General features: G+C 36.7%; 2 protein-coding genes across 8 annotated transcripts; one reads left to right on the top strand and one right to left on the bottom strand.

The window, feature by feature from the left end:
• Positions 1 to 18,900: 18,900 nt before the first annotated feature.
• ATG3 (autophagy related 3) lies at positions 18,901 to 47,764 on the bottom strand. Of its 2 annotated transcripts, NM_001194276.2 has the most exon segments (12): positions 18,901 to 19,388; positions 20,869 to 20,937; positions 23,100 to 23,227; positions 24,324 to 24,479; positions 24,732 to 24,766; positions 28,399 to 28,480; positions 30,626 to 30,675; positions 35,119 to 35,226; positions 36,749 to 36,819; positions 39,981 to 40,030; positions 44,156 to 44,197; positions 47,257 to 47,758. In NM_001194276.2, coding segments are annotated over 12 exon segments (945 nt in total). In that variant the 5' UTR covers positions 47,329 to 47,758; the 3' UTR covers positions 18,901 to 19,306.
• Positions 47,765 to 47,856: 92 nt separating this feature from the next.
• On the top strand, positions 47,857 to 68,578 carry SLC35A5 (solute carrier family 35 member A5). Of its 6 annotated transcripts, none has more exons than XM_028843287.2 (8): positions 47,910 to 48,037; positions 49,196 to 49,344; positions 53,945 to 54,043; positions 55,380 to 55,510; positions 58,435 to 58,502; positions 64,977 to 65,137; positions 65,610 to 65,757; positions 67,113 to 68,571. In XM_028843287.2, coding segments are annotated over exons 1-7 (729 nt in total). In that variant the 5' UTR covers positions 47,910 to 48,035; the 3' UTR covers positions 65,729 to 65,757; positions 67,113 to 68,571.
• Positions 68,579 to 72,089: the final 3,511 nt, after the last annotated feature.

Raw genomic sequence — 72,089 nt, 5'->3', positions numbered from 1 at the left:
TACAAAAAATTAGCCGGGCGTGGTGGCAGGCACCTGTAGTCCCAGCTACTTGGGAGGCTGAGGCGGGAGAATGGTGTGAACCTGGGAGGCAGAGTTTCAGTGAGCTGAGATCGTGCCACTGCACTCCAGCCTGGGCAACGGAGTGAGATTCTGTCTGGAAAAAAAAAAAAAAAGTAAAACAATCCCTTAAGAAAATTTCATTGTTCTAACCAAATATTTAGTGTATAAATGTTTTTTTCTTACATCAAGCCCAATCTCTAGAAAGATCATTATAATTTCCCTTTAATTATAGAGTTTCTTATATAAAAGTTTTTTGTTTTTTTAAATATATAAATTCTCTTATTGACTTACACAGACTGTTCATTACGTGCATGGACTTTCTGGTTTGTGCTGAACATCCCTTTTCTTTAAACAATCTATCATTTTATTCTAGGACTAAACTTAATCATTTATCATAAATAAATGATTCTTTCTCATATAAAATTATGTCTCTTTAAGCTTTCTTACAGAAAAAACAAAAAAAAAAACCTCTTTATTTTTAAAACTTTCTTTACATCTCTTTTATTTCCTGGTTCCTTTTGCCTTGTTTTATACATAACCTTTAAATAAGCTTTGAATTAAACAAAAATTGTTCACCTTTTAAAAAATGAAATACTTTTGTTTTTAGAAATGATGCTTTCCTACAATATATTATTGGACAATGCCCAAATAATGAAATATCTATTATTTAATATAACTTTAGATTCTAAATTATAAGTTTGTCTACAAGTATTTATCCCATTTTCCCAATTATTTTATTTTAATCATTTACCTAGATTGTTTATGAAAATTGCAATAGTCATTATTTAAAGTTATAGAACTGCCATTGCAAAATTATAACGGAGACGGTGAAAAATATTTGACCTAACTGACTTCATCTTGCTTCTAACCTCCAACCTGTCCTTGTTTATTCCTGTGCATAGGCCAAACTAACTTTGGGAGGAACTTAGTTTACAGTTTAGCTTTGAAACAAAGATGGTAACAGTCCTTTCCCAAAATAAACCTTACTGCCTGTGGACTAGACCTTCTAAAGCCACAAGATAAGAAGTTATGGTAATCATACTAAATTCAAGATGTAGCTATTTTCATTAAACCAATATCAATGTCTTATTTATTAAAAATTACATAAGCAAAGATAATTCTGTATTAGGTTGGATTTATAGTTTTATAACCCCTGTGCCAAATTTTGACACCTTATAGAATTTGGCAGGGATAAGTAGGAAATTGCTTGATTAATAAATGCAAACAAAAATGTATGCTGGCAGTTCATAAGACATTTCTAATATTTTAGAAATATGAGTAATTTTACAGCTAGCTTATTTATTAAATATTTTACTTAAGTTATGTAAGCTTGAAAAAGCATTTGACTAGTCTTTTTTCCTGATAACATATTTGATTCAAGCACTTTTATTTTCATAAGCCAATTAATTAGAGCTCTTTTATATATTTTCAGTAGTGAAACATTGTGTACACAACACATCAATACATAGACGTATTAGGTAAGCCAACAGAAGTACACCTTATAGATTCTTAAAGATCTTTTTTCCCTATCTTAAGACTTTCAAATTATTTTTTTTGTTTTTTTGACACAGAGTTTCACTCTGTTGTCCAGGCTGGAGTATAGTGGCATGCTCTCAGCTCACTGCAACACTGCACCCTCTGCTTCCCAAGTTCAAACAATTCTTGTACCTCAGCCTCCTGACTAGCTGGGATTACAAGCATGTGCCACCACACTTGGCTAATTTTTTTGTATTTTTAGTAGAGATGAGGTTTCACTATGTTGGCCAGGCTGGTCTTGAACTCCTGACCTCAAGTGATCCACTTGTCTCAGCCTCCCAAAGTGCTGGGATTATGGGAGTAAGCCACTGTACCCAGCCTCAATTTATTGATAACCTGTTTTACTACCGTAGGCAATTGTCAACTAACTAACCTTAAATTTGCATATTACAGGAAACAACTCAGGTGAAAATCAAACAGCAAAATTTACATTATAAGGTACTGAAAGAGGGAAATTAAAATGGATCTAATTGCCAATTCAACGTAAAAGTACATAAATTATAAAGGCCTTTTAAATATGTACACACAGACATACACACACACACACACAATCTTATAGCTTTTACTTCAGAACTTAAGCCATGAGACAAACACAAATTCACCCACTTGCAAACAAAAAACTTGCTGAGTCCAAACAGTGTTTTGTATCTTAATAGAAAAATAACAGCAGATTTAAAGCTGGCAGAAAGGAAAATAGAGAAAAAGAGAACTTAGGAACTCTATATTTTGCAGGTTGACCTTAGTACTCTTTTTCATTAATGTATATGTGCACAAATACCATATTACTTCCATTTCACATAAACTCTGGCAAGTGGAGGTGCCATAAAACCTATGGAGTGCTTGAAAGGAGATCATTCTCCTTGTTTTCTCATTCTGAGATTATTAGTTTCTTATTTTTTTTTCTTAAAAGGAGAACTGAGCTGTGGCCTAGGGTTTTTGTGTGGTGAATTGATGTGTGCTGCTTGTAGGCAAGACTCCATAGTGTGTTACCACTGAGTCATTTTCACCCTCTTAAGTGTTTCAGTTTCTCTCTCCAGAGGTCTATGACCTGTGAGAGGGCTCAAAACGCCAGGTGAGCAGCCCTTATATGCGTTTCCTGGATGAGCCTTTTTAAAAATTAATTTTTGTCAGGCATTTCCCTGTAGGGCTGCTGTACAGGGATTGAACCCCTGTCCCCACCCTCACCCAGACACACCCACAAGGCCTCTGGTCACTCAGCTGAGTCAAGTGTATACTACAGTTAATTTTGTGTAGTTTAATACTGCCTTTGCATTTGTTTATATTTTTCTCAACTGCAAATGGCACCATGTATGGTGCATGTTTGTGTGTGTCAGTTTTGATAAATAACTTTTTATATTTTGTTTATATGTTATGCATTCACGACATAACTTTTTCTTAATTTTTTTGTTATCTCTAGGCTAAGTGGTTCATCTGAGTGTTTTCAAATAGTCACAAATCTCCAAAAAAATTCCAATATATTTACTGAAAAAAAATCCACATATAAGTCGACCTGGACATTTCAAACATTTCAAACCTGTGTTGTTCAATGGTCAACTGCATTTTGGGTAAAGTGTATGGATTCCTGTAAATTCCTTTAAAATGCATTTTAAAAGATGAATTAAATGGATGGATAAGATAAAAGGATATATTGTTACTATAGTAAAATGTTAATGGCAGAATCAAGATGGTGTGCATGAGTGTTCACTGTAAAATGAATTCAAACTTTGTTATATGTTGTAAATAAAATGTTGGGAGAAAAGATGCTTTCACTTGTAAGTGCAAATAAAAACTAAAGTAATTTTATTTTAAAAATGCTAAATAATATAGTCTAATATTATTAGTGACAGTGTAGGTACATAAGAACTCATGTGTTTTTTAAATTTTTGTTGTGAGTGTATAAATTAGTATAAACTATTTGGAAGATAGCTTAGAATTATTGTATATATCAAAATGTAAAGTGGCTGCCAACTTGGTATTCTTACTTTCAAGGATTTACTCCATGGGAATTATCATACAAGTGTGCAAAGATGTATACACCTACATATTCACATAAGTCTTGATTAAAACAGAAAAAATATAAGCAAATTAAATGACCAGTTAGATGATTAATTGAACATCCATACAACAATGGTAACCATTGTTAATCATAATATAGATCTATTAATATATTTCTTTTTTTTTTTTTTTTTTTTTTTTTTTGAGACGGAGTCTCGCTGTGTCTCCCAGGCTGGAGTGCAGTGGCGTGATCTCAGCTCACTGCAAGCTCCGCCTCCCGGGTTCACGCCATTCTCCCGCCTCAGCCTCCCAAGTAGCTGAGACTACAGGCGCCCGCCACCACGCCCGGCTAGTTTTTTGTATTTTTAGTAGAGACGGGGTTTCACCATGTTAGCCAGGATAGTCTCGATCTCCTGACCTCGTGATCCACCCGCCTCGGCCTCCCAAAGTGCTGGGATTACAGGCTTGAGCCACGGCGCCCGGCCTTAATATATTTCTTGAAGAAGACAGTCCCCGTATATTGTTTCGTGAACAAGGATTACAGAAAAACATAAATGGTACAATCCCAGTTTTGGTAAATGCATAAACATCCATATACTCATTTACATATATTCATGAACATATACATCTATATATGTATTTAGACACAAAGGGATCATTGAAAGAATATTCACCAAAATGTCAAAAATATTAGCTCCAAGAGATAATAATGAACCTGATTTTTTATTTTCTTCTTTGTACTTGTTTGCAATTTTTACAATGAATTCATAATCCTTTACAAAAGCACTAGTTATTATTTGAGGTTGTGTAGGGGGGAGTAAGACAGAAAGAGAAGGAAATACAGTCCAATAATGAAATAAAATGAAGCAGGCTTTATGTGTTTGTATGGATTGATCTCCAAGATTTTTTATGTGATCATTATAGACTGAAGTGTGTTACACCAAATTTCATGCTGAAGTTCTAATACCCAATACCTAAGAATGTGACTCTGTTTATAAATAGGGTCTTTAAAGAGGTAACTAAGTTAAAATGAAGTCAGTAGGTTAGGCCCTAATTGAATATGATTTATGTCCTTGTAAGAAGAGGAATTTTGTACAGATATTGACACAGATTCTAGGTTGACCAAACTTCAGTCAGACTCCTGAACCTTCTCCTAGGCCCATCTGTGCACCTCCTTGTAAAATCCAGCTTTATCCAAAAACTCATTTAGCAAGAACCCCTCTTCCTCAGTAGTTGATCAACCTTGATATCTGATCAAGTTCCTTATCCTCCACTATCCCACAGGTAATAAATCACCTTGTTCTGTCTTTAGCAAGAATCCTGTGAAGTTGGTTTAGCTGAAATCCTCCTCACTCCTGATGTTTCCTTTTAGTAATTTTCCATCCATTGACCCCCACCCTGCTGCTTGGCTATAAATTCCCACTTGCCCATGCTGTGTTTGGAGTCAAGTCCAATCATTCTCCTACACTGCAAAATCTCGTTGTGGTGTTACCTATACCTATTGCAATGGTCCTGAGTAAAGTCTTCTTCACTGTGCTTTAACATTATTATTATTTTTGCATTTGTCATTTTTGTAACGTATTAAGTATATTTGCTTTATGTTCTGTGTTTTACAATTTCAAGATCTGAACTTTAGTTTTTTATTTTATTTTATGTTCTGGGATACATAACCTTCAGGATGTGCAGGTTTGTTACACAGGTAAACATAGGTAAACATGTGCCATGGTGGTTTGCTGCACCTATTAACCCATCACCTAGGCATTAAGCCCAGTAGGCATTAGTTACTTTTCTTGATGCTCTCCCTCCTTCAACCCCTCACCGACAGGCCCCAGTGTGTGTTGTTCCCCTCCCTGTGTCCATGTGTTCTCATTGTTCACTTATACGTGAGAACATGCAGTCTTTGGTTTTCTGTTCCTGTGTTAGTTTGCTGAGGATAATGGCTTCTAGCTCCATCCATGGTCCTGCAAAGGACATGATCTTGTTCCTTTTTATGGCTGTATAGTATCCCATGGTGTATATGTACCGTATTTTCAATCTATCCATCTGACAAAGGTCTAATATCCAGAGTGTACAAGGAACTTAAACAAATTTACAGGAAAAATAAACAAACAATCCCATTAAAAAGTGGGCAAAGGACATGAACAGATACTTCTCAAAAAAAGTACAGCCAACAAACATATGAAAAAAATATGAAAAAAAAGCTCAACATCCCTGATCATTAGAGAAAACCAAATCAAAACCACAATAAGATACCATCTTATACCAGTCAGAATGGCCATTATTAAAAAGTCAGAAAACAACAGATGCTGGTGAGGCTGTGGAGAAATAGGAACTGTTTTACACTGTTGGTAGGAATGTAAATTAGAACAACCATTATGGAAGACAGTGTGGTGATTTCTCAAAGACATAGAACCAGAAATACCATTTGACCCAGCAATTCCATTACTGGGTATATACCCAAAGGAATGTAAATCATTCAATTATAAAGATACATGCACATATGTGTTCACTGCAGCACTATTTACAAAGAGCAAAGACATGGAATCAACCCAAATGCCCATCAACAAGCATTATAAAATAATTTTTTTTCTTTAACAATATGCATAGAGGAAGAACACCACGTGAACATGAAAACAACCACCTACAAGCCAAAAAGAGACGCCTCAGAGGAAATCAACCCTGCTAACATCTTCTTATACTCTAGCCCCAAGAACTGTGAGCAAACAAATTTCTGTTGTTTAAGCCATTCTATTCAATCTGTGGTACTTATTGCAGCCTTAGCAGATTAATACAGTGATAAAAGCAAAAACTGTATCAATATATATAGCAATGGCTTACAAATTTTTGGTCACAATCCACAATATGAAATTAATTTTATCACCCTACCCAGCATGTACAGATAGACATAGCTGGAACAAAGAACAAAATTTTTTCTTGCTAATGTATGTTGATATTTTTACTTGTTTTATTATATTCCATCATTTCATATTAAGAAAGATACAATAACTGATTTTGCAACTGATGAAATGGCCAAATGTTAAAAAATGCTAGATAACATATACTATTATTTGTTAAAACAACAAAGGCCCCAGCAAACTAGATTCTTTGGATAGAGCCAGAAGGGGCACCTGTGAGCATCTATTTTTTAACTTTTTTTTTTTTTTTCAAAATAAAATCTTATGAGAAACTCCAATATATCAAACAGATAAATGCTGAGTTGTTTTGGTAGACAGTGGAGGGGAGAGAAGTGGAGCCTTCCTACTTATCTCTGACAGCCCTGATGCAGCTCAACAGCACCAAAGGCTCTTGGGTACAGGACTTAAATACCAAATATTTATTCCACTCCTCTCATTTTAGAAAGGGGGATGCTGGGGTAAGGTGCCTTAGATGTAAAGGACAAAGCTGTTAGGAGGGCCAGGCACAGTGGCCCACACCTGTAATCCCAACATTTTGGGAGGCCGAGGTGAGTGGATCATTTGAGCCCAGGAGTTCTAGATCAGCCTGGGCAACATAGAAGACCCTGTCTCTATAAAATTTTTTTTTTTATTTAAAAAATTTAAAAGATGTTAGGTGAAATGGTTTATATCCCCACCCAAATCTCATCTTGAATCGTAGCTCCCATAATTCCCACATGTTGTGGGAGGGACCAGGTAGGAGGTAATTGAATCATGGGGACAGTTTCTTCCATACTGTCCTTATGATAGTGACTAAGTCTCACAAGTTCTAATGATTTTATAAGGAGTTTCCCCTTTTGCTCGGCTCTCATTTCTTTCTTGTCTGCTGCCATGTGAGACATGCCTTTTCTCCTTCTGTGATGATAGGCCTCCCCACCCACGTGGAACTGAGTCCATTAAACCTCTTTTTCTTTATAAATTACCCAGTCTCAGGTATGTCTATATCAGCTGCGTGAAAACAGACTAATGCATTAGGAGATTGAGATTGCAAGTTATAAGTGAGGATTGTGTAGATATAGATGTACCATCATTCTTCAATAATTGGAGAAGTGAGAATCTCAAATATAAAGGAGGTCTTTCAATAACATCCACCTCTTTCTTCCATTAAAACAAGAAATATAAAAGTAGAAATAATGCTTGGTAAATCTGACACATCTCCAGTAGGCACATATACTAACTTGAATCTTGCACTGTTCCATTGCCCTCTGCTGGATGCTCTTAGTATTTGTGGTCTCAAAACTAGAAGTCTACTGGTTGTAGTAGTCACAGCAATAGTCATCATTATCATCATTGTCATTGTAGCAGCAGCCCTGTCAAGGTCAAGCACTGTGCCACGTGCTTTACATCCAAATCCTCCTAACAACTCTATGGCTAGATAATGCTCTCCTTATTTTGTAGATGCGGAACCTGGGGTTTCAGAGGTAAATAAACAAACCAAAGTTACACAACTAAAAGTAAGGCATCTGGGAATTAAATATTGGTTCTAAAGCCTAGGTCTTAATTACTTGCTGTTCATTAAACTTTCAGTCTGTCAGCTGTGTTGGTGATAAAACTGGAATGATATTACTAGTTGGGATCTTTTGATTCACTGATTATTAACAATGGAATCACAACAATATTTATTCTAAAAAGCCAAAAATTATTATCTTCCCAAAATTTACCAAAGAGGAAAAGCTTACTCCTCAACAGAGCAGGAAGGCATGTTTTCAGTTTCTCAAAGTGTGATTCAGGAAACTCCTGCATTGGAATCACATGAGGTGCTACTTCAGGACAGAAAATCCTATGCATCAGGATGTATTTTGGAGGTAGAGAGGACAGAGCTTGTGCCTGAAAGCTGGGACATGTGTTAGTCAAGTGAGGTATAGAGAAAGAGGAACAAAAGATGGCTCTTAAAATTTTTGGCTCGGGACAAATTTTGAGGAGAGTAGTGGCATTCACTGAGATGAGAAAGATTATTAGAGGAGCAAGGGTTTTAATTGTTAGTTCAGTTGTGGTAGTTACTTTTTTGGCAGCAGATATAAAATCAAGAATTTTGGTTTAGATAATATATTTATGTTGCCATATAGGTAACCAAATAAAAATGGTAGAGTTAACTACAAATAACTTTTAAAAATTCAGATCTATATTTAAGATCTATTCATGTTGTTTCACGTGTATCTCTTTCTAATTGCTGCATAATCCCTTGTAACTCTATCAGTAATAAGAGGCCAGATTACTTCCAACTCCTGCCACCACAAGCAACACAGCAATGAGCATCCTCCTATATCATTCCTTGAGGTCCTCTGCATGTATTCTTTTGTGGTATATACTCAGGAGTGAGGTACACTCAATTGGATTAGATACTGCCAGGTTACTCCCTAAAATGGTTGTGCCGGTCTATACCCTATCAGCCGTGCACAAGCATTCCTCTATGTTCACATTTCTTTGAATGCTAACAACTATCCAACCTAATTTTTCACCAGATAAAGAGGTATCTTACTGTAATAATATGTATCTCTCTGATAAGTTTGAGGATCTTTACACACTTGTTGGACTTTTGGGTTTCTGTAAATTGCCTATTAATATTTCATTGTTTTTCTTTCTTTACCATGTGATAACTACATATTTATGGGATATACAGTAGTTTTTCAATACATGTATACAATTTGTAATGACTAAGTCAGGGTAATTAAGCATATCCATTGTCTCAAATATTTATGATGTGAATATTCAAAATAAAAATCCTCTCTTCTAGCTTTTAAAAAAATACACAATATTTACCTAACAGTGCTACAGAACTCTAGAACTTATTATTCCTCCTCTTTAGCTATAATTTCATCTGTTAACGAACTTCTCCCTATCCTCCCCTCCCCACTACTCTTCCCTCCCTACTACTCTTCCCAGACTCTTAAAAACCACAATTATACTCTCTATGAGCTCTTTTTTTTGTGGTATTTATCTTTCTGTGCCATCTTATTTCAGTTAACATGTCCTCCAGGTTCATCCATGTTGCCACAAATTAGAAGATTTCATTCTTTTTTATGGCCAAATAGAATTCCATCGTGTGTATATAGACCACCTTATCCATTCATCTTTTGATGGACATTTCATATCTTGACTATTGTTAATAGTGGTTCAATAAACATGAAGGTGCAGGAATCTCTCTGATATATAGATTTCCTTTCCTCCAGATAACCTTAGTGAGATTGCTGGATGTCAGGGTAATTCTATTTTTAGTTTTTTTGGGAAACCTCCATAATGTTTTCCATAAAGGCTAATTTGCCTTCCCACTAACAGCATATCTCTGCATCCTCGAGCATTTATTTTTTGTCTTTTGATAATAACCAATTCTAACTCGGATGAGATATCTCATTGTAGTTCTGATTTGCATTTCTCAGATGATTAGTGATGTGGAGCATTTTTCATATCCTTGGTCATTCGTGTGTCTTCTAAGAAATGACTGTTCAGATTCTTTGTCCATTTAAAAATCAGTTTTTTTTGTTTTTTTTTTTTTTTTTTTTTTGCTATTGAGTTGAGTTCTTTGTATATTGGGAATATTTGTCCCTTGTCACATGAATAGTTTGTAAATATTTTCTTGAATTCTACAGGTTGTCTCTTTACTCAGTTGTTTCATTTCCTGTGCACAAGCTTCTTAGTTTGGTATTATTCCATTTGTTTATTTTTGTTTTTGTTTTAATCTACTTTGATTGGTTTGGGTATACAGTGAGAAATAAGGGTTTAGTATCATTCTTCTGCATATGGATATACAGTTTCCCCAGCATCATTTATTGAAGAGGGGGCTCTTTCCCCAGCATTCTTGGCATCTTTGTCAAAAATCAGTTGGTTTTGAATATGCAGATTTTTAGGTTCTCTGTTCTATTTCTCTATGTGTTTGTTTTCATGCCAGTACCATGCTGTTTTGGTTACTGTAGCTTTGTTGTATATTTTGAAGTCAGGTAGTGTGAGACCTCTAACTTTGTTATTTTTGCTCAGGATTCCATTGGCTATTTATGGTTCCACATGAATTTTAGAATTGTTTTCTCTATTTCTATGAAGAATGACATTAGTATTTTGATAAGGATTGCATTAAATCTGTAGATTGCTTTGGGTAGTATAGTCATTTTAACATTAATTCTTCCAATCCATGAGCATGGGATGTCTCAATTTTTTTTTGGCCTCTTCAGTTTCTTTCATCAGTTTTATAGTTTTCATTGCAGTAGTCACTCATCTCTTTGGTTAAATTCATCCTTAGTTGTTGTTGTTGTTTTTGTAGCTATTGTAAATAGGATTGCTTTCTTGATTTCTTTTTCAGCTAGTTCATTATTGGTGTATACAAATGCTATTGACTTATTGACTTTTGCATTTGGTTTTGTATCCTGTAACTTTACTAAACTCAGTTCTAAGAGCTTTTGCGTGGTGTCTTTACATTTTTCTATATATTATAGAATATCATGTTATCTACAAAGAGGAACAATTTGACTTCCTCTTTTCCACCTTGGAGGCCTTTTATCTCTTTCTCTTGCTTAAATGCTCTGGCTAGGACTTCCAGTACTATGTTGAAAAACAGTGGTGAATGTGGGCATCTTGGTCTTGTACCAGTTCTTAGAAGTAAGGCTTTCAGCTTTTCCCCAGTCAGTATGTTAGTTGTGGACTTATCATATATAGCCTTCATTATGTTGAGGTGTGCTCCTTCTATACACAGTTGTTGAGTTTTGTCTATTTCTCTCTCAAGACTTGGGAAGTTCTCAGCTATTATTTCATTAAATAGGTTGTCTATGTTTTTCCCCATTTCTTTTCACTTCCGAATCCTTAAAATGCTAATATTTGTTCACCTGATAGTATCATGTAGACATTCTTCATTCTTTTATATATATTTTTCTACATGTACAAATGTGTTATTCAAAACACTTGTCTTCAAGTTCAAAATTCTTTCTTCTGCTTGATCTAGTCTATTGTTGAAGCTCTCAATTGCATTTTTTATTTCATTCATTGAATTCCTCAATTCCAGGACTTCTCTTTTTTCTCTTTTATTCTATGTTGAATTTCTCACTTAGATCATACACTGTTTTCCTGGTTCCTTTGTATTGTCCATTTGTGCTCTATTGCTCCTCACTGAATTTCCTTATTTTGAATTTCTTTTTAGGCATTAGCTTTCCTTTTCTTTGGGATCTGTTACTGGGGAAAATTATTGTGCCCCTTTATTGTGTCCTGTTTCCTTGCTTTTTCATGTTTGTGTCCCTGTGTTGACATTTGTGCATCTATTGTAACCACTGCTTCTTCCAATTTTATGGAGCAGCTTCCATAAGCAGAGTTTTTCCTTACATTTATCTATAGGGTCAATTGGGTAGGTTGCTTTGGCTTTCATTCTGGGTGGGCACAATAGTGTAGTCTCCATATTTTCTTAAACTGTAATAATCAGTGGTGTCTGCAAGTTACTCACTTTAGGCTGCAATTGTTTGTGGAGGCTATGGCAAGACTTTGCTGGAGACAAGAATGCTGGGCAAGCCAGCTCTTAGCTCTCAGAGGGGGCATGCTTGGGTACTGGTGATGGTGACTGCAGATACCAGGTCAACCAGTCCTTGGGGCTCCTGGGCAATGGGTGCAGGCATGCAGCAGCCTTACCACTGTAGCGGGCAAGGTTGCTGGTGATGGTGGGTTACAGGCAAATTAGTCCTTGGTTCCTGGACACCATGCATAGGTGCCAGTGGCAGCAAGCCCTGGGCAGGACAGTCCTTGGACTATGGGTGGCACACATGGGCAAGTGGGTCTCAGGCTCTGGGGAGTGCACATATTGGCTATGTTCTGGGAGCAGCCTCCCGGATGTTTTGGACTTCCTTTTACCAGGGTATAGGATGCTGACTGGGCTCAAGTGCCGAGAACAAGACTTTGCTGGGGTCCAGCTTGTGTTGTGATGCTACAACCCTCGGAGTGGATGTCAACAGGGTCCCAGGGAATGTGGAGATGCAGGGTCTACTGGGCACCTGAGCACAATGTAGTACAGTGGTAGTGCCACTCTCAAAATGGCACTGTGCTATAGCAGCTTGGGTACCAGGGGGTCAGTGGGACGCAGTGTGAATTCTCTCTCTGAAACAGTATAGTTGGCAAGAACTCCAGGCAGCTCCCTATCCTAGGGTCAGGACCTGTGAGGGATAAGGGGCTCTCATGTAGGTAAGATTGCAAGCATCTGTTGTGGGAACGAGGACTGCTGGGGATCTCCCATTTATCTTTTCCCTAGAATGCGGAATCCTTCTCAGCTAAAAGCCAATCCAAGTTGGGTGCTTTGCTTTCCCCTCTCTGTTGCCATCTTGAGTTTCTGTGCCTTAGGGTCCCTGTCACTTCCCTGTTGAATCCCCAGTGTTCTCCCTTGGACACTCTATTCAACATGTGGCTATCTACTTGTTGTTTGGCTTTTCTTTTTGGAGGTGAGTGCTGGGCACAGCTATCTTGATGCCTCAAAATTTTTTTTAATTGAGATTCCTGGCTATGCTAGTGAGCCTCCAAGATGGTTCACAATCATCATCTCATGACATTCACACACTTGTGTAGTTCCCTCTCACAATGAATAGGCTGACCTCTATTACCAATAGGATACTGAGGAAATCACATCATGTGAATTTTGAGACTAGGTCATAAGAGATATTGCAGCTTCTGCCTTACTCTCTTAGATGACTTGCTCTGGGAGGAACCTGCTGTCATGTCCTAACGACACTAAGCAGCCTTCTGGAAAGGTCTGTAAGATGAGAAGCAGTCAATATAGCTCGACCAATTTGCCAGTGATTTGAGTTGTCACTGCAAGAATATGTTCCCTTATATCTTTGGAAATAGGAAGAGTATAAATTGTAAACACAAAGTATCCTCCATTCTGTGGCCTAACAAGTAGTAAGAATTACCTATGAAACAACTTACTGCAGTTCATGCGCTTAGGCCTGCTATTCTACAGGCCTGCTATTCTACTTAATATTTTTCTGCAGGCCTGCTATTCTTTCTACTTAGTATTTTTCTACAGGCCTGCTATTCTTTCTACTTAATATTTTTTAGGAGACGTTGGGCTTAAGTTGCTTGGTTGTCTCTCCTTTTTTGCAATAGAAGCTCAAATCCTACAAAATGAACTATGCATTCTTCAGACGAGTAAGTTTTGCAGAATGCTTTGGGGGTTCTTATATCACTAATTTATTTGAATTATGAAAGGGGCCAGCCCCTACACACCTGTGAGTGTTTCTCATCAGGTGGGATGAGAGACTGCGAAAAGAAGTAAGACACCAACACAAAGTATACAGAAAGAACAGTGGGCCCAGGGGACTGGCACTCAGCATATGGAGAACCCACACTGGCACTGGTCTCTGAGTTCCCTCAGTATTTATTGATCACTATCTCTATCATCTCGGTGAGGGGGATGCGGCAGGACTACAGGGTAATGGTGAGGAGAGGGTCAGCAGGAAAATAGGTGAGCAAAGATCTCTGTGTCATAAGTAAGTTTAAGGAAAGGTGCTGTGCCTCGATGTGCACGTAGGCCAGATTTATGTCTGACTTTACACAAACATTTTAGTGCAGTAAAGAGCAGTATTGCTGCCAGTATGTCTCACCTCCAGCCATAAGGCGGTTTTCTCCTATCTCAGTAAATAGAACGTATGATCGGGTTTTACACTGAGACATTCCATTCCCAGGGACAAACAGGAGACAGATGACTTCCTCTTATCTCAACTGCAAAGAGGCTTTCCTCTTTCACTACTCCTCCTCAGCACAGACCCTTTACGGGTGTGGGGCTGGGGGACGGTCAGGTCTTTCACTTCCCATGAGGCCATATCTCAGGCTATTACATGGGGAGAAACCTTGGACAATACCTGGCTTTCCTAGGCAGAGGACCCTGCGGCCTTCCACAGTGCATTGTGTCCCTGGGTACTCCACGTTAGAGAATGGCGATGACTTTTACCAAGCATATTGCCTTCAAACACCTTTTTAACAAAGCACATCCTGCATAGCCCTAAATCCATTAAACCTTGAATCAACATAGCACATGTCTCTGCGGGCCCAGGGTTGGGGCTAGGGTTATAGATTAACAGCATCTCAAGGCAGAATTTCTTAGTACAGAACAAAATGGAGTTTCTTATGTCTACTTCTTTCTACATAGACACAGTAACAGTCTGATCTCTTTCTTTTCCCCACAGAATTACATTTTAAACATATACCAACTATTTTTCAAACTGCTAAAAAAAGTAAACATATTATATACTAAATGCTTAGTATACCATGAACAATCACATTACACTTCCAAGTAAAATCATTTATAGGCAGAGGTTGGAACCATTTTTCCACAATTTAGCTTAAGGAGTATATCCTGAATTGGCATTTTAAACAACATAGAGACTTCCGCCTCAGGATGTAGAAAGTTGGAAGTGTTGATTTCACCCTGTAGTAAAAAAGGGGCAGGACTAACTTCAAATTTAAGACTTTCTGAAAACTCTCAGGAGACCTGAGGTTTCAGAGAAAACAACTGGTCCAAAATCTCCTCTACAGAAAGAGATGACACAAGCCCACTTGGGGTAGTTCATCTAAAATAGCTGACAAACTGGTGAAAGTCGAGTGCAGAATAAGGTGAAAGCCCTGAGGCTGAAACCCCTGGAGAGGAAACCACATCCTCTTACAGGCTCTTCTTCCAGGAACTCCACCTGGCACTCACAGAAATAAAAAGAACCTATGCATTGTGGTGGAGACCTAGGGGAGGGGAATGTTAGCTATGCACGAGGGACAGAAACTCTACCAGGATCTTTCCCTTCTATATCTACTATAGAACAAAATTCCTTAAAAAAACACAAACTATCAAACTCACACAAGAAATTGTCCGGCCGGGCGAGTGGCTCAAGCCTGTAATCCCAGCACTTTGGGAGGCCGAGACGGGCGGATCACGAGGTCAGGAGATCGAGACCATCCTGGCTAATACGGTGAAACCCCGTCTCTACTAAAAAATACAAAAAACTAGCCGGGCGAGGTGGCGGGTGCCTGTAGTCCCAGCTACTTGGGAGGCTGAGGCAGGAGAATGGCATGAACCCGGGAGTCAGAGCTTGCAGTGAGCTCAGATCTGGCCACTGCACTCCAGCCTGGGCGACAGAGCGAGACTCCATCTCAAAAAAAAAAAAAAAAAAAAAAAAAAAAAATAATAATAATAATGCTACATTTTAAAACTTAAAATATCCAGGCCCCAATGTTTTACTGGCAAATTTAGCTTCTATGCAACCTCTTCAAGAAAATAAGAGAACACATACTACTCAACTCATATTATGAGGCATTATTCCTAAACTGAAACCAGACAAAGACATTAGAAGAAAACAGTCCAACATCCCTAAAGAATGCAAATGCAAAAGTCACCCCCCCCACTCCAAATTTTACAAAACCAAATCCAGCAACACATAAAAATGAAACTACAAAGCCTGTAATCCCAGCACTTTGGGAGGCCGAGACGGGCGGATCACGAGGTCAGGAGATCGAGACCATCCTGGCGAACACGGTGAAACCCCGTCTCTACTAAAGAAATACAAAAAACTAGCCGGGCGAGATGGCGGGTGCCTGTAGTCCCAGCTACTCTGGAGGCTGAGGCCGGAGAATGGCGTGAACCCGGGAGGCGGAGCTTGCAGTGAGCTGAAATCCGGCCACTGCACTCCAGCCTGGGCTACAGAGCGAGACTCCGTCTCAAAAAAAAAAAAAAAATGAAACTACAGAGTTCATTCAAGGAATGCAAGGCTGTCTCAATAGTTAATGTAATTCACCAAATTAACAAACTAAATTTTAAAAACTATATTGATCATCCCAAGAGATAAAGAAAAATAATTTGGAAAACTTCAACATTCATGACAAAAACTCTCAGCAAACTAGAATTTGAGGGGAGCTTCCTTAACAGAAGGCATCCATAAAAAGCTACAGCTAACATTCTACTTAATAGTGAAAAACTCAATTGCTCCAAGATCAAAAACTAGGCAAAGATGTCACCTGTTATCACTCCTACTCAACATTATACTGGACTTCCTAGAAAGTTTATAGCCACATAATAGCACCAAAAAACCTCAAAGTACTTAGGTATAAATCTAACGAAATATGTACATGATGAAAGGAATTTTAAAAACCTAGAGATATATTCTATTTATAAATTTGAAGACTCAATGTCGTTAAGATGTAAATTCTCCCTTACTTGATCTACAGATTGAAGGCACTTAAAATCCCAGCAAGCTGATTCTAAAATTTATATGGAATGGCAAAGAAACTAGAATAGCCACAACAATTGTTGGAGGGTTCACACTATGCTATTTCAAGGTTTACCACAGTAATCAAGGTGGAGTGAAAGGCAGGCATGTTGGCTTATGCCTATAATCCCAACACTTTGGGAGGCTGAGGCAGACAGATCACTTGAGGCCAGGAGTTCGAAACCAGCCTAGCCAAAATAGTGCAACTCTGTCTCTACTAAAAATACAAAAATTAGCCTGACGTGGTTGCACATGCTGTATAATCCCAGTTACTTGTGAGGCTGAGGCATGAGAATCACTTGAACCAGGGAGGTGGAGGTTGCAGTGAGCCGAGATCGCATCACTGCAATCCAGCCTGGGTGACAGCAAGATTCTGTCTCCAAAAAAAAAGACAAAAAAAAAACAAAAAAAAAAAACCCGTGTGTGTGTGTGGGGGTGATATAAGCAAAATAGGCATACCAATAGAACACTACAGTAATAACTGTTTCAGGCAAGATTCATTGATTAATGCTAAAATTACTAGATGAAACTTAAAAACTGGATATTTTTATTAACTCAAAGTATCTCTCCCAAAATTTACTGATTACTACTGTGGTGGTTTCTCCCGAAAGCAAAGATTAATTCTTTTCCCTTCTGGCTATAAACTTCTATAGACTTAGTGATTCACTTCTAACAATGGAAAGGAATAAATATTAAACTATATAGAGTACAGAAACCTAGTAAACATCACCTTAATTAAGTACTATAGACTTAGTAGTACTAAATGCAATGAGAAATACATAATGTAAAGGGAAAGACACATAACTTCTGTGGTATGCTTCCCCAAAATTCATAACCTCAGGCTAATAATGAGGAAACAATGAACAAACAACTGAGGAAATGTGAATAAAATCTGTAGTTGATAGTATCAGTGTTAATTTCTTAGTAAAATATTGACATATAGGAAGCTGAGTGGAGTACACAGGACTCTTGTGCTACCTTTGGAACGGTTCTATAAATCTTTATAAAATTATTTTAAAATTAAAAGTTAAAAAAGTTAATACCATTTGCTATGTATGTAAATCTAATGTTTTAAAATACTATGAAACTAAAATTAGAAATAAACTCGAAGTGAAAATTTGTAAGATTATCCATAATCTGAATTTCAAGCTTTTCAGAACAAATCTATTGTTCATCAAAACTCACTGTTTTCAATGAGTGCTATAAATCTGAACTCATAAAAACACATTTATACCATTAACACACGCGCTTTTATTTATACACTGGATAACCATACAAATATTTCAATTGTAAAAAATATCCTGAAATTTAAAAGGTTTGACCAAAAAAGTATTTGTGCCACCTAGTGGTGACTGAGATAAATATGACTACTTAACAACAAAAGAATTGAGGGATTGAAGATGCCTATACTTTTGACAAATAAAACTTAACTGGGAGAAAAATGCTGACAATGTGATAACATTTAATATTTGAGATCATGTAAATGAAAGATACTAAAAAAAAAATTCCAGTAAAATCGGTTTAAAAGATCAATTTAAGAAAGGAGAGCAGTTTTCTGTCTACATGAGCAAGCAGAATATTTTGAAGTATGAGGATGACGTCCATGTTTATCATCTCCGTATTATACCATATCAAACACCACAATACCTCCAAGTCATTAACTTCATTATGGAGATTTACTTGTAATACAATAATTGATTGGAAAAGGGAGGAAAAGAAAGAAAGCAAGGAGGATATTCTTAAATGATGAGGAGAAAATAAAACAAAACTATGGACAAGATTAGCCATTCCACTTTGTGCAGACTACTGAAAGAACAAAGATGAGGAATGTAGTGGTATAAAGAGAACAAAGGGCTTAGGTTTTCCTCCTTGGCTTTCAGTATGTATCCTAGAGCAGAATACTTGCCTTTCTAAACTCCTATACCTAGATCTATAAGCTGATATGACAGAATAAACTTATTATCCCTTTAAATTCTAGTATTCTACCAGGCAATCACAATAGAAGAAATATTCCCGAATCCTTAATAAAAAATAATTTTGGTGCTATGAACTTAATACAACAATTGGGAAACATGTAAGTAATAGTACTTAAGAGTTCATGGCAAACAGTAAGCGCATCATAAATATTAACTATGAGCAGACAGGAAAAGGTAAGAGAAAACAAAAGGAACAAAGAAAAGAAGACAGTCTAGCACACAGTGTTTTCTAATCCTAGTTTTGAGACTTATACATTTAATACCTTCCTCATAAATGTGAACGAAAAATAATCTGTCATCATTCTATATGAGACAGATGTCTTCACTTATTGTTATTTAGGGGAAATCAAATCATAACCTCTTAATAAGAAGCAAGAAAAAGTGTCTCTTTACACTGATTTTTATTAAACAAATAAGGCTGGTAGCGGAACATATTTTTATTTAATGCATAAACATATAAGTCCCTTTATTAGAGAAACTGTATATATTGATGAATATGGTCAATGGTCACATCTATGGGTTAATTCTTTAAAAATCAGAACCAGTAATTAGGATAGATTTTATGCTCTCTTCACTACATTGTGAAATGCCTTGTGTAGTCATATTCTATTGTTGGAATGACAGCTTGTACAAATTTCAAGAAAATAAGAAGATACCTAAAGGTTTAGTTAAGGAAAATAAGATTTGTAAACAGTTCTATGTTTTAAGCCCATGTTGTAATTATCCATTTTATTAAGCCATTAATTTCTCAAAAAAAATCAAAAACCCTTAAATTAAGTCTATTAAAGAATTCAACTATGCAAATTTTTGTCTATTTAACATGAGGCTCTTTAAAGTTACCTGACCACTCATTCTAATATTGAATTTGAAGCTTCTTAATGAGTAGGCATTCATATAAGCACAATTACTTTGATATAAAAATAAAGGGACAAAGCTATACATGTTTAATCGAGTACAAAATGTACTCATTTACTAGACCCCTTTAAGTTTGCTAGAGTTATGTCAGAAAATAAGGCAGAATAGACTATAAAAGTACTGTAGCAAAAGAGAAAAAACTTAAATGAAAACCCTATATAGTAGACTGATTCTAGGTTACTGTATGTATTTGTCACACTGCTTTACTGGACTGTCTTTAATTAAATTCTGAAATTTTTTTATGTTCATTGCACTTAAAAACGTTAAGAGCTTACTTTTCATTGGGGGAAACCAATTACTATTATGAATTATATATAGACAGTCTTCCCAGTTGCTTCCTAGTATCCAGCATAGAGATGTGCCAGTTAGGCATAATAGGACTTTAGGAGTAAATATGGTTTGGACTGGAAGTTTTAGGTTTGTTTCAATATCAAATCAGCTCATAGTTCTTCTTAGGGACACACTTTATTAGCAACGCCCCTCAGTCTGAGTCTCCATATCTAATCTAATACTTAGTAACAGAAACCACCACCATGTCAACTATTAACCTAGCATGAAACTAATTCAAGCTATCTGGCATCTTAATCACTGATTTTGACTGTGTGATGAATCTATGCTATGCGTACAGGTACTTTAGGATCCAACAGTTTGCTTGGGCATTAACTTGAATTTATTACTTTTGTCAATCCAAGAAAACTGAGTAGGAAAACTATAGTAAGATACAAGAAAGGTGCTACTGTCTTGAGAAAAATGAACATACTATATTTTAAGAATATCTAAAGCACTTCATGTAGTACATTAATTACTTTTTAATTTACCTATTTGTTTAAGTTGAATTATTTGCTTCAGAGACACCTCCAATTGACACAACCTATAATTTTACTTTTACCTGATGGGAAAGTACATTTTTGGTAACAAGTTAAATTGGAAATATACCTAAGAAAAAGATACTCATGTTATTACTCTAAATTAGTAGTTACCTCTGTAACAAGGCTGAGCTACTGCTACACATGGGGACATGTTCTAATCAACTAAGCAAGGTGTAACTACCACAAAAAACATTTTCTAAATAAATTAAAGACTTCCACTAGGATTTTCAGATATGAGAAGTTAAAACAAGTTATAGGTACTATGTCATTAAGGTTACACTAAATTTCTCAAAAAAAAAAAAAAAAATCCTAAAGCCATTTTGCCATTAATCCTACACACAGGGAAGGATACATATGAACTCCAAGTTCTCCCCCTCCTTCTGCAACAGTCTCAATGATTTTCTTCATCACCTCAGCATGCCTAGAAGCCAAAAAAAAAATTATTAATGTAGACCGATTAGACCAAAAGAGGAAAAACACATTTTCATTTGTAAAGAAATCGACCGTATTACTGTCAGTGAATTAATTTTTAATATAATAGTTACATTACAAACTTATCTCTCCCACCATTCCCCAATAACTATAAAGTATTTATTAAAATAGTTAAATTATAAAATATCTCCCCTCCACTTCCAAAACACAAGATTATAGATTGTTATGCCATGCAAATAGTTTTACCAGTGGAGGGTGTAATCTTAAAAAGCTATGGTAGTCACAGCAGGCACAATGGCATTAGTTAGTGTTCTGATAATTGGGACAGATAAGGAAGGCAGAAAACCAGGGAAGGGGAAATCATGCAGGAGAAAATGTGGAATGACAGCTGTTTGCTCTAAGAAACAAAAAAGAGTCATATCACACAAATTACAAAAAAAAAAAAAAAGGCACATGGTGTCAGTTGGACAAAAAAGCAAAGAGGTATCTATAATCGTGTGATCTGGGCTGTTGATTTAGTTGAGAACAAGCCAAAACTGAGAGGGTTTAAGAAAAGCTAATTGGTCAGAGTTAAGAGGTTTGTATTTGTTTCTTTGTCCTAATGGGTATTCTAAAATTTATCCAATTCTATGTAAAAACAATTATTTTTGCTTATAAAAAGAAAGGTATTTATTTATATGAAGTTTCTATCCTATCTATACATCATGGCCAATTGGTATCTCTCCTGTGCTAAGAAAATAGTGGTATCGAAGTATCTAGGCACAGAAACTAAGAAAAAGACAATTTTTAAAGAAAGTCTTTTTAACATACCTTGGCTTAAATAATGCTGCTTCAGTTTTTACTACAACCTTAGCACATATTCTAAGTCAACTTAGAATATGAGAGGGAATGTATCATTCCAGAGGATTTGAAGGCACAATCTGAGGCAGCCCATAGAACGGTCTAAAATATCCTTGAAGTTTTATTTTACAGGCACTCAGATTTTTTGAAATATTTGCATCCCATTCCACAATATAGTCATCTATTTTATTAAAATGTTTAACATAATTACCAGTTAAATTACTTTTCCCCCAAATGAGTAAATTTTACACCTCAGAAAGAAATATGCTTCAGTTTGATAAGCACCATCCTAAGACCTTAAACCATAAGAGGAATCAAGAGAATAATTCTAAAAACTGAAAACTTTTTAGATTACATAATTCAAAACTAAAGCTAATGGCTCCTAAATTATTTTTCATAGCCAGCAATTAAAGTTTCAGACATTAAAAAAATGAAAAAATGATCAAGGTCTCCCATGGGGTTAAAGTTTGAGAGTAAAGAGGTTGCAGAATACCAGAAGAAAATATTAAAGGTTGTTTTTAACTAGAGGGAAGAGAAAATGAAATGTTTCATCTAATTGGTCAACAGAATGAGTTTCACTGAAAAATACTGTTACTAGTATGTAACCAATATTCACCAAAAAAAACTTACTAGTATTTTCCAATCAACTGCAAAAGTTATCTATTAGAAATAACCAACCTAAAGAAATTAGCATTTAATAACTTTTTTTTTTAAAGAAAAATTTTGAACAAATCATGTATATAGGTTTAGCTTCACAGATTTGGTTCTGTGAAAAGCCACTGACACAAAGAAAATCCCAATTTATAAACGCACTTGACTTGCTAAGGCTGACGAACTCTCAACTGAAGAACATACATACATATATCTCCCTTCACTAATCAATAAAAGAAAGCAAATAGGTCACCTAAAAAAATCACAAGGTTAACTCTATGGTCTACATTCACAGAAAAGCAGTCATAACACAGCAAACCATATCTAAATGATGACTATTTCTGAGTCAAAAACAGAATCTTCCAAACTGTTCTGGGAGCTAAAAAGTGTAGTAAAATCACAAAGATCCATCTATTCTACAAACACCCACAGAGAACAAAAAAATTCTTAACGTATTAAACTTAAATTGGTGAGTTGTTTTTTTCCTTTTTCTTATATATGTAAGCACAAGAAAATTTCTAAGGAGGACAAGAGAGAATTTTACTTGTTTATTAAGAAAATTTTTTTCTGTTAGGGTTCTATGTTTCAAGATTCTCAAGTAACAAATCCATGAAATATACAATCACACCAAAAAATATATTTATCTCTACATATACATACCTGCATGGGTGAACTGAACACATAGGAGGTGGTGGCAGATGAGGGTGATTTTCAATGGTCACTGTTTTCTTCACATGATCTTGACTGATGTCTTCATACATGTGCTCAACTGTTAAAGGCTGCCGTTGCTGAAAGCATAAAAAATGCTGTGAAATTACTATTTAGGGCCGGGTGCAGTGGCTCACTCCTGTAATCCCAGCACTTGGGAGGCTGAGGCGGGTAGAACACGAGGTCAGGAGATCAAGACCATCCTGGTCAACACGGTGAAACCCCATCTCTACTAAAAATACAAAAAATTAGCAGGGCGTGGTGGCGGGGACCTGTGGTCCCAGCTACTTGTGAGGCTGAGGCAGGAGAATGGCGTGAACCTCAGAGGTGGAGCTTGCAGTAAGCTGAGTTTGCGCCACTGCACTCCACCCTGGGCGACAGAGTGAGACTCCATCTCAAAAAAAAAAAAAAAAAAAAAAATTTACTATTTAGAAACTTTCAGCCTAAATCTCAAGGTTTCTAATATATTTAGTTCTCCATCTCACGTCACTTGCAATTTAGAATTCTAGACTGTTTAGAATGATTTCCGGGAAATTTTACAATTTATTAATATCAAGGGAAGGACAGGAAGGAGTCATAGCCAAGCTCTGTGACAGCTACCCCCTAATGCAGAAAAAAAATCTCACAAAAAGACAAGTTTGTGGCTGTCAAAACATTTTATAGCTTTGTAACTCATCTTTTAGACTGATTTTATTTTCTTGTTTCCCATATATAGCCATAAGAATGACAGATTAAACAAGTTAATCTTATATCAATTATCCTTTAATTCAATTAAGCAGATGAGTTTTCTGTCTTAAGGGGAAAAATACATACATACAACAATCCACTTTCTTCACATGTGACAATGGTCATTCTCTAAATGCCTACATACCCAACTGATGTAATCCCAAACAAAATTTAAATTTCCCTCACATTTTGAAGGCATAAGCTTAGAGGTCAAGGAATATGTAACAGACTATTTCTGTTTATGTCTTAGCATTATTGATGCTACACTGAATAATTTATAGTTCATTCAAAATAAGAAAGAATCAAGTTCAACATTAATCATAAAACTGTAAAACAAATGATTTCCAACATTTAAAACACTACAATAAATACCCATGGACCTAATGAAGAAGAAATTAAACCCAACAATTTAAAATATTGATATTAAAATATAATGCTTCTAATTTTTACCTCATCATAGCCAAACAACCATAATCGTGGAGTCTGGTAATATTTATCATAAGTGATGTAAAGGTCGTAAGTTCTGGTTTGCAAAATAGCATCTTCACCGCCAGCATCAGTTTTGGCTTTACAAGCTTCTACTATTTTGCTTGTATCTAGGGTAGCCTGGCACATAATAAAAGAGAAAAATTTACAACCATTAAATCAGTATGAATGTGACATTCTAGAAAACCTATTTTTTCCATTCTATATTTTGTTTTCTTAAGGGTAAATGAACTTGAACTCAAAGCTAAATTGTATATGCTATAATCAATATGAACAAATTAGAATTTCTTTGAAAGATCAATATATTAATAAGAACACGAATCCCCAAGTTCATTCATTAAAAATTAACTAAAGAAAACTCAATTTACAAACCTCATCTGTTTCCAACAATCCACTCTCTTCATATTCTGTTATAAAAAGCAACAAAAGATTAATCAAGTTCAAGAAAATTGCCTAAACCAATTTAAGTATTACTTCATAGTAGCATTCAAAACTGGGATTTTGCCGTTGTTTTTAACAAAGATATTGAATAGATATAAGTGAGCTAATTTGATACTTCCAAAGGCAAAAGCCCAGAGAAAGTTAGCATGTTTAAGGCTTGACATAATAATGCTGTAGAGTCCTCAGTGGCTCCACAGTGTATACAAGGCTACTTCTATAACTGCATAAACATGTTCATTAAAGTCATCGGTGACCTCCTCTTTGCTGAATCCAGTGGTAAATGCCCAGTTTTCATCTTAACTGACCTATCAGGAACACGTGGCATTTTTTAGTCCCTTCTCCTTGGAACATTTTCTTTCCTTGGCTTTTAAAATATGGCTTTCCTCCCACATCACTGACTGTTGCTTCACTATCTTCTAGGCTGGTTCCTCTTCATCACCTCTACTTTAAAAGAACCATAAAATCAAACACTGCAGTAACCAAGGGCTCAGTTTCTGGACCTTGCCTCTCCTCTATCCACACTTACTTCTGTAACGATTTCATCCAGACTCAATGACTTTAAATATTGATGACTTTCAAATTTATTCCCTGTCTGCAGACTTGGATATTTGTTTACTTCACTTCTCCACTAGATAACTAATGAACACTGCAAATATCACATGTCTAAAACTGAGTTCCTGACTCCCTCTCCAAAGCTAATCACTCTTGATTTTTCCGCATCTCAGTTAATGGTATCTTTCTAGAAGCTCAGGTCAAAAACCTTGGAGTCACCCTTGACTACTCCGCTTGTCACATATGACATCCAATCCAGCAGCAAATCTCTTTGGCTCAACTCTCAAAATATTCCAGAATTCTACTGTTTCTCACCACTACCAATGTTATGACCCTAGCCCAAGCCACCATCTTTTCTTGCCTAGATTATCAAAACAGCCCCCTGCTGTCCCCTTCTCCCTTCAGTCTATTCTTACCACTGCACCGTGGTTCTGTTGAAATGTTAAATCATGTCGCTCCTCTACTTGAAAAGAAAAAACCCTCCAATGGCTTCTCTCACTCTGAGTTATGTCAAGACCTTATAGAACCTGGTCCCTGGTTACCTGAATCCACCCTTTACTACTCTCCCTTCTCTCCTATCTGGACATAAGCATACCTTACAGTATTTTACATAAGCCACACACATTCCCACCTCAGGACCTTTGCACTCTTCCCTCAGATACCTAGTTTCATTCACTTCCTTCCAGGCTTTATTTTAATGGTGTGTACTTTCAGTTAGGTTTTTCTTGACCAACTTATTTAAAAATTGCAACACTCATTCCCACCCCAAGATTCTCTAGCCCTTTCCTCCTTTATTTTTTCCTTAACAATTATAACTAATACAGTATATCTTTTGCTTATCTATTTTTTGTCTCCATTGATTAGAATATAAACTCCATGAGATCATGTCTACTGCTTTAGCTCCAACACTAAGGACAATACCTGATAAATACTGTACTGCCCAATAAATAATTTGTTCAATAAATGAAAATACGTTTATATTAGATACCATCAACATTATTGTTGAGCAAAATTACATATATAGCAATTCTTTAACTCTATCTAGGGGAAATATAATAAACATACTAAATGACTATCAGATATTTAAGGCAATCCCACAGCTTGTACTTTGAAAACAGTGCTTTAATCGAAGGGTTCTATGCCACCCCACCAACCCAACTTGGTCAACTATACCATTCAGAGACAGATGAAATTCAGAAATAATATTTGTGCAAGAAGGTGATGAGTTCAGTTTCTGACAACTATGAGACATCCAGGTGGAAATGAAACTGAAATAAATCTGAAGTTGACAATATCTAGGCTAGAGGATTCGATATGGAAGTCCCTAGCATACAGATGGTATGTGAGGCTGCTGTGATCAATTCTGGTTACAAGTAATTCATTCAGATTTCCTTAAGGAATAGCAGTTTACTATGAAAATAAGGACAAGAATCTCACTGAAATTTAGGAACAGATATAGCTAGGTTTCATGGGGAATTGAAAGTAATTTTGAAAACAAACAGAAAGGTACTTTTTTGGTCCAGCAAGCATCACTTGCCATTATGGTGTTTCAACTCTACCTGGCACCATCTTCTACTTCTGCATGCTACAAAACACAATCTATCTCACTCTAAAGTCTATGTATTTTTGGGATTCAGCTGCCTTACAGCCTTCAATGCCTGCCCTTTTTTCATATCCTTTTCCTTTTTCCGACTTCTTACACATGCACCCTATTTACATATATAAATATATTCATATTTAAACTCTCACAAAGTATTGGATGTAATTTATACGCTATCTTTCTTGTTGCAGAAATTCTCATGCCAGACTACAGAATGCTATTACAGAAGAAAAAATCTGGCAGTACAGAGAGTAAGCAAGTAAAAAAAAAAAAGAAAGAAAGAAACCCATGAAACAGTAACATTTAATTGCTGAGGGAAAGAAAAGAATCATAGATTACTAGAAGAAAGAGTCCAGGAAAGAGGAAGAAAACCCAGTGTTATAGAAACCAAAGGAGGAAAAAAAAAGAGGAAGATACGGTTAACAGAATCAATGCAGAAAAGGTAAGTGTAATAAAGATAAACTGGATTTAACAAAGAGGTCACCCTGGTGACAGCAATTTTTTCATCTACTTTTAAATATCTGAGGTTTCAAATGTATTGAAAAAGATTATCATGCTCATGAAATACAAAGCTTTGAATAACCATGTGCTAACAGACCCATACTTCTCTGATTTTAGTGGGTTTCTCTCTCTTGTAACAATGATTCACTAATGCAGTGATTCTCAACTGGCAACTCTAGGAGGAGGACTTCTCAGAATCTTGGGAAACTGAGGGGATTCTGTGTAGTTCAAAAGGCCCCATTAGCCCGGCACAGTGGCCCACACCTGTAATCCCAGCACTTTGGGAGGCCAAGGTGGGCGGATGGTAAGGTAAAGAGATCAAGACCATCCTGGCCAATATGGTGAAACCCCGTCTCTATACTAAAAATACAAAAATTAGCTGAGTGTGGTGGCGTGCATCTGTAGTCTCAGTTACTCGGGAGGCTGAGGCAAGAGAATCACTTGAACCCAGGAGACGGAGGTTGCAGTGAGCCGAGATTGCGCCACTGCACTCCAGCCTGGTGACAGAGTGAGACTCCGTCTCAAAAAAAGAAAAAAAAAAAGGCCCCATTGAAACTCACTATCTTCAGGTTTTAGTAGAAAGATGCTATCAAAGGGGGAAAAGAAAATACAAAATGCATAATAAGCAAACTTTGTTCTGCTCTGAAATAATTTGGTTAGGAATTAGTATCTTGCAGCTGTACCCAGTATTAAATATTTATGTCTAATAGTTATTCCAATAAAAATGTTGTTGTCCAAGACTATGTTCGGAGTAAAATAGAAGAGTCCAAGATCAAGGTAAGTTTTACACCAATGAAATTTTCATAAACTAAACATATATAAAATATACCCTAGGCTGCTATATGCTAAACTTACAACTCAATGAAGAATTCTCAATCCGCATAAATTACAAATATTCTAAATAAATATTCTAGTGGAATTGAAGCAAATCTAGAACAGGGATACCTTCCATATCTGCAGCTTCTCCTTCATCTTCCTCTTCTTCCTCTTCACATAGTGCTGAGCAATCTTGAAGTCTTATATTGTCCTTTGAAATTAATTACATTTAAATTCACTTAAATATATTAAATATTTAAACACTGAACACCCATGTGCTAGCACAGTGGTAACCACTGTGAAAATAAGAATGATAAGGCAGTTCTTCTCCACAAAAAACTTAAACTTCAATGGAGATAATGAATTCATACATCAATCATTAAAAGTAATGTGCTAAGTGCTGTGACTGAAAAATAACAAAGGTTATTATGGGAGCAGTAAGAGTCATCTAAGCTAACTATTTAAAAATAATCGCCAGTTGCACTTCCAATAAAACAGTATTTTTGGTCAATCAATTCATTAGTATTAGAAAATCAGGTCAATATTATATTAACTTGTGCACTTATAATTTAAGAGGAAAAAGTGCATATATTTATAAATCAAATATATTATAAGCTAAAATATAAATCAAACACTATTACACTCTAATTTGTTAACAATATCCTAGCTGAATTAGGCAAGTTGTCGGACTTTACAATTATTAAAACGCACAAAATATCAGTTTAATTTCTTAACTATATTAGCTCTAGAGTGAAAGAACAATACTGACCAACAGGTTTAACATCTGGCTATTGTTTTCACAAAATTAATATTCTGAAAATCTGAAGTCAACATAATAAGTGGATAAATTGAACATTTAGTTTTACCTAGGTTACATTTTACTTAGGGGTGGTTTTATTTAACACTATATGTTTAAAACTTAAATCATTCTTACACCCAAAATTGAAACCACAAAACCACTGTCAGTGTCTCAGTAATTATTATATGAGCTATTATCTAACAAATTAATCATTAAGAAAAATTTTCATCATATTGGTGATATTTATACTTGATAAAGTAGAATACAATAGAAATTGACAACCAAGATTAATACTTGCGTTTGGATGGCAAGTATTCTAAGTTATAAAAAAATTAAAGGTATTACCATAAGCCCATCCACGAAAATCACTATCTACACTACTCTGCCATTTATCATTCCCAAAGTCTGAAGCATACATAGTAATGGTCAGAGTAAAAAAGATCTTCTGAAACAGCAAAGCAATTTGTGTGATTTCTCCTTAAGTCATTCAAACACTCCAAAAAGTCGAATTTCAAAATGAAGAATTCTCAGGCCAAATAACTAAATCTTAAAGCATAAAACTGTACCAAAAAACCCCACAAAACTTGTCTTAATTTCTATCACTTTCTGTTAAGCCCCAGTTACAAATCCGGAAAGATCCAAATGACAAAATCACATAAAGAATATCTTTAGTAACTGTTGTAGCAAATGTGTCGTAAGACTAGCAACACAATTATTCCACCTAAATAGTCTATCCTCTAAGTGATCTGACGGATAAAAAAATAACTAAGACAAGGGTGAGAGCATTTTATATTATATTTTCATATCATTTCAAACAACTACAGGTATATAAAAACATGAAGACAACTGCAATTGATCTGAGAAATGAAAAGCTAATCTAATACCTACGACAGCCTAAAATAACTCAGAATTTCCAAGCAGAAAAACTCTATCCAATTATGTTTTACCCCATAAGTCATGCAATAACACTTAACTGATTAAGCTTCTATTCATTCAAAATGTTACAAATTTGAATGATGCAAGCTAAAGTTTGCTTTCAAATATTCAAACAAATAAACTCCAAATTACCAGTAGGTGAAGAAAATACAGAGAATGATTAAATTGCTTATGGCACTATTTAACCTATAAAATTTAAATGTTAATATATCCTTAGCATCTACTAGTAAGCAAGTAGTTAATTCCACCCCAAAATTCTCTACTTACATGACATTTGGTACTAAATACATTTTAAAACAAAAGTCATCTCTTTTAAACTAGCCTAGAAGTCACTCCAGTCAGTGAAAATTAGTAGTTTGCACAAGCTACAATCTAAAAGCTGTTTTACTTAACCATACTGCAAATTAAGGAAAATAAGAGATGCATTAGGCAGCAGTAGCGTTTTGGTGTGTTGAGACAAAAAAATGAATGGGGAAGAAAGCTGGAATTTAAAAGAGCTTGATAATAAATAACCAGGGTTTTTATAAGACAGATATGGTGATTATATATGTGTGCGTAGAGATAGATAGATAGATAGGCAAATAACTAGTCATTAAATTTAAAAATATAATTAAGCAGTACCTTGTTTTCCAATGTGATCTCTTTAACTGCTTCAGTTATTCCTGTAATACCTATGTAAAATTCAGCAGAAAAGAATAATTAAAATTAAACTGCAAACACCCTATTTACTTATTAAAGTACTATAAAAATGCTGAAAATTCTCATAATTTCTCTGAAAAAAGGAGGCAAATAATAGTATCTTTACAAATGAACTCTAATAAGAATAGTCACAATGACACCTCCTCAAATTTTGAAAACCTCATTAATATTTTACCATGAATTATCCTGCCATTCTTCACTTATTATTCCTTACTTTCCTTGTTAGAATCTCTATCACACTTTCTCAGAAACAGAACAGTTTGACCAGGTGCGATGGATCACGCCTGTAACCCCAATGCTTTCGGAAGCCGAAGCGGGTAGATCATCTGAGGTCAGGAGTTCGAGACCAGCCTGGCCAACAGGGTGAAACCTTGTTTCTACTAAAAATACAAAAGTTAGCTCGGCATGGTGGCGTGTGCCTGTAGTCCCTGCTACTTGGAGGCTGAGGCAGGAGAAGTGCTTGGACCCGGGAGGCGGAGGTTGCAGTGAGCCAAAATTGCACCACTGCAATCCAGCCTGGGAGACAAGAGCGAAACTCCATCTTAGGGGGGCAAAAAAAAAAAAGGAAAGAGAAGAGTTTAAGAAACTACAGGACTCGTATGTACATTTTAATTAAACTTGCATCAAAATTTTCTCAAAGCTATTAGTTATCTTAATATAGGCTGATTATCCCTTATCTGAAATGCTTGGGACCAGAAGTATTTCCAGTTTTTTTAGATTTTGGAATATTTGCATAAATACTTACTGGTCAAGTATCCCTAATACAAAACTTCAGAATGCTCTAACGCGCATTTTATTTGAGCATCATATCAGTGCTCAAAAAGTTTTGGATTTTGGAACATTTCATTTGGATTTTTGGATTAGGGATACTCAATCTGTTTGTTATTTGCTTCATAAATGTAGGATACCCAAAGGTAGTAATATCATATCACATTTATATGGGGCTTTTTACTGTTTCCACATCTTATTTAATCCTTACAATGACTATCCTATAAGGAAGTTACAGTAATAATGTATTCGTATGAAGAAATGAAGTCACTGGAGAGATGACCTGCTTGAGTGTTATACCCAGTTAAATGATGAAATTGGGATTAAAATCCATACAAGCTAACTTTTGGTTCAATTCTCTTGTACTCTGCTGGGCAAATACCTCAAAATCTACTTGTCTCAAAGAAAGCATTAAGCAGGTGGCAGCACCACCTGTCAGCTAGATAATATTTCTACTTCAAAGTACCTGTCAATGTTAACAAAATAGTTTAACAAGAAGTACCGTAAGACAATAGCATCTAAACTTACTAAAGAAAAACCCTGAGTACAGAATGTGCTTAGCTCCTTTGCTAATCTTCTAAAATTTGAGATGTCTGTTCAACATGCCTAAACAAAAGAATAAATAGCTCACTTTCACAAATAAAATAGGTCAAAATCCATAGGTCTAGCACAAAGCTTTTACTTCAGTTTTTCTAGAAATTACTATATAATAGGTATGATTATTTCATAACAGTGAAACCCAAATTTTAACATACTGAATTGACTGTTTTTAAAGTCAATTCAGATTGATTTTAAAGAAAATCAATCTCTTTAATTTGCCAAAATATAATAATGTAGTAGTATGCCATTAAAACACTTCTAAAAGTAGGATATAGTTGACAAAGAAAAAGAAAGCTCGAATGACTAATGAGAGTAATTCTCTCAAGGGTTATGATAATTTTATGTCAACTTGGCTAGGTTATGGCACCCAGATTTTTGGTCAAACACCATTCTAGATGTAGCTGTTAAGGTATTTTTGAGATGTGATCAACATTTAAATAAGTAGACTGGATAAAGCAGATTACCCTCTACAAGATAGGGGGATATCATCCAATCAGTTGAAGGCCTTTTAAGAAAAAGACTGAGGTCCTCCAGAAGAAGATATTCAGCCTCCAGAACGCCTTAGGACTAAAGCTGCAATATCAACACTCCCTGAATCTCCAGTCTGCCGGTGTGCCCTGCAGAATTCAGACTTGCCAGCCCACATAATCACATGAGCCAATTCCTCTAAAACAAACAAACAAACAAACAAACAAACAAACAAACCTATCTACCTATATCTATACCTATACCTATGCAATAGTCCTCACTTATCTGTGGGGGACATTCCAAGACCCCCAGAGGGTGTCTGAAACCACAGATAGTACCAAACCCTACCTACGCTGTACATGACGGTTGACCTGATAACAGAGTTGGCTATTAAGTGACTAATGGCTGGGTAGCATACACAGCAGGGATACACTAGACAATGGGATGATTCACCTCTTGGGCAGAACGGATTTTATCACGCTACTCCAACAGTGAGGGCAAAAATTAAAACCCATGAATTGTTTATTTCTGGAATTTTGCACTTAATATTTTTGGACCATGGTTGACTACAAGTAACTGAAACCACAGAAAGCAAAACCTACTCTGTACACATCCTATGGGTTCTGTTTCTCTAGAGAACCACGAATAATACACAAGCTTATACAAGAAAAAGCCCAGGAAAAGCAAGGATAAAGCAAGGGACTCTGAGTTGAATAAGGAACCAGTATCTGGCCTCGTAAGTCACTAACTTGACATTAAAAACAACGCACAATCAATGGTTCCAGTCAGTCAACAGAGAATTTCCTACTGATGTCTTGCCAACATCTTCCAGGCATGGAAAAACCAAAGCAGAAGAGTTAATAGACTTTCACTAGTCAGTGGGGGGAAAAGAAGGATGATTTCTGAAATTACTTTCAAAAGTTTTTCAATCTGTTATTTCCTTTAGGCTTTGATATAGCACTCAACTCACTAATAAGCCAATAAATTTCAGATCAAGGAACCCAAGTCCTAAATCTTTGCCTATATCTCCGTAAGGAAAGAGGCAACATCCTTTATTAAGAGTAGAGGAGAAATTGACCTAAGAAGAAACTTTTACTTGGGCAGATACTTAGCCCTCTGTCTACTGCAGTGAGTCTCAACTGAAGGCAGCAATTTTTTCCCCCATGAAACATTCAGCAATGTCTGGAGGCATTTTTGGTTGTTAAAACTGGGGGATGCTACTGGTATCTAGTGGGTACAGGCCAGAGATACTGCTAAGCATTCTACAATGCACAGGAAATAATTATCCATTCCAAAAAACAATGCCAAGGTTGAGAAACCCTGTTCTATTACTACTAAGGATATAGCTCCTAATCTCTAGGACTCAAAGGGAGAAAAACTTGTATTTAGTATCAAGGACTTAAACTTAGAGCACATTTTCCATTCCAAAGAGCAGTGCCAATTTGAGAAACCCTGTTTTATTACTACTACTAAGGATATACCTCCTAATCTCTAGGACTCAAAGGGAGAAAAATTTGTTTTTAGTATCATGGATTTAAACTTAGAGCACATTTTCTTCATCAAAACAAGTAATAAATGGTAGTTAGCTTCAGCAGCACTTAATATGCATTTACATAGTTATATAAATATAGTGGCAAAACAGTGTTTTAGGACTTAGAATAAAAAAGTATATTCAGGGTTTCAAATAAATCATGGAAACACTTATAAAAACCTTGCATTCAACTCTTTCAACAAATATTTACTGAACAACTTCTATATCATACACTGTGATAGATATGGAGAATTCAACAACAAATCTTTACTTTCATGGAGCTTACAGCACTAAAAATTTCTTTTAGTTGTTATTTAACAATTATTAAATACTTAATAGATGTCAGTTCTCTGGGTAAATGTGAATACAGTATAGTTCCTGTCATAGAGGACCACATAATCCAGCAGTGGAATGACAATGACATGTAAGCAAGAGACAGTAAAGCAAAGTAGTATGCATATTCAGCATCTCTGATGGACTTTTTTCCCCCTCTATCTAGGAACTAAGAAAATAATATTGAGTATTTTCAAGTTGCAATGGAAGTAGCAGGTATTATAGAAATTTGGCCTACTCTGGCCAGGCGCAGTGGCTCATGCCTGTAATCCCAGCACTCTGGGAGGCCGAGGCAGCCAGATTACGAGGTCAAGAAATGGAGACCATCATGGCCAACAAAGTGAAACCCCATCTCTACTAAAAATGCAAAAATTAGCTGGGCATGGGGGTGCGCACCGGTAGTCCCAGCTACTCGGGAGGGTGAGGCAGGAGAATCGCTTGAACCCGGTAGGTGGAGGTTGCAGTGAGCAAAGATCACACTGCTTGCACTCCAGTCTGGCGACAGAGCGAGACTCTGTCTCAACAACAACAACAAAAATAAATAAATTTGGCATACTCTAAAGGCTTCTTTTTTAATATTTGTCCTCCTGCTTTTTTCATGTAAGTCTACTGGGACAAAACTATGCCTTATGTATCCTCTTTTTTAAATCTAGGCTATTATAAAAGATTGTGAAAGAGTTTAAACTAAATGTATGTCATTCTATTCTTCTCTTACCTGTGTTGTGATATGTATCTACCCATCCGCCATCACCATCATCTTCTTCAATGATAGCTTCCAATTCATCTGAATATTCCATCTGTTTGCACCGCTTATAGCACGGCACTATAAAAAAATGGTAAACACAGTTACTAGCACATAATCTGCTAACCATAAACCCATTAGAAAGAAGAGCTTAGTCCATAAAATAGGGTGTTTATACCACCAAAATACTAAGTGAATATTATGTTTCACTTTTAAAGGTGATTAAGAGTTACATTCAGCCCACAGACACAAAATTATTTGGCTACATTTACCTTTTCCTAAATAGCTTTGTCAGAAGACAAGCAGAAAGTCTCTATTGGGAATGTTCTATGCATTCCTTTACCATGATGGTCTGTGAAGAACAGCAGGCTGAAGTTCAATGTCAGTCTAATGAATAATACCTTATTTTAATGGCTTTACTCTCAGAACATGGAGCTACCAGCTGTCATATTCAGTGGTGGTAAAGGTGACCTCTTGTTTTCAAAGCTAAAGTAACTTTCAATATAAATTTTATAATTCATATTTAAGTTCCAGTTATTTACAATGGATAAAACAGTTTAAAATTCACCAACCTTCTGATTTTTACTTCTTTATACCACACTGGTAAGTTGTTCATACAGTAAATGTGTCAATTAACAGGCATTATTATTCACAAGCCTAAGATTGGGTAATTACACGGTAAAAGCATTATGGTATAAGGTCAACAAATTGCTTTTTAATCTCCTGATTTTTTTTTAAACAATCAGGATATAAATTATCAGCCTTTGTAAAAAGGAATATACTGTAGAAAAGAAAAAACTGTTTTGTACGCATTATTTTCCCTTTCCTATAATGAGTAAATTGGAACAGAAATCAATGTACTGTTCTGTGATTAGTTAGGAACTATTAACAACCTTTTGATGTTGTTTTTAAATTTAACTTCATAAATAAAACATTACCTGTTTCCACCAGGCGCGGTAGCTCACGCCTGTAATCCCAACACTTTGGGAGGCCAAGGCGGGCAAGTCACCTGAGGCCAGGAGTTCGAGGCCAGCCTGACCAACATGGCGAAACCCTGTCTCTACAAAAAATACAAAAATTAGCAGGGTGTGGTGGCAGGCCTGTAATCCCAACTACTTGGGAGCCTGAGGCAGGAGAATCGCTTGAACCTGTGAGCCGAAATCGCTCCACTGCACTCTAGCCTGGGCAACACAGCGAGACTGTCTCAAAAAAACCAAAAATAAAAAAAAACACTACCTGTTTCAAAACATTTTTGTGCCCTTCTATGACACAACGGGTAATAACATCTTCAGCTCTGTGCTTTTAGCTATCATAGGTAGTATGAATTACATTTTCCATACAAAATTGCAGTCTAAAGAAGATTAAAATCAAATACCTAGAAAGATTATTATGAAGCCAACTTCAAAAAAATCCACTTAGAAGTCTAACTTTCCTTAGGGCCCTCTTCCTTTATATCTTGACAACTATATGTTTTTGGCAGAAAGAAATAACAGAAAGAGGAGATAAAACCAAGGAAAAAATTTTCAAGCAACAGAAAAACCCAGAGCTTCATTTTAATATACTTCTGTGCAAAATTTATTAATATATGCAACATAATTCTTACCATTTTTGGTTACCAGAAATTGTTTGCCTGCTGGTAGGTATGCCTTCACTTTCAATTCTTCCCCTGTAGCCCTTTAAAAACAGTGAAAAGCACCAAAATACAAAATATATTTTAATAGGCAAATATAGAGCAGAAAGTATCACATATAAATCTCAAAATGACATAATCCATACTTCTCAGAAAATTGGTTTAAAATTGATTTGGGAAGGATTCCATTAAGTAAGTATGTCAGGGCATGGAAAAAAGCGCAACAATAATCTAAGTGAAATATGCTGCTCCTCAGTAAGTTGTAGCCCATTGTATAATCTCTCACATTTTTAATCCTAAAGTACTGCTGCTCATCTTGAGAACAAGGCAAAAAAAAAAGCTGCAAGACATTATGTAACAATGTAGGTGGCTGGCAAAATCCCTGTTCCTATCACTGTATTAAAATCAGAACTAAGAGACAAAAGATGCTTTGATTCATAAAATGACAATATTAATAATTCTTGAAAACAAAAAACCCTTTCATTGAGTGCTTATTAAGTATAGAATTTAAGTCTCCAACATGTTATTTTCAATTAGTCTTCATAACTCTAAACAGTAGAAAATATAAATATCCCATTTTATAGTTAAGTAAACTAAAGATTAAACAGATCAAGTTGCCTATGATCACAAAACTAGGTGGGAGAGCAAGGATCAAAGCCAAGTGACTTCAGGGCTCCTACTTTTAAACACTGTTCCCTCTGTGGGTCAGAGCCAACTATCTACATTTCTGAGCTGCTCTGGCACCTCTTCTTAAGAATTTGTGGGTCATCTGAAAATGGTGAGAGGTGGAATGGTATGTGGTGTCTGTCACAAACATATGAGCATAAATTTGGAGTTCTGCTGTCTTTTCAAGCTTCAGCCTAAAGTTCAAACCATTGATCTGGGCACAAGGTAAAGTCAGGAAAAGCCCTAAAATTATTTGACAGTCTTCTAGGCTTCTTTTGACTAGTCCCAAGTGTCAAATTCAACAATGTCATGGCAACACCCGAAGTTCTAAGGGAAGAGTTAAAATAAGGTCATAATAGCACTTGTACACATGAAGGTATAACCTGTCTCTAGCACTGATTTAAAATGAATTTTTCCTTTGGCCCAGCAATTTAGCCAAAAGTGTGGACACTAAAGTGGGGTATAATTGAGTTCTAAGTTACAGTAAAATCATTGTAATTCATAAAACGGAATAAAACTACTAGTACCTGCTAAAAAAGAGATCCTGTCCATATATACAAGCCCCTACAACAATGCTATAAATCAAATATCTACACTACTTAAACAATTAAGCTGGTAGAACAAAGAAATCTCAATGCTTATCATATTGAAAAAAATCCTAAATCACTTATTTTCACAAAGTGAATATTATTGTAAACATCATGTCCCTATTTGACTTGAAATACACATAAATTATAGACCAGAACCTAGCTAAATATAGTTTTAACAGAATACCTGGAATATAGAAAAAAGAAAAACCTTCATTAAATCAGAGAACTTCTATGACATGAATTTAATTTTAAATATGGAACAGAAAACAAACTTGAAACTTTAGTCTTTTGGTACATAAATAATGCCCTACAAAATAAAGAGTAATTGAAAAAAGCAGTGACAACTGTTTCAGCTACATGGTAAGTACTAAAATGCAGGAGAATAACAGGCCACAGATGAAAGAGCATTTCAAGGTCTTTAGATATTAAGAAAAACATTATCAATTGGAAACTTGTTAATTATAGAACTCCTATCTCCAGTCAAAACTATACTTTTCAACTACAATTGAAAAAAAATTTTAAGAAAAAAAAAGATATAACAAGTTGAAGCACCTACATCCAAACAAGGTGATAATTCCAAGCAATTCTAGTTTAAATAAAAGTTCTGCCAATATTTCAGCTACCAACAGGGAATCTTTATCATGGGTACTTGAAAGTAATAAAACATTGTGATTATTCAGAATATTTTAAAATATAGATTGTGAAAACTGCTAAATTGCTTAAAGTACTTTAGTAATTAAAATAAAAGCTATTAAAAAAACAAAAACTTAAAGCCTCTTAAAAGCAGACTTACAGTGAAGGCCTTAATTGGTATCATAAACCTTTCTTTTAGCTTTAGCTAGTTTCCTAAAGATGGAGCATACTTTTGAACCTAATGGAAAATGTTTATGTCTTATATTTTAAAGAAAATAAAACTGCAAAATCTCTGCATTTATTAATGCCACAAATATGTTCAATAAATTTTGTTAATTTGAAAAAAAGCCTGTTTGGCCGGGCGCGGTGGCTCAAGCCTGTAATCCCAGCACTTTGGGAGGCCGAGACGGGCGGATCATGACGTCAGGAGTTGGAGACCATCCTGGCTAACACGGTGAAACCCCGTCTCTACTAAAAAATACAAAAAACTAGCCGGGCGAGGTGGTGGGCGCCTGTAGTCCCAGCTACTCGGGAGGCTGAGGCAGGAGAATGGCGTAAAAACCCAGGAGGCGGAGCTTGCAATGAGCTGAGATCCGGCCACTGCACTCCAGCCTGGGTGACACAGCAAGACTCCGTCTCAAAAAAAAAAAAAAAAAAAGAAAAAAAGCCTGTTCAAATTTTTTTTTTTTTTTTTGAGACTGAGCCTCACTCTGTCACCCAGGCTGGAGTGCAGTGGCACCATCTCGGCTCACTGCAAGCTCTGCCTCCTGGGTTCATGCCATTCTCCTGCCTCAGCCTCCCAAGTAGCTGGGACCACAGGCACCCGCCACCACACCCGCCTAATTTTTTTGTATTTTTAGTAGAGATGGGGTTTCACTATGCTAGCCAGGATGGTCTCCATCTCCTGACCTCGTGATCTGCTCGCCTCAGCCTCCCAAAGTGCTGGGATTTCAGGCATGAGCCACTGTGCCCCGCCAAAAACCCGATCAAATTTTATTAAACTATTATTCAACAAACCAGAAGGTCAGACCTAAACACTATAAAGAAAAGAAATAATAGTAAAGAAGTAAATGCATTTTTCTCAAATAAGTCCACCTATCGCGCTAACATAGCAAAATAACGTGGGTACAACACCCACTTGTTCTTCCTCTATTTTACTTTGAGTATCACTGGGGGCACTGTTTAACAGAAAAATCTGCGGGGAGTAAGTTAAACTGGTCATTCTAATTTTCATCCATCAACCTGTTTTGCAAATTGCTATAATTCTGAAGCCATGCCTTTTACTAATTTTCTATTCTTTACTCAATATTACTTACCATTGCCAGGTTGGACAGTGGTGGACTAAGTGATCTCCAGCTGCCACAAACTATTCAGGATTTAGAAGTAATATGAAAAAAAGAAAAAAGAAAAATTAAACGTCACTTAATGTGCAAGGTGGCAAAATACCAAACTGATGGGCCTAGGTAACATTGAAATCCAGTAAGCAATTAAAATATAAACAGCACCAAAGCTGCTCTACTAGCCTCAAGATTTATTTTTGATTATGACTAAACTGCAACATTTTCTAACGTCCATAAAAAAATTCAAATTAATGTTGGAAGAAAAAATGTCAAGTGCTCTTTTTTAAAAATTCAGTTTTTATCATTGTATTAAGTCATGCCAAAAGCAGTATCATGAAATTGATAAAGGTAAGGCTATCAGATTTAAATTGTCAAAATCCATTTTAAGGATACAAAAATGTAGACACATTCTTGTCAAAGATTGAAAATACAATAAAAATCCAAAAAAATTACTAAATAGATATAAGTCTATGATGTAAATCTACTTTATTATATCACAGGGCACACTTCTTCCTCTTTTATTATTTTTAAAAATTTAAGTAATTTTGAAAGTGTTTTTGCACTCCTAAAAGAGAAATGCAGTGCCAAAACAATGGGAAAAAATTAGAAGCTTTTTGGTCTCACTCTGAAAACACCTACAAAATTAACAAATTGAATCCTCTAACAAATCTTAGGCTTTCTAAGCGGGCTGAAATATTGTACAAGTTTTTGTTTTTCTTCAGAAATAAAAACCAGATTCAGGGAGATAAACTTTAACCATTTGAGAATTATCAGTTTACTCGAACATGAGCTGATCTTACTGGCTAACAGAAATCCTGCTCATAAGCATAACTGCATAACTGCAGTGTTCCAACTCAAGCAGAATGCGCACTATCAGGCCTCGGAGCCCAAGCTAAGCCATCATATCCCCTGTGACAAGAATGTGTACATCCAGATGGCCTGAAGCAACTGAAGATCCACAAAAGAAGTGAAAATAGCCTTAACTGATGACATTCCACCATTGTGATTTGTTTCTTCCCCACCCTAACTGATCAATGTACTTTGTAATCTCCCCCACCCTTAAGAAGCTTCTTTTTAATCTTCCCCACCCTTAAGAAGGTTCTTTGTAATTCTCCCCACCCTTGAGAAAGTACTTTGTGAGATCCACCCCTAGCCGGCAAAAAACATTGCTCCTAACTCCACAGCCTATCCCAAAAATCTATAAGAACTCTTGATAATCCCAGCACCCTTTGCTCTCTTTTCGGACTCAGCCCACCTGCACCCACATGAAACAAACAGCCTTGTTGCTCACACAAAGCCTGTTTGGTGGTCTCTTCACACGGATGCGCGTGACACGCGTATACTTGCCAAATTACTTCTATTTTGCAAAAGCTCTAGCTTAAAATCTTGTATCGTTCATGGGTTTATTATACAGCAAAAAATTACAAAATATTTAATCTCTAATACTTTTCTGAGAAAGTATGTCTATATAAAATACTCTATTTTGAGCATACAATTCTATCAAATAATTCTAAGAGTAACCTCTTTTAAGATGAAACATTAACAAGATACAGCAACTGGATTCCTGACTTTGTTTCTGTTCTTTTACTTCAAATAACCTTATTATTTAAACAGCTTAAGTAAACAGCTTAAGTAAAGACAAAAACCAAAATAAAAACAATAGTCTCTTCCCCAAGTTTTGAGCACTTTGAGGTCATTGCAACCAGATGCTACTTTTAGCTCTGTGGTTATCAGGAACTAATTTATTACCATTAAAAGTAGTAATTTAACAAAATGAAAGCAAAATAAATAATTAAAAATTTTTTCATTGTATTGCCTTGAGGTAACAAGACAAATATTTTGTCTCATAGTCCCTATAGCAGCTTCTATTTAAAAACAAGAACACTAGAAGGCAAGAAAAATGAAAAAACAACAACAACAACAACAACAAAAAACCACACTTGCACTGATAATAAACACGTGTACATCTGCCCTCATTAGCAATGGCCACCATTACTTGCTTCATGTGTTCAAATACTATAAGATTCAAATTTCTAAATGATCAATATTGCTTGCAGTAGCTTTCTCTTAGAGACTAAAAATGTTCTCTTGTGATCTTTATTATCAGTATATAATACTAACTCCAACAAGAATCAATGTTTACATCTTGGTGAGCAATTCCACTCCTCAAGCTAACCTCAATTAATAGTATTCTACTTAATCAAATCATACACATCCAACATTAGTGTTTCCTTTTTTTTTTTTTGACAATACAATATCAGATACTAGCTGCTCCTCTTTTTAAGCACAATACTGTCACACCTCTGAATGAAAATAAAAAGACAGCTGATGTCTGGCAGAAACCCAGAAACAGTAAAAGGAAACAAATGAACAAATCAACTCAGTATATAATATTTACACAAAGCAAATGATGCCTTCCCATTTCCTTCTCCAGACTCATTCTACTCTAGCTCAATCCTGTAACTGTGCTCTATCCCAACACTGCATTATGTGCTGGGCACCCAGCTGGGCTAATTTGGCCTTGGATTTTTTTTAGAGGGAGGAAAGTTCATAAATTGATTGATGTTGTAATTAAGTGTAACAGTTATTTATTCTAGGATGAATTCCTGTTTTGAAACTGCTTAATTCTATCCAATGACCACGGACTTGCATCTCTAACTGCAACTATCTATTCAACAATTAGTCATCTTCACAGAGGAAATAAAACCAAAGAGAGCAAGAACAGCATACTTTCATCTCCGCTCTTGATTTCAGATAAAGAGCCGCGGTCAAATTACACCTGCTTGGCAAGAATGTTAATGATATCCTTAAAATCAAAACTTAGTTTTATTTGGCATTTGAGGTATAAAACCTAAGGCAGAATAGGATCTTTACAGAAGGTCTAGCCCACAACCGTTATTTTATAGATGAAGAAACACGAAGCCTCGGCAGGTATAGCATAACTGATTTCCTCACTAGGAGAAATTACAGATATAGGTCTAGAAGGCAGGTCTCCTAGATTCTTTCCATACTACCATGTGTCTTCACCTAAAATAAAAGACAATTTGAGATAAAAGATCAGTTAGGCAAACCATTCTTTTTTTTTTTTTTTTTTTTTTTTTTCTGAGACGGAGGCTTGCTCTGTCGCCCAGGCTGGACTGCAGTGGCGCGATCTCGGCTCACTGCAAGCTCCGCCTCCCAGGTTCAAGCCATTCTCCTGCCTCAGCCTCCCGAGTAGCTGGGACTACAGGTGCCCGCCCCCACGCCCAGTTCATTTTTTTGTATTTTTAGTAGACAGGGTTTCACAGCGTTAGTCAGGATCGTCTGGATCTCCTGACCTCGTGACCCGCCTGCCTCGGCCTCCCAAAGTGCTAGGATTACAGAAGTGAGCCACTGCGCCTGGCCAAACCATTCTTAAAACTCACAAGGATTTGGACAGATTCCATTACAACTGAAAACTGAAAGATCAGTTAATTCTCTAGCTCGACACCCTGGACCTTAACAGCAGCAGCCTCATCATACAATGAGGTTTAAAAAGTTTGTTTCAAAACAGTGAATAAAGTTCTATTGCCAATAAGTGGTGTTTTCATTGACAGTAAAAATAAAATAAAATAAAATAAAAAGCTTAAACAGTCTTTTATTAAGAGTAACATAAATCTGATAAAACCATAACTATTCATAAAATTGGAGCATGAAAAGGTTTTTAGCCCAGTATTTATTTCTCCAGGGACAACAAAATAAACTAAACAAAAAAGAACTCTTGACAATATCTAAGTACTGAGCAAAGTTTTCCAGTGAAAAGCATGAAAACTCACATTTGATGTAGACAGAACCAAGACACCACAAACACTACAGAACTTACTGCACAGCTCAATATAACACCAATACAAATGAAGGATAAGTGATATAGGACTCGTTTCGATCCCTTCTTTCACCCTCATTTCTAAATAAAAAGGAACTACAGAGAAATACGAGAAGTGGCAAACTGACAGGGAAGTTACATCTTTTCCTGTATGGGAAGTAGAAATTCCCATAAATCACAAACAGTCATAAAACCTAATTTTACTCAAATCAAAATTAAAGTTCAAGATATTTTCTTATGAAGCAGAAAAGCCACCTAGTTTAATATAATTGTAAAATAAAAGGGCTTCAGTATTATCTTCAGCACTCACCTCTTCTGGGGTAATTACACCTGTTTCCTTAAACTTTGATTCCTAAAAAAAAAAAAAGCAAAGAAAAACATTATGTTTCACTATCAATTAAATATATTTTTGGGGCAATTATTTGCCTGGTGCCCTTCCAGGCAATGGAGCACATGCAAAAAAAAAAAAAAAAAAAAATCAATCTATGTAATCTATAATCTATCTATCTAATCTATCTACCTACCTACCTCCCTCACTGGTATCTATCTATATCTATCTATTTGTTTCACTCACTGGTAATGACCACAGGAATATACAAGTCTAATGTAGGAAACAGACATGAAAATAATTATAATACTATCGGATCAGAGCTATAATAAAGCTCTATGTAGAAACATTCCTTTTTTTTTTTTTTTTAAGACGGAGTTTCGCTCTTGTTGCCCAGGCTAGAGTGCCATGGCGCTATCTTGGCTCATGGTAACCTCCACCTCCCGGGTTCAAGCGAGTCTCCTGCCTCAGCATCCCGAGTAGCTGGGATCACAGGCATGCGCGACCACGCCTGGCTAATTTTTGTGTTTTAGTAGAGACGGGGTTTCTCCATGTTGGTCAGGCTGGTCTCGAACTCCGGACCTAAGGTGATCCGCCCGCCTCGGCCTCCCAAAGTGCTGGGATTACAGGCGTGAGCCACCGCGCCCAGCCAAGATCTATGTATAAACGTTCTAAGATTTAAATAAAAATAAAGCCTTACAGAGATTCTGTGAAATGAATAAATATCTTTATTTTAAAGCACAGCAAAAATGTCTTAAAGATGTTTAGACATCTTACAATTCAGCCAGTCTTATTTACACTGAATAATGTTAGAAACCAAATCTAGAAATCATTTAGAATCTTCCCCTAATTCTCATCTCCACCAAGATATTGACACACTATTCTCTCCTCTAAAGCAAGAATGCTATTGACTAAATTTTTCTAAACTTTAAGTTATACGTAAGATTTTCTGGTAGAGTCTACAAAAATGAAAACACTCATTTATAAACATTATTCATTCAACAAATGTTTACTATGTACTGGACACTATTTGAGGCAGTGGCGATATGTAGGTGTGAATAACAAATACAAATGTATTCTTGCCCTCATAAGGAGTTTCAACTCCAGTTGAGGAAGAAAAGCCAAATGGTAATGAATAACATGCCATAAAGAAAAACGAAGCTGAGAGGAATCTGTGGGGTGGCTGGGGAGAGATGGCCATTTAAAATAAAATGTAAGAGAACAAAGACTTCACTGAATAATGACTTGAAAACCTCAAGGAAAGGAACATGCCATAAGGCTGTAAGTGAGAAGCGCGTTTCAGATAGAGGGAAGAGCACATGCAAAACCCCGAACCAAGAGCGTGCTTAACGGAATAATAAAGAGGAGATCAGGTTAGCTTAACCAAGAGCAGTCAGGGGATGGAGTAGATGAGACTGGGGCCTCTACCAATTAAGCAGAACCTTAGCGATGACTGTAAGAACTTCAGTGTTTACTGCACGCACATACTCCAAACAAAACATGATTCTTCTTGATTTTTACTTGCTAGGAAAAGACTATTACTTATTTCCTGAGGACTTTGTTTTTTCTCCTTGCCCTCCTTTATCTAGCAGGAAACTAAGGATTCTCTCTGTAAACCAACAGTTTGCACAGGAGTATCAAGGAGACAGTCATTAATTCTCTCCTTTTTACTAAAAACATAGATCATACATACTGACATGCTAACAGCTCCTTTTCAGTTTGGTGAGCAAGTAAGATGACTCCTGAAAACTAATTCTACATCATAAACTTTATATTTAATTTAGGCAGTCTCTTGCTCCTCTCTCCCTGAAACTAAAAAGTTGTAACAATGGTGTATTATTAAAATACTGCATACCTAGGTAGATATGATATTCTGAAAAGTTACCATAATATGTAAAAGCATTTGATTCAAATGTGAAAATTATTTTCCAATCTTAGTTTGACTGAATAATCTTAAAATGACTTTCACGGTAAACAAATGTAAGCAAAGCAACGGTTGAAATTCTCATTTATAATCGCTGGTTTATTTCTTACTTGGCCAATAAGTTATTCTTTTAAAAGGAGTTTTACAAAAACGTATTTAAAAAAGTACAGACCAAATATTTTCCTTTGTCATGGAAAGGGAGAAAAGCAAAACTCTCCACTATTCTTAGCATATTAGGGTATTTCACCCCCACATTGAGATTGGTACATTCTAACTGAAAGCTTAAAAACAACTAGAAAAAAAAAACAAAAACTAAGCAAGAACTTCTCATTAATTTACTATTATTGCTCACTTTTCAGAAAGCAAAAATGAAGTTACAACAAAACACTTAACTCCAAAAGAGTTACAAAAGCAAAACTTGAAGGCAGTTGTAGAAATTTACTTTTGAAAATTAAAAAAAAAAAAATCAGTCACTACTGTAACAGCTAATGTGTCACAATTTTTTACTTTAAAAATGCTGTACTGCTGCCAACATATTTTAAAAAATTACACAGCCAGGAAGATCAAACCGTGCCTTGTTATCACTAACAATCAGTTACGGCTATCTGAAAACCTTGGGAAAAAGGTTTTGCTCGTTAGATGGGTTCAAGGTTACTGAATTAGATAATGTTGCCAATTTCACCTCGTTCCTCTGAAATCTAAACGAGTTGAGACCCCAGTCACAACTTACCCACTACAGCGAACTTTCTATGAAACTTAAAGGAAAAGTGACATATGTCAAACACTGAATTCATTTTTTAAAAAGAGAAGCAAAATCCTTGTTTAAAAAGGCTAAAAGACTTCCAGTCTTTGGATTTAACGATCTTCAATCTACTCGGCCGCCAAACACCCTTCCAACTCGACGTACCCGACCGCGCAGAGTTATGACGGGCGAAGGCAGGAACACGCACAGAGCGTCCCTCCAAGTTTACCCCTGAGGGGTCAGAAAGCCCTAACGAACAGCCAGTTAAGACTACGGATGAGGGCTGCACGTTTCCCTGGGTCCCGAGCCCTACCGCCTTCCTACACCTTCCTACACTGGCGGGGACTCCTGCGGCGACCGGTCCCTGAAGAGTCGAGCAAGTGCCAGACAGCCCCTGGCAAGCCCGGCCTGGCTTACCTTGAGGACCGGGGTCAGGTACTCAGCCACTTCCAGTGCCTTTCCCTTCACCGTATTAATTACATTCTGCATCCTGGGGCCGGAGTAGCGGCCGGCCCCGCGACGGGATGGAAAGTGCAGCCGGGTCAGGGGCCGGGGAGTCAGAAAATGTCCTCGCTGCCACCGACTCACATCAGCACCCGGCTGGCAGCACCCGAGGGGACGGGACGCGACGCGACGGGACGGGCGGGACGAGGGGGCGGGGCGGCAGGCACCACGCGCGAAGACAGGGTGCTCGATCCTTGAGCCCCAGGCAGCCCGCGACGGACCGGGCCCAGCTGTCACCCAGCCGCGAGGGAGGGCAGCCAAGCCGAGAGGAGACCTGAGGCGATAAGCGGCCGCACGCGCACCCCTCGCCCTCTCGGAAGCTGCCTTTCCTCGCTTTGCTTCACTCGCGCCCCTTCCGGCTTCCCCTTCCTTCTCACTCTCTTGCCGTAGCTGCGCCGCCACCTGGGCCTCACGTGACACTGACTCTCCCGGCACGTGACGTGAGAAAGGCCGGGTTGGGGCGGGATAAGCGGCTTCTCACCTCCTTCCGGAAGCCTAACACTGAACGCGGCTGCGCAATGGGTGTTGGGTGCGCTTTTTCCCAGTCCCGACGTAATTGTGTTTTTGTTCCGCAATTGGCAGCTTAGAGGCAGAGGCTCTTTCGCCTATATCTACTATAGCTTCTCCACGTATGGACCCGAAAGGCTACTGCTGCTACTACGGGGCCGGGCAGTTACTGTCTCAACTCTAGGATGTGCGTTCTTCCACTGAAAGCTCTTCTGAGGGAGGTAACCGCGCCCCGCGGGCAAGGAACTGCGCGTGCGTCCGAGGGGAGGGTGAGCCAGACAAGAGCCCTACTGCGCATGTGTGACTAGAGGGGTATTCCCTGACTGTGAAGGGAAACCTGGCTGCCTCCTGTTGGGGAGGCGTCTTATTGGTCTCCTGTACGCGTGCGCCCACTTGGGCTGTCAGTATTGGCATTTGTCCCCCCTCCCCGCAGGCTCTGTGCGCTTTTCCTACGGTACGCTGGGAGGCTTTGGGCAAGTTACTTACCCAACCTGGGGTTTAGTGTCCTCAACCTATTAAAAGAGGGCCTTAGACTCATTGATTCCTACGATCTCCTCCATTTCAAACACTAGTTCAGTAAAACTTTACAGCAGTGTTTCAGATATTTCCATTTTGGTCGTTATTGTAATGAAGTCTGTCCTAATAAGCTTTTTCCTTAGAGGGAAAAGAGGAGGAAAATACAATTCTGAAAGTCTCGTCTTACAGCAAAACTATTTACTAATAAAAGTAAAAGCTAGGCCGGGCGCGGTGGCTCACGCCTGTAATCCAGCACTTTGGGAGGCAGAGGCGGGCGGATCACGAGGGCAGGAGTTCGAGACCAGCCTGGCCAACACAGTGAAACCCCGTCTCTACTAAAAAGACAAAAATGAGCCGGGCGTGGTGGCGGGCGCCTGTAGTCCCAGCTACTCTGGAGGCTGACGCAGGAGAATCGCCTTGAGTCCCTGTAGGTGGAGGTTGCAGTGAGCCACGACCGTGCCGTTGCAGTCTATCTAGCCTTGGGGACAGAGCGAGACTTTGTCTCAAAATACATAAATAAAATTTAAAAATAAAAGCTGAAATTGCTTTGAAGAATTCTTTTCTGCTGTTGCAAAGTGTCATTTGCTCGTCTGCTATCTTTGTCAGCACGTCTAATCTGGTTCTACCTTTTCTGTCTCTAGAGTACTCCTCTTATCAGATTTTCACTTTCCTTTTCTCATAGTTTCTTCTGTACGCCTCAGCTTTCTTGGTGTTGATATAGTCATAGCCAAACATTTTTTAAAAATTCCTTTTCTGTTCTCACCATCGATGGTATTTGCGTTTAGGGTCTGCCAACAAGGTTGTTCAAGAAAGTGTTTTTCTCTTTAAGGCAATTAAAAAACAGTGGAATGGAAAAACAGTGCTGTAGTCATCCTATAATATGCTCCGTGTCGACAATGTATACGTTCCTGCTAGGTGCCGTATTCATTGCTTTAAGCTCAAGTCGCATCTTACTGGTGAAGTATTCTGCCAATGAAGGTAAGTTAAGACTGGGTATATGTATGGAGCACTTCCATCTAATCACATCTCTCTCATCTTTGGTTTTCTTATATATAACATGGAGATAATAATGCCTTTTGCTTCATGTGAGTGATAAAGCATATTTGAAATTGATTATTTAACCTTGCATTCCTCAACAAGAAAAAATGTTTGATACTGGATGAAATGTGAGTCAAGAACCAGTCATAACATTTGACTATTGCTTCAATCAGCAGGTGTTTCTGGACCTATAGCAAAATGTGTAATTGCACCTTATTTTGAAGTAGAAGGATATATTTGTTTGGTCACTTGGCATTTGTGAGGTACTTACTATTGTAATTACTGTATCAATGGTAAAGTGTCAGCATTATATTGGGCAATGATACTGTGTCAACAGTATAAATTATAAGCTCTGATAAGTATGTATTTAAGAAATTTTTTTTATGTAAGGATTTAAGCAAACACTTTAATTCCACAAAACTGTATTGAGTACTTCTTACTAGTTATTGAGGTGAGGATACATACAATCATGACATGACCTTTAATGGTCTACTTGGAGAGTCAGATGTGTACCTAAGTCTCTACTGCAGTTAACATTTATCTGCCAGGCACTAGTCTAAGTATTAGCAGCTGGTTCAAAGTGCATAAGTTATAGACCTTGTCCTCAAGACTTAGTTTATTAGGAGAGACATAAATGTAAACACATCATGAAAATCCATTATAATAACTGCAATAATTGATATATCCTGAAGATGCAGAGATTATCTAGAGGATAAAGCTATATATTCTGTTTGGTAGGGGACGATGTGGAGTTCAAATGGATCAGAGAACAATTCTCTGATTAGGGGACAGTTGATCCACTAGAAGTCAAGGTGAACAAGAGTATTCAAAACAGAGGCAACAGCCTGTAAAAGGGAACAGAGGCATAAAAAGCAGGATATGTAGTTTGAAATTACCAAGCAAAAAGTTTAAGGACTAGCAGCCAGGTGCAGTGGCTCATGCCTGTCATCCCAGCACTTTGGGAGGCCTAGGCGGGCAGATCACTTGAGGTCAGGAATTTGAGACCAGGTTGGCCAACATGGTGAAACCCCATCTCTACTAGAAATACAAAAAATTAGCTGGGTGTGTTGGCATATGCCTATAATCCCAGCTACTCGGGAGACAAGCAGGAGAATGAACCCGGGAGGCAGAAGTTGCAGTGAGCCGAGATCATGCCACTGCACTCCAGCCTGGGCAACAGAGCAAAACTGTCTCAAAAAAAAAAAAAAAAAAAAGAATAAAAGAAATATAAGGACTCAGAAGAGAGAGAAGGAGTGGTTGGCTGGAGAGAGGTTGGTAAGTCTCAGATTATTAAGGACTTCATATTCCATGGTAAGGAGCTAGGACCTTAGTCTCTAGGCCAGTCTGAGGGATAAAGGATACTTGAAGGATTATAAATAGGAAGGTAAAATGAGGGCCTATTGTGGTAACTGGATGGCAGTGGAAAAGACAGGAAGCTCAATATCCAGTTAAGGGGTTATTGCAAATTAAAGCCATAGGTGATGAAGACTAACATTGTTTTGGAAGTAGTAAGATAGATAAGGAGTATTCAGAACATAGAAAAGACAGGATTTGGAGAATGTGTTAAATATGAAAATTAAAAGAGATAACATTGTATAGCTCCAGGGTTTCTGGTTTGAATGCTGAGTGGATTGATGTTCTCAGCTGAGATGGAGACTATTAGGAGGAAGAGTAGGTTGGGCAGAGTTTGAAAAGATTGTAGTTGAAGAGGTCAGGAGCTATGTCCTTACTGCAGTTTTCTGCAGTATCTGGCATATCATGCACATGAAAGAAATGCCAATTATATTAATAAGAGGTAGGTTTTCATTTGGATTTTTATAGTGGGCAATAAGTTAAATGTTCTAGAATATAGATTTGGGGACATTAATGTTAAATTGATACTTAAAACTTAAGGAACAGAGAGAGGGAATGAGAAAATAAAGAAGGCCAAATTCCGAGGAATGCCAGCATTTAAGTGGCATGAGGACACTCAAAAGCATTAAGGAGAAATCGTTAGCAAGATGGGATAACTAAATGCACATGACTCATAGAAAGGCAAGAAAGAGTTTGAAGACTGATAAAGATTTGCGACATCATGATAAGCTAAAGATTAAAGGATACCCTTTAGAATTAAGAATGAGAAGATGTTTGATAATCTCAGAGAGGAGTTAGTTTCAGAAATCAGATTACTTGGAGGTGAGACCTGAATGGAAAGTGAGTAAAGGGCACAAAGAATGTTGACACTGTTTCAGGGAGAGATGGAGAAGGTATGGTAGCTAGAGGGTGTAGTATTTTATATTTTGTTTTTCAGATGGGAGAGTTTTGAGCATGTTCATAGGCCAAGGGCAGTAAACCAGTTAGTAGAGAGGAAGATAAAGATACACTAGGCTGGGCGTGGTGGCTCACGCCTATAATCCCAGCACTTTGGGAGGCCAAGGCGTGTGGATCATGAGGTCAGGAGATCAAGACCATCCTAGCTAGCACAGTGAAACCCCGTCTCTACTAAAAATACAAAAAATTAGCCGGGCTGAGGCAGGAGAATGGCGTGAAGCTGGGAGGCGGAGCTTGAAGTCAGCTGAGATCAGGCCATCGCACTCCAGCCTGGGCAACAGAGCAAGACTCCATCTCAAAAAAAAAAAAAAAAAAAAAAAAAAGGATACACTGAAGCCAAAGGAAATGGAGCCAAGTATCTGAGGAGAAGGGAAGATTTGTTTTGTTTTGAGATGGAGTCTCGCTCTGTCTGGAGTGCACTGGCGCGATCTCGGCTCACTGCAACCTCCACCTCCCAAGTTCAAGCATTCTCTTGCCTCAGCCTCCCAAGTAGCTGAGATTACAGGCATGTGCCGCCATGCTCAGCTATTTTTTTTTTTTGTATTTTTAGTAGAGATGTGGTTTCACCATGTTGGCCAGGCTGGTCTCAAAACTCCTGACCTCAAGTGAGCCACCCACCTTGGCCTCCCAAAGTGCTGGGATTACAGGCATGAGCCACCATACCCGGCCTGAAGGGAAGGTTTTAAAGGGGAGATTAGATGAATAGCCAGGCCTTGGCCCTTTCCTCTGGGGCTGAAGGGAAACCAGTGAGGATGAATGCCATGTAGAAAGGTATGTTAGTGTGGGCAGGAGATATGTGGAGGGAAGTCACATACCATGTTGTCATATGGTCTGGGATCGGCCATGAAAGAACTGCAAGAAAACCACTGAAAAGCAAGAACAAGCTAAAGAACAGTGACAAGGGTTTGAAAGTTATAATCCAAAGTCCCTCCTTCTTATGTGCACATGTTGGCTTATGTGTATCATGATGGATCATGAGAAGTATCATTGGAGGATAACAGTGTGAGTTAAGTCTAGCATTTAACTGAGAAAAAGGAGATGTTTTGACTGTGCTTTGAATGATGGGGTAAGTTGAACAGGCAGATATTTAAATTCAGGTGAACATTTATTAAGTGCCTACTAAGTGCCAGGTATATGAGGGTGACAAACATGGTCCATTTCTTGTAAGGATCTTCCATTCCATTTCATTCCGCACACTTCCAATGTGACAAGTAGTGCCATAGAGGTTTAGAGGTAGTGCTATAAGAACAGAGATGAATGAAGTATTGATTCTGATTAGTTTGAGAAGGTCAAGAGAAACCACAGAAGAGAGGAAGAAAGTGTTCTGGATAGACAGTGTCCACTTGGTTTTTTTCCCCCTACACTTGGCCAATTTTGGTTTAATGTGACTGAGAGAAGCAAGCAAATATTTTCAAAAGTGGGGAAAATGCATTCCTGAAAATAGTACCCAATAAAGTTTATGTTTATCCTTGGCAAAATTGTAAAGCAAGTTGTTTGTAAGCATTTAGAAGAGATGGGTAAAAGTTGAGATGAAGTCATACCAACCAAACCTCACTTCCTAATTCTATTGGTTTGCAATTTAGGACTTAGCTTTCCAACTCATTAGTGGGTTTGGATGTGTCCAAGTATTTCCTCTCGGCCCTAAAGGTAGCAGAGCCCTAGGCCAGTTGCCTCTTGCCTCAGATAGTTTCCTTCTTCCATTTATCCCAGAGTGCCAGACAAATATTAATGTTTTCCGTGTGTACGATGATATAAAACAGATTGGAAGACTCTTAGGGGAATGTCATAGACAGAATGTACCTCAATTGTAGCAAGGCAAACAAATCACAAGAAAAATTATGAGCTGAGTAATAATTCAGCAGGTCAGTTTATAACTGATGAGTCGGTGTTGACTGATGGTCAATTTAGTAGGCAGTCTCTAATGCCATGCCGCGGAGCATTCTTTGCCCTTAGTCCTAGCCTCCTCAACATATTTATTAGCAACTTGGATGAAGACATGAGAGGCATGTTTAACAAATTCAAGGATAATAAAAAGCCAAATGGGATAGGGATAGCCAATACATTAGGTGAATTGATTAAAAAATCCAAAGGAGCAAAGCTAACTGGAAGAAACTTAATATAGCCAGTAGTAAATCCAGCTTTTAAGTTTTTAAACAATTATAAGTTATACTGTATATAAACATATATAGAATAAAATGTATAGTTAAAAAACATTTCTGTTACATTTCAGAAAACAAGTATGATTATCTTCCAACTACTGTGAATGTGTGCTCAGAACTGGTGAAGCTAGTTTTCTGTGTGCTTGTGTCAGTCTGTGTTATAAAGAAAGGTAAGTCTTGAAATGGTGCTATATACTTGTTAAAAATCACAAGACCAAAAAATGTTAGAACTGAAAGGAACATTTTATATCATTTAGCTTAGTCTATTAAACTTTATATGAGGAAGCTAAGATACAAACATAAGTTTGTTTTAGAGGTAGAGAAACAAGCTCAAAGAGAAAGTGTTATGCAGAGCTGCATAGGAAGGGGAGGAGCTGGGACACCAACTTACGTTTCCTAATGCCCTTCCTATTACTCTATCTTGTTGCTTGTTCTGTGATAGTTGTTGCAGTAAGTTAGTTTTCATTCAAATTAAAGATTTTCTAAACCATGTGCTGTCTAACTTGAGATGTATCATATTTCAAAATAGTTCCCATTTCCTACAGGGAAGGTAGAATAGTGCAGTGGCATCAGAGACTGTTCTGGGGCAGATTATTTTCTCTGAGCTCCAGTTTTCTGAGCTATCACATAGGGATACTAATTCATTTCTCAAATGTAAAGTATATAGTCTTCATGGAATGTATATGCTCTTTAATGTATATTAATTCTTCACCTTAGTTCCCCAATTATTGCACCTCCGCTCCCTCTGCCTCTTTTATTTACCTTCACACGAGGTAAACATAAACTTTAGAGCATTAAAGTGTTTGCCCAGCAAGATCTCTTTTCATACCCCAGGGTTTCAAACTTTGCAGTTTCTAGTTAGTGACTACTTTTCTTAATCTCATAAAACTCATGATTTGCAGGGCCTTAAACTACCTTTGTTTTCTTTTTGTTTTACGTTCTCTGCTACAGTGCCTAAGTTTTTAGAAACCTAGAGATGGAATAATAACTGACTAGGATTACTAAAAGTTAACTTTCTCTAGTTCCATATGTATCAATTTCGATTTAGTATCCCCCTTTCCTGATTTGCCCTGGGGGGCAAAAATTCCAGTATGAAGGCTTGGTTTTTTTTTTTGTTTTTTTTTGTTTTTGTTTTTGTTTTTTTTAACTTATTCTCACTTGTTGATCTCCCTCTTGGCCTTATGCTCTTACAGCAGTAAGTGAAACCACATATATATCCTGAGTTGCCTTAAGTAATACTTCTGTTATCTCAAATTAATGGGAATTAGGATAACCAGTAGTCCTAAGGTTGTTGCTGGTTGTCAGTGATGAAGCTGGTGGGTTGAAGAGAGACAGTAATGAAATTCCCTATTGTCTTTGATTACTTTTAGCTAATATTCTCTTATGGAGGCACGTTTATGAAGCTCCCTTTAAATAATTGTATCAGTAATCAAGTGCAGTGGAATTTCTCTAAAAACGTGGGCATTCTCATCAAGGTCATTTATTTACACTGTATTTCTTTCTAAGATCATCAAAGTACAAATTTGAAATATGCTTCCTGGAAGGAATTCTCCAATTTCATGAAGTGGTCCATTCCTGCCTTTCTTTATTTCCTGGATAACTTGATTGTCTTCTATGTCCTGTCCTATCTTCAACCAGTAAGTAAATATAACAAAGAAACTATCATTGAAAAGATATGGAGAAATAAATCCCAGAATTAATTTTTTTTTTTAAATCATTTTTGTTGGGATTGTTAGTTCCTCATTGCCCTCACTGGCCTTCCTGAGATTTCCCCAGAATTATCTGAGTACTGAATTATCAATACGCATTCCAGATTCTCTTAAATGGTCAAGATTACTGTATTAAACTGGGCTGACTACCATGGGGGAGTTTCTCCCTAGGCCAAGGAATCCGAAGCCACCTCTTTTTATGTAACCCTAATTAGTATACCTATTTTCTGAGACGTCCTGTGGCCACTAACCTCTAATATTAATCTCAGCATCCAGGACCTCATCAAAGAGAACTTCCCTGATTAACTCAGAAAGTTACACACTCAATGTACCTTTCTTACACCTGTTTTAGTGTAGTTTGTATGAATTTTATTTGTATGGTTTTCTTTTCTGTTAGTCCTGTCATTTAACCAACAAGTTCTTCGAGGGTAGGGATCATGTCTTCCCAACTAGAAATGCCGTCTATAATTGATAATGCTGGAAATACCTCTCATCTTTCTTGGCATCCTTTATGTCAGTTTAGAAAGCCATTAGTAATCCAAACTGGAGTTTGGTTTTCTGCTTTCACCTATTACTCAGTTTGGGTCACAATAGGTCACATGGATATTTCCCCATAATATTTTATAAAATGAAGATTGCTATTGCCTTTATTGCCAAAATGTGTTTTAAATTTCTTTAAAAAGTAAATTTAGGCATTTGATTATAAATAGGATTTCTATTGCTACCACTCTTCTCTGTGAAATTTCTTAAATATAAGCAAATCAGTTTTAGAGTGGGGTGAAAAGGAGGGCTCAATACAGAACTGTATTAGCCTGTTCTCACACTGCTAATAAATACATACACCCAAGACTGGGTAATTTATAAAGGAAAGAGGTTTAATAGACTCACGGTTTAATAGACTCCAGAAGGCTGGGGAGACCTCACAATCATAGCGGAACACAAAAGAGGAGCAAAGTCATGTCTTACATGGCAGCAGGCAGGAGAACTTGTGCTGGGGAACTCCCATTTATAAAACCATCAGAACTCATGAGACTTATTCACTACCACGAGAACAGTATGGGCGAAACTGCTGCCATGATTCAATTATCTCCACCTGGCCCGGCCCTTGACCTGTGGGGATTACAATTCAAGGTGAGATTTGGGTGGGACACAGCCAAACCCTATCAAGAATTTTAGTAGAAAACAGGTGTTTGACTTTCCACAATTTAGAAGCTGCGTAACTAGGCAGGCCCAACTGCTTAAAGTTTCAATTGCCTCCTCTATAAAACAAATAATAATAATAATAATAATATATTAGTTCAAAGGCAGCGAACTGGGCCAGTTGATGACCTGAAGTTTTCTTCGACTCTGTAATGCATGCTGCTAGTAAGTGTCCAGTCCATCTAAATCTGTTCTCTCCTAAATTCTTAGAGAATTGCCGTCCCCAACAACATAATTATGCAAATTCAATAAATAAATTTTATTGTATTTTATCACAGATTTGCTCTAAACTTGTGTCTCTTTTCTGTGTCCCCCAGTACCAAAGCAAAATGGCAACTTCCTTAGTTTTCTTCCAGCTTACTGCTTTGCTCTTCTTTCCTGATTTTGTACAACCATATATCTTACAGAATAAAACACTTGCATACTCTGTGTATTGCTGTGCCTGAGCCTATTGAAGGAATTAAATAGAGATGCCTGGAATGTTTGGGGCAAAGAGCTCTGATGTTTTATTTATTTTATCCTCTTGCATGGAAAGAGTTTTCAGAATTTTCAGAATTCATCAAGCCAGTCAGGCTGCATGGTTAGGCACTTTTGCGTTGCCCTTACTGTGATTGATCAAGGCCACTATTTCCACACTTCGCAGCCACTTTCCTCTTCTCCTCTTACTCATCTCCTAACTATGGGTTCACAGGCATTTTTCTACAGAGAAGTACACTGAGAAAACCTTAAAATGGTGGTTCCCATAAGAATTCAGTAGAAAAACAACAATGTTATATTCTTGGAGTTGTTGTCATTTTTAATTGAGTTTACTCTTATGTTTAATTTAGCTGCATATTAGCCATGTTTATTTTAATTAGTGGGTATATATGACTATTAATATCTTTTGGGGTTTAATCACCTTAAAGTGATAGCAAGCAGGAAGGCAGGGTGAAGTACATCCTAAGATTTGCGTTAAAAAATTATTACTGTTGTCACATCTGATTATGGGCAGCAATGATGGAATTTCATGCTTTCCGAGCATAATGTATACATGTTCAGATTAATACTCTCATGTGTGAAATAGGACTGAATTCATAAAAACAAATGGTTTTAAAATCTGGCTGATACATTTCTAAGTGTTTAGAACAACTTGAATCAGTGCCCAGGACTGTCAAGTATGAGTTTGGTATTGAGTTACTGCAGTTCAACCAGGAAAATCGATGCATAACAATTCTTAGAATGGTAAAGATGCTTAAAAAAATCTATACTTCAATTTTCTTACTATATTAATGGTCCAAACAGTACCTGCCTTCTATGTGACCATAGAAACAGTGTTAAAAATCCATAAGGCACTTTGAGAACTTTGAAAAGTAGGCTTCATAAGCATAGTAACTGTCATTTCTAGACCTAAACCTTTGGAATTTACAAGTAATTTCAGATCTGTATATAAAGATTATTTTCACAGGCAATGCCTGGACAATAATTTGATCACATCTACATAAATTTGACAAGCGACAAAACTGGAATTTAATCCTCAGGTGAAATTGCTACCTTAATAACCCCTCTGTTTTTTGACCAAAAAGCTTTTGTTGTCAGGTGAACTGCCAAGCTAGGACATTTCTGAGGTCAGTACTTTGTTTTGGATTGTAACTCTATCTTCTGTTTCTTTCTAGGCCATGGCTGTTATCTTCTCAAATTTTAGCATTATAACAACAGCTCTTCTATTCAGGATAGTGCTGAAGTAAGTAACTTGCTGTGAAAACATATATCATACTTTAAAATAACACAGCCCAATTTCAAATGATACACCCAGAACACTGAGCCCTCAGAATCCCGAAGCCAGGATTTTGTTCCTAATTGGCTTTGTGTATTGGGCATGTTTAAGCCATGTAGAAAGCAACTCCAGTGCTAGTCCATCTAAATCCTCTGTGATCAGATGAATGAAAATGTCTTGAGCATCTTAAAAATAAGATAATTAACTGTGTTATAATTAGCATTTTCATATTTAGTGCCAGATTTTCAACAAAGAATTAATGAGCTTTTTGTGCAAAATCTTTCTGCACTAATAGGGAAGCAAATGATTCCTAAGATTGTTAATATATTTGTAATTTGGAGTTTGGAGATGATAGATAATGGCCAGTTTTTTATTAAACTATTTGAGATGAGGACGTGATTTATGCACTAATTAGCACAGGGTTTGTGTGAAAAATCTAGTCAAAATTACCATTAAGAAGGATAGGTTTTTAAACTTTTAAAAATGTTATCACCAATTTTTACTATCTCCAAGAAGACCGTTGAATAGTACGTTTTTAAGTAAATTGAGCTCTCTTCAAAGCAAAAGGCAGAGTGTCCTAAGGCAGGAAGATGATACAGGATCTGCATACTTTAGTTTAATTTCTTACTTAATGATAATGATTAAGTAAAATTAATTTCTTATTAAATTTGTTGCATTTTTTGTAATTTTACATTATCTTTTTGATTTATTGATTCTCAGTGTGCTGATAGTATGTTCTTTCATAATTTGAGTATATGAAAGGGTGACTGGCTTGGTACAAAGATTTAATTTGTTGAGTCCGTGATATATTTATTATATAAATTATATAAGATTCCTGATAAATTTTCTTTTACCCTGAGGAAACATTTAATTTGATAGCTAATGTGAGAGATAAGGAAAAAATGAACATTACATTTAGCCCAGTTTAAATGTTAGCGTTCATCGAAGTTTGTTCTACATATCTGTTTTTCAGTTTATTTGTGAATTGTGAAAATAATTCTTTAGCAAGTTAAAAATGATATTCCAAAAACATTTTGAAGTCTTTGAAATCAATTTGAATCTCACTTTGTAGTATAAAAAGTTGACTTTTGAGAAAATGTATACAAGCAATAATATTTGTATATTGATTCCTGTGATAGATGAGAGATGCACTTCTGTGAAGATAAATAGAATGGTTCCAAGACCATTTCCATATTCCAAGATGATAAAAGGATCACTATTTAATAAGGGAGTACAGGTCTCAAAAACATGTGTTTTCAAAGTGTTTGTCGTTTACTTTTAATGAGTACAGATGGTATTATACTGAAGTTGTATAATATAAAAATATTATATCAAAATTACATCAGTTTAAAACTGAATTTACTAAAGACTAAAAGTATGTATTGCCTGACTTGAAATTGGCCAGTAGCTCTAGTTCTATCCTATAGTAAGTATTCCTTGTTAACTTTTTAAGCATTTAACTATTTGTTTTAAGAAAGTTCATTCTAAGTTTAAATCTAAATTAAATTTTAAATATTTGCTTTTAATACTAATTATAATATTGATTACATTTTGCTAATTTTAATAATTAACTCTGGTATGAGTTAAAGTTCAAAAACGTTTCTATATACTTTCTTATTTTCAGAGGAATAATATTGATTCTTAGACATATATTTGCTTTGTTGTTGACATCTCTCTGTTTTGAATCCTTGGAAAGCAGCATGCTAATAATCTAATGTTGTCTTTTATGAGAATGTCTTTTAAGTGTTTTATTACTTTTTTTAATTTTTTGAGACAGAGTCTCACTCTGTCACCCGGGCTGGAGTGCAATGCCACCATCTTGGCTCATTGCAACCTCCTCTTCCCGTGTTCAAGCAATTCTTGTGCCTCAGCCTCCCAAGCAGCTGCGACTACAGGCGCACACCACCACGGCCAGCTAATTTTTGTATTTTTAGTAGAGACAGAGTTTCACCATTTTGGCCAGGCTGGTCTCAAACTCCTAACCTCAGGTGATCCACCCACCTTGGCCTCCCAAAGTGCTGGGATTACAGGTGCGAGCCACTGCGCCTGGCCTTACTACATTTTTTAACTCTTTTTTCTAATTGTGGTATAAAAAGAAAAAAAAATTTTTTGCCATCTTAATTTTTTTGGGGGGGTGGGCACAGAATCTTGCTCTGTTGCCAGGCTGGAGCACAGTGGCGCGATATCAGCTCACTGCAACCTCCACCTCCCGAGTTCAAGTGATTCCCCTGCCTCAGTCTCCCAAGTAGCTGGTATTACAGGCACATGCTACCACGCACAGCTAATTTTTTGTATTATAGTAGAGACGGGGTTTCACCATGTTGGCCAAGATGGTCTCAATCTTCTGACCTTGTGATCCACCTGCCTCAGCCTCCGGAAGTGTTGGGATTACAGGCATGAGCCACCACATCTGGCCCATCTTAACAATTTTTAAGCGTACAGTTTAGTAGTGTTAAGTATATTCATGATGTTGTGAAGTAGATGTTGAACTTTTTCACCTTACGAATTTGAAACTCTAAGTCCATTAAACAACTCTCCTTTCCCTGCTTCACCCTAACCCCTAATAACTACCATTTCACTCTCTGTTTCTATGAATTTGACTACTTTAGATTCCTCATATGAATAGAATCATACAGTATTTTTCTTTTTGTGACTGGCTTATTTCACTTAGCTTAGCATATTGTCTTCATGGTTCATCCATGTAGCATGTGACAGGATTTCCTTCTGTTTTTTAAAGCTGAAAAATCTCATTGATGTATATGCTTTTATTACATTTTGAAGTCAACTTAACTTTGTTCTATTTTGATCTTTTTGGAGTTGGTGGTTTGCATTGGTTTTCCCTATTTAATTTACTCTTTGTGAATCATTTGATGGTCTTTTTGCCCTTTGTGATTAAGTTTTGACCTAGGAGTAGCAGCTTAATAGTTCTATCACATATTCTTTGTTTGCCACTTTTCATTTATAATATTAAATCTGTTGTCATACTTGATTGTAGCAGACCTATCAAATACCTTTCCCATACAGGTAAAGAATACAAGGCTACAAAATAAAATAAAATAATTTTAAAAAATTTTTTTAAAGAAAAAACAAAAATAATTTAAAAAATTCTTAAAAAGAATATAAAGCTACAAAAGCAGGCAAAAGTAAGTCTGGTAACTACTGCAAGGATTACTTGGAGGAATTTGAAAGTGGGAAAAAGAAAAATATTATCTAAATGTCCTATTGTCTTTTCTAAAAAGAATAAAATACCTAAAGGCATTATCATAAAAGACAATATTAGATTATTAGCATGTTATTTTCCAAGGATTCAAACTTAATGTGAATGTATGGATTTGTTCTTTGAAGTATGAGCCACTGGTTCATGGTAGAAACTGGTAGCAGGCGTTATGCCTTGTAGCCTGCTTCTCTGGTTTGCTTGTAACCTAAGCAAAGTTGTATAATCTTGTTTGCTTTAGCTTTGGGAAATGATACCAACCTAAACATTGAGACTGGAGGCAAAAGATAACCAAGACCAGCACTTACTTTTACCTAAAAAATGTATATAAGTTTCTCTGATTTCCTCAAAGAGAGGGTATGGAAAAAAATTATTTAAAAATACATTTTCAAACATGGTGGATGTGTAGGAAGTAAAGGGAAAGTTTAGTTGCTGTAAAAAGAACAGAGAAAAGTGCCACTCAGTGGTAGTACAAGCATTTCTCCAGAATCATTCATTCACTTGATAAATTTTCTCTTTGATTTCTCATTATAAATCTGCCCCTTGTCACTCTCTCTGTGCTACTAAGAAATGTGTTTTGTACAGTTTCTGGAGAAAACAATTTTGTGAGTCTTTCCATTTAATTGTCTTCATACCCTGCATTAGTTTACCAAATATAGAAGTGCTTTTATGTGACACAATTTGAACCTATTGCTTAGTTGCTAGGAAAACTTATAGTTGTGAATCATATACGTAAGTATATATAGAAAATAAACAATTTATTTTAACTTAGAGTATGTCAATATACATGTATTCATCATTCTTCTAATGCTGAGCTGAAGCGCCTCCTTTGAGTATGTTACTGATTGAAGTTCCTTAGCTCACCTGTATGTTATTAGAAAACAGCTTTTTAGCTTCTGAATGATTTACTTTCCCTTAATCTTCCCAAAGTGTTCAACTTAGTTTTCATAAACACAGCTTCTTGTCTTTTACTCATCGTTTCTCATTTGTGTAATCTTTATGTAGGGACAACAGTGAGGTCACCTGGCAAAAACATGTTTAGGAACAGAGATTCTGTGAGCAAACAATTCACTTGGGAGCAGAGGCCCTCAAAAAGAGTAGCCTCCTAGCCACAGGCATTCAGCTCTGAGCATTCATTACTATGTTTTACAGAGGCAGTGGAGAGATGAGTGGAGTGAGCTTCCACTGTTTTGTATCAGTTAAACTGAAGAACGAATTCAGTCATGCAGACTCAGTTGTCATTTCAGATTGTCAGCTGACTTTACAGGGTAATTTGTTAAGCTTTATTTTCTTTCCTAAAAATCTACCATTTTTAATTTTTAGCTTAATCCTTAATAAATTTTACATTCCTTAGAGCATTACCTTGAATGAGTAATTGTTTACAGAAGGTGTTGTTTAGCTTAAGGATTTCTTTTTTCTTAATATCAATATTAGTGACAAGTGTGTAGCTGCTAGAAAACTTTTAAAGGAACTGTAGATTACATCATTGCCTCACTTGTATGTGATTTGCAATAATTAATTTTAGAATTTTTTTTGTAAAATGGACACCCATTTTTTTTATCTCTGTGGTCATTCTATTTGTTTTCTGCTACTGAATGTGTACCAGCTGCACCTTCAGAAATTTAAGTGATTAGTTCACAGTTTCTCACCTGATGACATAAGACTGCGCTAACCCCATCAGTAAGCTCTAGATCTGGCTATTTGAAAATTACTTACGTATGAGAAAGCATATACTAGTGTGCACAGGTGTGCTGCTATCTAGGCTAGTCTGTGCATTTAGCAGTTTCAGAGCATGAAGCTTTATATGCATACAACTTCCTATATGTGCATCCTGGAAACTTATAATTATACTTAGGAGGTATGATGATGCAGAAGGAAGACATATAAAACCATGGATCCGATTCCTTCCTTAGTCTTTAAGTACATGACCTTGGGAAATCTGTTAGGTTAACTGTTTCCTCCCTTAGAGCAGGAATGCCTAAGTGCATGGTAGGTGCTCAATAAATGCTCCAGTGTTATACAAATTCTCATAACTTCTGGTTCCCACCTATTGCTTTACACTTCTGCATTTTTTATGTTCCTCTTTTTTTCTTGGTGTTCCCCTTCTTTGCCTAACTAACTGATCTTCAAACATCAAGATTTTGTTCCCCCAAGAGGCCTCCTGACAACGCCAGTGAGAATGAGATATTCCTCTTTTCTTTGTCAACATTGTACATTCTTGTTGCCTTTGCATAGACTCTTCCCTCTGCCTGGATATATCACCAACTCCTTTTTCACATGATAAACTTCAATTTGTTTTTCATCTTTTAGCTCAAGTGTCATTTCCTCTTTGAAGCAATACCTGACTATTTACAGATTCTAGTGTTCCTCAGTATACTCCAGTTGTCCCATTAATCACTTTTCACACATACTGAGATCATTTAGTTTCATTGTTTTCTCACTATTAAAGCATAAATTCCTTGAACATGGAGATAAATCATCTTTATCTCCCCAGCTTGCCTGGCACGTAGTAACTGCTTATTAAACATCTGTTGAATAGAATGAATCAGCAAAATGGAATAACAATAGTACATATCCTTTATATATCACAAGTTTGTTGCTAAGGAAAATAAATAAAAGATTGTTAGGACTATGTAAACTGAAATACTGCCCAAAATAACATTTTTCTTTGCCTTGTCAACCATCAGTTTGCTGTTTAATGCTCTATGATTAGGCCATGAATCTAGAGCTAACCTTCTTCTTTAAATCTTTTTTGGGTTATGGACACCTTTAAAGATTTGACAAAACTTTGCAGGATCTCCTGCATAGGGAGAAATTCATCTACGCACAAGATTTCTGAAGCTCATCTACATTCTTTCTGGTTCTGGGAAACCAGGTTGAGAATCTCTGCTGTAACTTTATAGTGTGATAAAAGTTATTGTGCCAGAGGTCCAAGATCAGCTCTAGAGGTAGAAAGAAGGCCATGTTAAACTTGTAGGTTAAAAAGACCTACACAGAGGGGAAATGACTTGAGCAACCTTAAGGGATAGGTGTTATAAAAATGAATTAAAACATTAAATTGGAGAGACAGGCACCAACAGGTTTTCTCTGAACTTGAATAGTAGGAAATGCTAACAAAAACTGGGACCAGTTTATTCAACCAAATACTCAAGTGTCTGAGTTTTCAGTAGAAACTGTTGATATGGGGGGAAAACAGTAGTAAAATCTTGTTTTTCATCTTTGAACAGGAAGCGTCTAAACTGGATCCAGTGGGCTTCCCTCCTGATTTTATTTTTGTCTATTGTGGCCTTGACTGCCGGGACTAAAACTTTACAGCACAACTTGGCAGGACGTGGATTTCATCACGATGCCTTCTTCAGCCCATCCAATTCCTGCCTTCTTTTCAGAAGTGAGTGTCCCAGAAAAGACAATTGTACAACAAAGGAATGGACTTTTCCTGAAGCTAAATGGAACACCACAGCCAGGGTTTTCAGTCACATCCGTCTTGGCATGGGCCATGTTCTTATTATAGTCCAGTGTTTTATTTCTTCAATGGCTAGTATTTATAATGAAAAGATATTGAAGGAAGGGAACCAGCTCTCTGAAAGCATCTTCATACAGAACAGCAAACTCTATTTCTTTGGCATTCTGTTTAATGGGCTGACTCTGGGCCTTCAGAGGAGTAACCGTGATCAGATTAAGAACTGTGGATTTTTTTATGGCCACAATGCATTTTCAGTAGCCCTTATTTTTGTAACTGCATTCCAGGGCCTTTCAGTGGCTTTCATTCTGAAGTTCCTGGATAACATGTTCCATGTCTTGATGGCCCAGGTTACCACTGTCATTATCACAACAGTGTCTGTCCTGATCTTTGACTTCAGGCCCTCCCTGGAATTTCTCTTGGAAGCCCCATCTGTCCTTCTCTCTATATTTATTTATAATGCCAGCAAGCCTCAAGGTCCAGAATACGCACCTAGGCAAGAAAGGATCCGAGATCTAAGTGGCAATCTTTGGGAGCGTTCCAGCGGGGTAAGTTTGTGAGGGTGCTCCTTTTTGCTTGTTCTTCTCAAATTTAAAGCATAGTTAATTCAAGGAAAAAAATAAAATCAGTACTGATTTATCAAAGAATGTATTGGATCTCTGACTTTTAAAACTGAATCAACAAACATTCATTGGACTCCTGATGTTTGCAAGAGCTCATGATCAATGCTGTCAGGTGTAGAGAAAAAGTATAAGTCAATCTCAAGGACCTTATGTGTTATTTCATAGAGTACTATAGAATTATACACCTGGAAGGCACCTCACAGGTTGTCTTGTCTTGTCTCCATAGTTTTACAAGTGAAGAAACAGGCAAAATGGTTTACAGATAATAAATGAAAGAACTGGTATACCTATGTCTGACTCCAAGTCCCTTGCTCTTTCTTTTCCACCATAGTTAGGAAAATAAGCTCATTTGTGAGAGAAGTTGGTCTTTCATATTAGTAAGTCTTGTTGAATAGAAAACCTAGCTCCTCAATCCTCCCTGTAGTTATTCATAAGCCAGTATGCCAGAAGGGCAGGGTTTGTTTATTTCACTAGCAAGGTAGTTTTCAAAAGGATCCTTGCAAGGCAAGTAGGAGGAAAATATTTTCTAGAAAAATGCTTATGCAATTATTCCGAATATCTCCCAGTTGCTTGCAATTGTTTTGGAAGCCTCTGTCAGTCATTTTATTGGCAAATTGATGATCTCTTTGAAGATTCAATTAAGGAGTTAAATATATGTTTAAATAAGTGAAGTAGACATCTAGCTTTAGATTTACAATTTTCTTGAACACACAAAATATGAAATATTTTATACAATGAACATTTCACTCTTTGGGAAAAATAATCTATTGCTTAATAACATTCATGGCAGAGCTTCCCTGGGTGTAATGCCTCTGTCGTGATTCAACAGATTCTAAAGATGAAAAAATTAGGATCTTGAGTTTCAGATACCCTGCTCTTAGCCAGGGTATATATCCAGAAGTCCTGTATTCTTTTCCAACAACTGATAATGCCATTTGCTCTAATTTTTAAGTAAAAGAAAATATATATATAGATAACAAGGCCTATGAAGGCCTATTTCTCTAACCTTTAATCATTTTTCTGCAAGACCAGCAGGTGGTGCTCCTCACTTTGCTCATGTTAGCTTTGAAATTTTGAGTACTGAGTGCCCTTCACTTTTTTATCCTCTCATACTTATATAGTTAACTTTCCAAGGACGTTTTTATTTAATTTTACCAGGTTATATCTGTAGCCTAATAAGGTACGACCAATGACTTGTTAGTAAGGTTTCCCCTTAGTAATCTTTAAAAATGCTACCTTTCCAGTTTTGTTCTAATTACTGATTTCATGTTTCCTTTTAGGATGGAGAAGAACTAGAAAGACTTACCAAACCCAAGAGTGATGAGTCAGATGAAGATACTTTCTAACTGGTACCCACATAGTTGGCAGCTCTTTTGAACCTTATTTTCACATTTTCAGTATTTGTAATATTTATCTTTTCACTTTGATAAACCAGAATGTTTCTAAATCCTAATATTCTTTGCATATATCTAGCTACTCCCTAAATGGTTCCATCCAAGGCTTAGAGTACCCAAAGGCTATGAAATTCTAAAGAACTGATACAGGAGTAACAATATGAAGAATTCAGTAACATCTCAGTACTTGATAAATCAGCAAGTTATATTTGCAGATTATTTTCCTTGGCCTTCAAGTTTCCAAAAAACTTGTAATAATCATGTTAGCTATAGCTCATATATACACATAGCGATCAATTTGCCAGATATTCACAATTATTTAGTTCTAGTTTACATGCCAACGTCTTCCCTTTTTTAACGTTTTGATTATCTAGGTTGTCTCTTGAATTTTGAGGCCCTAGAGATAGTCATTTTGCGAGTAAAGAGCAATGGGACCCTTTCTAAAAATGTTGGTTGAAGGACCTAAATACCTGGCCATACCATAGATTTGGGATGATGTAGTATGTGCTAAATATTTTGCTGAAGAAGCGGTTTCTCAGACACAAAATCTCAGAATTTTAATTTTTAGAAATTCATGGGAAATTTGATTTTCGTAATAATCTTTTGATGTTTTAAACATTGGTTGCCTAGTCACCATAGTTACCACTTGTATTTTAAGTCATTTAAACAAGCCATGGTGGGGTATTTTTCGCCTCAGTTTGAGGAGAAAAATCTTGACGTCATTACTCTTGAATTATTACATTTTGGAGAATAAGAGGGCATTTTATTTTATTGGTTACTAATTCAAGCTGTGACTATTGCATATCTTTCCAAGAGTTGAGACGCTGGCTTCAGAATCATACCAGCTTGTCAGTAAAGCTGATGCCTAGGAGCTTTTAAAGGGATCCTTTCAAAAGGATCACTTAGCAAACACATGTTGACTTTTACTGATGTATGAATATTATTACTCTAAAAATAGAAAGACCAGTAATATATAAGTCACTTTACAGTGCTACTTCACACTTAAAAGTGCATGGTATTTTTCATGGTATTTTGCATGCAGCCAGTTAACTCTCGTAGATAGAGAAGTCAGGTGATAGATTATTTTAAAAATGAGCAAACAAAAGTGGGTAATGATAGAAGAGTGGGCTTTAACTGGCAGGCCTGTATGTTTACAGACTACCATACTGTAAATATGAGCTTTATGGTGTCATTCTCAGAAACTTATACATTTCTTCTCTCCTTTCTCCTAAGTTTCATGCAGATGAATATGAGGTAATACTGTTATAAATTCATTTGTGATATCCACAATAATATGACTGGCAAGAATTGGTGGAAATCTGTATTAAATTAGTTGTTAAACCTATGTCTTGTGTTGCCACTCTGTCATATAGGGTGTGATGTGGAGTACTTTTAATCTTAAAAAATAGAGTGAGACAAAAACCCACACAACTTTTAAAACTTTCTCTTTAAGTAGATCTTAACTTCTAAGAATAACAAAGGCATTTTAATCAGTTATGTGAAATAGGAAGATTATATCTATTACGGCAATTTATTTTAAAGGTAAGGGAAATGAGGTACAGCAGGACCTTTTTAGGAAATGTGGCATACAAAACATTTTTATCTTATAAAACAAAAATTACAAAATTATTTTTACAAAAGTATCACATGCAGAATACATAAATAGCAGATTTCAGTAGTGCATGGAGATTGATTTTCTTATTTACAATTATTTTTGTTCCTCACCTTCCTCTTTGGAAAGCATTTTTTGCACAAAGTTAAGTTTACTTATGTTAACTTGCCACTTATTGAGAGAGGGAGAGAAAGAGTGAGAGCACAAGATCATGTGCTGGAACTAAAAATGTTAAGTTCTATTCGACCCAGCAATCCCTGTATTGGGTATCTAATAAATCGTTTTATCAAAAAGACATCCCACTGGTACGTTTATCACAGCAGTATTCACAGTAACAAAATCGTGGACTCAACCTGAATGTCCATCAGTGGTGCCTGGAATAAGAAAATGTGGTACATATACACCATGGAATACTTTGCAGCCATAAAAAATAGTGAAACCATGTGCTTTACAAAACATGGATGCAGCTGGAAGCCATTATCCTAACTGAAATAATTCAGAAAAGAAAATCAAATACCACATATTCTTACTTGTAAGTAGGAGCTAAACAGTGGGTACATATGGACACAGGACTCCAAAGTGAGAAGGGTGGTGCATTAGTCCATTCTCACGCTGCTATAAAGAAATACCCGAGACTGGGTAATTTATAGAGAAAAGAGATTTAAATAACTCACAGTTCTGCATGGCTGGGGAGGAGGCCTCAGGAAACTCATAAGCATGGCCGAAGGCGAAACAGAAGCAGGCATCTTCTTCACAAGGCAGCAGGAGAGAGTGAGTGCCAACAGGGGAAATGCCAGATGCTTATAAAACCATCAGATCTCATGAGAACTTACTATCATGAGAACAGCATGGGGGAAACTGTCCCCATGATTCAATTACCTCCACCTGGTTCCTTCCTCAACACCTGGGGATTATGGGGATTACAATTCAAGATGAGATTTTGATGGGGACACAAAGCCTAACCGTATGAGATGGGAAGGGCATGAGGGTTGACAAAATACCTGTTGGGTACAATGTTCGCTGTTTGGATGATGGGTCCACTAGAAGCCCAAACTTCACCATTATGCAATATACCATATATACAAAATGTAACAAACCTGTACATGTACCCCCTCAATCTGAAATAAAAGTAATTTTTTTTAAGATGCGAAGTTCTGATGTGTATCCACTGGAGGTCTTGTGGGCACCACTGTTTTAAGAAGGTCCGAGGTCTAGAAACCATATCCTACATGCTCCTGAAATCAGTATAGTGTAGCCTGGAGAGGAGCAATTGTCATGTGAAAAAAGAAGCAGACTTTTTTTCTGCTCTGGAGAACCAAACTATAGTAAGATTTATACGGTAGTGATTATTATTATAATGAGGACTTTCCCAAAAATAGGTTACTTTTCAACAGTTAAAGGAACTTTCCTGAAGAGTAGTAGAGAATAGTAATAAATTATCAGTGAAGTTTTTAGGAAGAGATTATGTCATCAGGATGTTTTAGAAGATATTCCTTCATTAGTATAGAAGTTGGACTGATTTCTAAAGTTCCTTTCTATTTTTAGATTCTCTTCTGCACAGTTATGACCTACACATAATGCACTGAATCTGTTCCCTTGATAGTTTCTGCATAGTCTTTGGTTGTGCCACAAGTGTGGCCTGCGGTGAATGACCTGGTCTAACTCTGTCATTGGTCCTAGGACTGAACTGTCCAGGAATGTGCCTAATCCTGAGGGAAAGCAGCAACATGGCTGTTGGTTATAGAGAGAAAGATGGCTTAGACTCAATATCTCAAATCCTTGTCCAGCTGCATCTTGCTGCCATAAGTTTTCAAGATCCACATAGAGGGGGGATAACTTGACAGAATTATTTTATAACTCTGAGGCGTTTTTTGCCTCTGAAGTCTCATGTGGAAGCCTTGTCAGTTGTAAGCTGGACTAGACTTGGTAGATCTGCAGAGAATCTTTTTGCTTTTCTGTGTAGACCCAATAGGCTTGATTAAATAGGCCATATCCTCCTTGGCTTCTTTTTCCTTTACCTGATTTCCTGATTTTTCCCATGAACGTCTGCCTTTCCTGTGGGGAGAAGAGGCAGAGAAAGCCAAGCTCAATAAAGTGTAATATTTTTTTCTCTGAAACCTAGAGCAGAGTTTCTTAAACTTCCCTTTAAAGGAAAAAAAAAAAATGTCATAAATGTCAGCATGGACTTTTTTCTACTTTACTGTTATTTAAATACATACAAACATAATAAAGTATAAACTGCTTATACTTTTTAGAGGAAAAACAAAACATTTACAAATTAAAATACAAAGCTTTATAACCAATAAGTGTCTATTTCAAATATGAATGTAATGAGAAGGTGATATTTTGCTCAAATAGAATCATAGCAGACCCCCCAACAGTCCTGCAGAACTTCTGCCCTCACTTGCTGTTTTAGTTGCTTCAAGTACCACCCTGTGGCTGTCAAGATGACTGAAACTTGCTGACTTTGCAAATCATGCATTTAATCCTGCTGGGGATTTATCAACCCATGTTCCTGACAATCCCATACGGATGTGGTGGGGGTCAAGCTACTAACTCCCATTGGCCTTAGCGCCCTGGAAAGATTTTTAAAACATCAGCTTTATGTGTTCCCTGAAGTTCTGAAGGAACTCACTAGTAAAATTGCCTAGGCTTGGCACTTTTTTGAGATACTTTATTTTTCCCTCTCACAACATTCTCTCTCTTCCTTTTCCTCCTCTTGGTTCACTCTTGATCATTTGTTTTGCTTAAAAAAGCCATTCATACAGATTTTTGAATTTATTTGCATAGGAATTTATTATTTATTCTCATAATCCTTTGAATTTTCCATTGATGTTGTTCTGTTTTTCTCATTCTTAATTTTGTGTCTGAAAGTTTTTTCTCTTGTTTTGTAAAAGTATAGGTTCTAACAAGCTATTTCTATTTAGTTTTTCCATTTTTATCGTGGTAAAATGCACAGCATAAAATTTCCTGTCTTAACCATTTTAAGTGTACAATTCAGTAGTTGTTAAGCACATTTGTATATTTATAGTGTGCAACCATCACCACTATCTACCTCCAGAACCCTTTTCATGTTGCAAAACTGAAACTATACCCATTAAGCAATAACTCCCCATTCCTCCCTCCCCTCAGTCTATGGCAGCCAACATCCCACTTCCTGTCTTTATGATTTTGACTATTCTAAATACCTCATTTATAAGTGGAATCATACAGTATTTGTCCTTTTGTGACTGGCTTATTTTACATAGCAT

This window comes from Macaca mulatta, chromosome 2 (assembly GCF_049350105.2).
Source record: "Macaca mulatta isolate MMU2019108-1 chromosome 2, T2T-MMU8v2.0, whole genome shotgun sequence".
Taxonomy (NCBI): domain Eukaryota; kingdom Metazoa; phylum Chordata; class Mammalia; order Primates; family Cercopithecidae; genus Macaca; species Macaca mulatta.
This window is presented reverse-complemented; position numbering and strand designations above follow the sequence as displayed.

Excerpts from the sequence above, each read along its gene's own strand:
- ATG3 (XM_028843286.2), bottom strand. The coding sequence starts at position 47,328 with ATGCAGAATGTAATTAATACGGTGAAGGGAAAGGCACTGGAAGTGGCT. Across the intron at positions 28,481-30,625 it reads AGATCACATTGGAAAACAAG|GACAATATAAGACTTCAAGA; the intron begins GTACTGCTTAAT and ends TTAATTTCAAAG. Across the intron at positions 24,767-28,398 it reads AGAAGCTGCAGATATGGAAG|AATATGAAGAGAGTGGATTG; the intron begins GTATCCCTGTTC and ends TTTTTATAACAG.
- SLC35A5 (XM_015129809.3), top strand. Across the intron at positions 49,345-53,944 it reads GAAGTATTCTGCCAATGAAG|AAAACAAGTATGATTATCTT; the intron begins GTAAGTTAAGAC and ends GTTACATTTCAG. Across the intron at positions 55,511-58,434 it reads TCCTGTCCTATCTTCAACCA|GCCATGGCTGTTATCTTCTC; the intron begins GTAAGTAAATAT and ends GTTTCTTTCTAG.